Genomic DNA, 69430 nt, shown 5'->3' on the forward strand with positions numbered 1-69430 from the left:
GGGAGAGTTCCTCACCTCCTTGCGAACATCAGGGTGCCATTCTTGTCGACCGGGGCGCAGCAGGCGAGGAAACCGGCGGTCGCACGGAGCTCGGGACGGCGGCGGCTCGCGGCTCGAGTACAAGAGGCGGCGGCTGCTGCCCTAGGGTTCCGAGGGGGGCGCGGGGCTCTAGGCACGGCCTTTATAGGCCCGGGAAACCTCGGGAGGTGCGCGGGGAAGGGATCGGGCGGCGGCGGCGGCTCCCGCACGATGCGGGCGGAGGTTGGGGACGCAGCTGACGTGCGGGCCCCACCTGTCGGTGGCAAAGCGCGGGTGCCGGGTGGAGCTGGGCTGCGTCTGCTGCTGCGATGCTGGGCCGGCTGCTGGGCCAAGGCCCAAGGGCGGTTGCGCGAGGAGAGGGGGAAAGATGGGCCGAGGGAGTGGTGGCCGGCCCAGGGAGGAGAAAAAAAACTCTTTTCTTTTTATAAAGATTGATTTCTAAACTATTTTACTAAACTAATTTCAACACTTTTTTTTTGAAATCCTATTTTGAGATTATTTAGGAGCTTGTTTTCTTTACTTCTTTTAGAAACAAGGCATATCTTGTTAAAAACACATTTTAAATTATTTTTTTAACTCAAACTTGAATTAGTTTTTAAATAGGACTTTTGGAGTTTTATTTTTTTTTAAAACCAAAAGAGACTAAACGTGGCTCGCTAGAAATTTTATATTCATTTTTCTGAGACAAGCCAAACAAAACTAGGGCACAAAACACACATCAAATAAATCACCCTCCACTTAATCTTTATAAAAAAATTAAAAATTCCACATTTTCTCTCTTTTTGGAATTCAATAATTAAATAAATCTTGGAATATTTTAGAAAAATTTTAAATCCTTATTTAATTTAGTATTTTCTAATAACAATCCAAAATTAAAAATTTTGGAGTGTTATACTGCCGCCGCCGTCTTCCCCATCCTCCGAAGCCTACGTCTCCTCGCGTCTCTGCACGGGCCGCCGTCTTCCCCATCCTCCGAAGCCTACGTCTCCTCGCGTCTCTGCACGGGGTAGGGGCCCCGTCTATCCTCTCTCTGTTATTCGGTTTCATATCATTTCTGTTGCTAACACTAGATCCCGTGAACTTGATTCAAATCGTAGTGCTAGTTTCGATTCATATATCTGTGATACATGTTGTTAGCCTTTTTATTGTTATCGAAATTAATTTATGCATCGCTAAATTGCTTTTATTTCCAACAATATAGAGTAAAGGGATTATAAGTATGTAGAAGCCAAAAGATGTGTTGACATAAAAATTAGTTGAGATCACCTGGGCCACTATGGAATGAAGAACGCAGTGGGGATTATACTTACATGGTGAGGAATGAAGAAGTCTACGAACAAACCTGGTATGACGAAAATGACTAGTTTCTGGACAAACTACTAAAGAAATCGTCGAAGCTTCATCGTCCGTGGCCTCTTGTTTTGTTGTGGTATATATATATGGAGCATCCCGACAAGGGCTACCTCGACAGCAGAGCTCTCCATGGCGACGGGCGCCCCTCATCCATATTTGTAATTGCGCAACTTTGAACATCAACATGAGTACTTCACTGTACACTGACACTGACAGATTCAATGTGCGCGACGCAGCCAAAGCTCTGCATTCGTGGCCGGCGTTCAGTTCCTGACGCCACTCTTGTTCCGGGAATATTCCACTCCTGCTCTCCTCCATGATTGGATACTATTTATCCGCAAATCCAACACTGTTCCTCATCAAGCTGCTACCTTTTTCCCCCTTGGAGATTGCTACAGCAAGTGGTTGGGGATTTCAGCTGCTAGCTGTTTGTTTCAGGGGCAGGGCAGCATGAGGGCGCCGGTTCTGCTATGGGCGGCCACCACGTGGCTGGCCGTCAGCGCCGTGGCTCACCCTGGCAGAGGCGGCGGCGGCGGCGGCGGCGGGGAGCAGCCGCTGTCGAGGATCGCCGTCGAGAGAGCGGTCCTCGCCGTCGACGATGCCGCGCACGTCAAGGCGTCCCCTTTGGTTCTTGGGCTCACGGTCAGCAGCTCTAGTCCTCACCGCCACTCTTGTTTGGGGAGTCAATTTCCGGTTCACTGACAAAGTTTGGGGGGAACCTGTGGATTGTGGCGCTGCAGGGCGAGAACAGTGAATGGGTGGACGTGGAGTTCTTCCATCCCAACCCATCCAGTGACGATTGGATCGGTGTGTTCTCTCCTGCGAATTTCAGGTAACAGCTAACAGTATTGGTGTCTGGCTAATTGATGCTCCTTTGCAAAGAAAGGGCACACATTCAATCTGATGTTTCTTGTTTGGGCATTGTCAGTGCTGCAATCTGTGAGCCTGAGAATAAGAGGCAGTATCCTCCAGTGCTTTGCACTGCACCTATCAAGGTCAGCATGTACCCTGTTCTGTTTAACTTTGTGTACAATAGCATGCCAAGTTTCAGATTTTCTGAATGCGTATATTTTTTTAACCCTGACTGGTTTATCTCCCCCATATCTTCTTCATTCGTTCATTGCAGTACCAGTTTGCAAACTTCACAAATGATGGCTATAACAAGACTGGAAAGGGATATCTGAAGCTTCAGTTGATCAACCAGAGGGAAGATTTCTCGTTCGCACTTTTTTCAGGAGGCCTCTTGAAGGTAAGCCAAAAAAAAAGTTACTAGCATCTTCTGAACTTCTCTACTTTCCAGTATAATTCTGAATCTTTGAAGATGCATTCATTCATGTTGTCCATCTGAACAAAAAACCACTCGTGTAACAGCCCAAGCTGATTGCTGTCTCAAACAAGGTAGCATTTGCGAATCCAAAGGCACCAGTCTACCCACGTTTAGCACAAGGGAAGTCTTGGAATGAAGTAAGCCTTCTTGTCATTCTACAATTGCGACAGCTGTTACAGTTTCATGGATTAGACAAAACCTTGTACAATGTGCATGTTTTTTTAGAAGAAACTATTTTATTAGTATTCTGCTCTCAGCTCCACTTTGTATCAACAAAGGATTCATACATTGTGGAAATAAAATTAACTACGCTCACCAATCTAAGAATGAGACTCTATTGTCTTTGTTTTTACAGATGACAGTCACCTGGACAAGTGGCTATGATATTACCGAAGCGGTTCCTTTTGTTGAATGGGGCGAGAAAGGAGGACGCCGCTTTCTTGCTCCAGCTGGAACATTAACATTTGACAGAAATAGCATGTGTGGTAGGTTATTATTTTCCTAATCTCTCTAGAGATGAACCAGGAAGTTTTTGACAGTTCACAGTTTACTAGCCGATGTATCAGTCTTTTAATTCTAACCTGCAATCTCAGGTGCACCAGCCCGAACTGTTGGTTGGCGCCATCCTGGTTACATTCATACTAGCTACCTGAAGGATCTGTGGCCAGACTCACCGTATGGCTTCTGTCTTGCATTTGTATTTGACTATTTATTTAAACATCTCCATATGTTCAACCTGTTCTGGAACTGTGACAGAGTCAGCGTGAGCTAATAAGCAACATGTTAATTTGCAAAAAAATCAGGTACACTTACAGGCTTGGCCACAGGTTAATGAATGGGACCCGCGTCTGGAGCAAATCATACAGCTTCAAAGCATCACCTTACCCTGGACAAGATTCTTTGCAACGAGTCATCATATTCGGAGACATGGGAAAGGTACATGTTTCCTTCCATGTCATGTCTATCCTAGTTTCAGTCAAATCACAAATCGTTATTTTCATTCTCAAATGCACTCAATCTCCCGACATATTCTTTTACAGGCAGAGGCAGACGGTTCAAATGAGTTCAACAACTTCCAGCCAGGTTCACTAAACACTACTCACCAGGTCATCAGTGACATAGAAAACATCGACATGGTGGTCCACATTGGGGACATCTGCTACGCGAATGGCTACTTGTCTCAATGGGACCAGTTCACTGCACAGATCGAACCAATCGCTTCAAGGGTGCCATACATGATTGGCAGGTCAGCTGAGTGTCTCAGTTCGATATACTTCCTTATGTCCCTCCCATGTATTCCTGTATACTGTTAACAAAAAGAGGAACTTTTGCAGTGGTAATCATGAGAGGGATTGGCCTGGCACTGGTTCATTCTACGGGAATCTCGACTCCGGCGGAGAATGCGGTGTCCCTGCCCAAACCGTGTTCTACACACCAGCTGAGAACCGTGCAAAGTTCTGGTAACTACAGTTAAGGCCATAGCAGTTTCTTCAGATGCCATTTCTTAACTTTGTTACTGACTGAACTGAACATTTGGTCCTTCTTCAGGTACGCAACAGACTACGGCATGTTCAGGTTCTGCATCGCGAACACAGAAGAGGACTGGAGGCCCGGGACCGAGCAATACAAGTTCATCGAGCAATGCCTGTCTTCTGTCGACAGGCAGAAGCAGCCATGGCTCATCTTCCTCGCGCACCGCGTTCTTGGCTACTCGTCCTGCGCCTACTACGAGTTAGAGGGCACGTTCGAGGAACCCATGGGGCGGGAAGCGCTGCAGGAGCTCTGGCAGAAGTACAAGGTCGATCTCGCCTTCTATGGACATGTCCACAGCTATGAAAGGACATGCCCAGTCTATCAGGTGTGCCTTCAGTTTTCAGTTTCCATCCACAATCAGCACAATTGCTTGAAATTCTGCAGTGAAGCACTACCTGACTGTAATCTTTCAAAACTTTTTTGCAGAGTCAATGCGTTGTCGAGGCGTCGGACCACTACAGCGGCCCGTTCCAGGCGACGACGCACGTCGTCGTCGGCGGCGCAGGAGCCAGTCTCTCGAAGTTCACCGACTCAAAGATTCAGTGGAGCCACTTCACTGACTTCGATCATGGCTTCGTCAAGCTCACGGCTTTCAACCACTCGTCCCTGCTGTTCGAGTACAAGAAGAGCCGCGACGGCAACGTGTACGACCATTTCACGATCTCGCGGGACTACCGGGACATCCTCGCTTGCTCCGTCGACAACTGCCCCTGGAGCACACTGGCTTCATGAAGTCTCGTGATCTAGCATTCAGACAAGGAATTCAGTTCATGGGGTGGGTCTCTTGCAGTTGCAGGGCAGCGGCGATTCAGTTACTGTACATAGTTTTTTTTTTGGGAGTGCGCCAATAAAATGAGGCATTTTCTTTTCTGCCTGCATACCTGCAGATGAAACAGTGGGTGCCTTTTGTTCTACTCATAGCTATACTAGTAATGTTTTAGTAGGATGAGGTGCAGTGCTTTGCAGTTTGTCAAGTTTTTTGTTTACTTTTCTTTAAATAAGGGTAGATTCTCTAGAACCTAGGATGAAAAACAAGGTGAGCACGTGGGACTCAAACTCAGGTGGTTGGCAACGAGGCAAACAACAGGACCACATGCTGGTAAAATATTAAGTGTAAACATTAAGATCTTACTTTTCAAAAATTGAAACTATGTATACCAATAGTGCAATTGTAGATATGTATTATCATAAAATTTGAGATTCAAACTCGTTTTGCAAATATTCATATGAAAATACCAAATTTCGTTTGCATATGCACTTAGAGGACAAAATTCATGGAAGTGCATATGCAAATAAAATTTGTTATTTTCATATGATTTTTTGCAAAACGAATTTGAATCTTAAATTTTGTGACAATGTATATCTACAAATGCACTAGTGGTGTGCATAGTTTCAAATTTTTTTAAAACCTTCTAAGTATAGTTTTGCAAAGCGTTTTCACGATTGCACTAAAGATGTAGTTTGCATTAAATATTTTGTTGGTCTTCTTTCTGTTCTAGGCTCAGGACTTGTTTGATTTGTGACCATAACTTGCCACACAGGTTAGTTATGCTGTGGTTTTTGAAAGTTGTTTGGTTTGTTGCCATACAACTATGATGTGTCATGCATATGTTCTTAACATCTTGCTCCATATGTCCATATGTTATACATTTTTTTTATCAAGCTTAGCCACAAGTGTGACTTTGATTTTGCTCACCACACTTTTTATGAAAGCCAAAGTTTGCTGAATGCAAATGTTAGATTTGGCAAACTACAACACCAAATAGACCTTTGTGGCTGAACAAAATCGATGGAATATTTTAGTTGTAAATATAATTGCTAGAAGAAGCTTTTCTACTGTTCACTCAAAAACAAGGAGGAGGAGGCTTCAGAAATCTGGACTCAGAATCTACTTTTTGATCAGTAACCATTTATAGTCAGTTGTCTGTTGTCTTTGTCTCTAGGTTTGTGCCAAACCTACGTTTGCCATCATCTCTGAACCTGCTAGTGTTAGGCCTCGTGATGTCCAACAAAGCAAGCATGTGTGGGCCAAATGAAAGCCTTACCAATCTTTGTTTTATGAGGAGAGGGGAAATTCCATGTAGGAAAATGTCCAAGAAAAAAGTCCCCATTGGTTGTCCTGTTGAAGTTTCAAAGCCATGCTTTCCCTCTGCAAAATGACATGGGCCCATCAGCATCAGATGTACCTCTCTTGGCATCAAGCATCAGACATTCCCCACCAAGCATTCTTTAACTAATCCTGTGCAAATCTGAGTCTTGTTTTTTTTTGAAAGCTTGCAAACAATTACAAGTAGACAACACATTTTTATTTGTCTTAAAAACCTTTTCCTTCCAGAGCTTTATTTCCACAATATTAGTCTAAAATATTGGAGGATGGATGTGCATAGGTAGTATCGAAGCTTACTAGTCGATGTGGATATGAACCCTATTATAGAAGCTTTTTTTTTTGTAAAAAAAAAAGTTTCAACGTCCAAGTGCAGTGCAGGCGACGTGGGCCTGCGTCCATTCCTGTCATCAAGGGCTGGAACCACAGAGCAGGACACATTGACGGCTGGGATGGAAGAGGCCGGATTATCTTTTTGCTTTGGCAATGATGTAAAGGCTAAGCATCTCTTTTGCCTGTTCCCCGGAAAACTAAACAAAGTGCGGTCCTTGGACACTGTACTGTACACAGGAGCCGGCCATTATTCAAAGGAGAAAAAGAAGGAGAAAACCCAATGTTCATTGGATGGTTTTTTATTTTAATACTAATTTGTTGTGAGAGAAAAAACACTGTCAAAGTAGTTGCTGATTCTAGCTAATAAACTCAAGCAAATGATGGGTTTTGTGCTCTCTTCTGTCTTCTACCTTTTCTTTTCTATTATGTAAAACAAACTTAGGGTGAAAAAGATTGTAGAGCTCTTTCCAAACAAAAAAAAAAAGATTGTGAAGTTGAATATACAAATGCACTTGCCTTTTCTGTTGTTGCAAAACTAGCAAATTAGGTGGGTTGGTGTAGCAAGAAAATGCAATGATTCATATACATACATCTCACCAGGACAACCTCTAATGACCCAAAAATAATAGTCATTAATGTCTAGGGAGGTAAATTAGCAAGAAGTTAAGAACTAGAGCCAATTCAAACAGCGTCAACACATGTATTCCCATCATTCTAAATTATACGCTGTTCTATAATATATATAATAAAAAACTACATATATCTTTTAAAACTAAATAGATACGCGAAGGCCTCAATGCCTTTTTTTTTTAAAAAAATGAACTTTTACAATTTTCTGCTGGTAGCATTTTCATATACGACAACAAATCCGTTGCTTTTGCGATGAAAGTTTCTCACCGACCGTTTGTGTGGCGGCATCAAATTTTTTCTCCACCAACAGCACAGTAGCACACCATTTATGCATTTATTCATGGCTCAAAAATTAACTGTGCCCCAGCAATTTATTGTGAAATTTTTAATATTTTTTTGGCGCTGTCGTGGTCCTTTACTCCTGTGCTTGGTGGTTTGGCTCCTCCTCGGGATGTTCTTCCTGCCTGCACCCCCCTCCAGACCAAACCCCAAACCCAAGCACCCAAATCCGACCCCCAAATGCCATGGTCTGATGGATGCTCCCCTCCTGCTCTAGCCCCACCTTGCGCCGCCTCGCTTCCTCCCTTCGCGACGCCGGCATTTCGTGGCCGGCGGCGGCGCCTTATCCACCTCTGCCCTTCTTGTGGGTGAGATAAACAGCGGGGTTGTTTTTCTTTACCGCTGTTTCTGAAGGTTTCGGGGCCAGCTCAGCCGGATCCCGGCTCCAAGAACGCCGGCGCCGGCCCCGGCCCCGCCGCTCCCTGGACCTGGTGGAGCGGAGGGGAGGGGAGATCCATCCGGAGGTGGAGGTTCCATTTCTTGTTTTCCTGGTGAGTAATCCTAGGTTGCTTTCTTGTTTAGATGGTTCTTGGTACTTATGTCCTGACGGGCTGCGGCTGCGAGCAGGGAGTTCGAATCTTTCTCGCTTTCTAACCAAATTTACAGCACCGATGGTTGGTAGTTGGTACCCAAAGCGTTGGTGTAGTGTAGTTTATTTTTCCCAAAGATTTTTGGGGTTCACTGAATGACTGAACCCGTATTTCAACAGCCAGGCCGGCATATGCTTTATGGTTTATCTTTAATGTTGATGAGTTGAAGCTTTGTGCATGCTCTAATAAGGTTTTGTTCATGTAGATTTCCCAAGCTACTGCGGACATGAAGATGCTTCTGTGGTGCTGTTGAAGAATTAGTGCCAGTCTCAGATTTCTCCCGATGGATAAGCACAACAACCCCAAAAATGGGGAAGTGGGGAACAATGTGTTTCGCAGGATGATTCTTAATCAGATTGCTGGGGACTTAGGTCTGGATGAGGAGAATGTGCCTTGCAATACCCCGAGAAACTCTGTTCACTCTGCATTTCGAGGCTCATCAGGTGGCAGGGCAGTTGCTTCTACTAGTGGCAGCCACAACACTGATTCGGTGAGCCCAGGCGAGTATGTGGGGGATCCTGGATCCCTACTGAGTTTACAACCGTGGATTTTTAGAAGAAACGGCTCACAGAACCATGGGGAACGTGTGCTTGCGAGTGGCAAAGGCAAGAATCCGGTCGATGTCCTTCGAGAGGGTCAAGCTGTCGAAATCTCTCCAAGGAGCCCTGGTCTTGGTTCTGGGCCTGGAAGAGGTTCTGGAGCTCTTAGGAGCAGAAGATCTCGTAGGAATTTGATGAAACCACTTGTGCCAATGGACAACTCCTACATTCCACAGCTTTACAGTGAGAACTTTGAAATTGAAGAATGCACGTTTGCTCCAGCTCCCTCCCCAGCTTCTGTTAGGCCATTCATTGTGACAGATGGTAGAAGGATAATTAGTAAATCACGCTATGAGCCAGTACCTCTGCCCTTTAATATTGGATTAGACAAGGAAGAATGCACCTCATTGATGCCAGGAAGTCTGATTGGAATTGCTCCTCTACCTGAGCTGAAGAAACTCAAACATGAGTCTAGAAATTCATACGGTGCAAGGCTTGGTCTGTCTGGTTCTCAGCAAAGTAGCAAATCACATGAACAAGCAGGTAATTACTTTCAGCATCATTCCTCAATGTTTGCTACATGATTATAGCTGAGGAATCCGATGCTTAAAATAATTACCTTCCAAAATGTTCTCGCTATCATATACTATGCATGAAATGGAAATGAGTCAAATACTGCATTCCTTGGACATTTTGACACCCTCATGTATTATGTTGTCATGATAGGCAAACTTCCTGACTTCATGTTTCTCATATCGATTAGGTCTGTCAATGCAGTTTGAAGTAAAAACTAAACATTCAAAATAAAGTGTTAACTCCTAAGATAAATGGAAATCTTATAGTTAGACTGCAAGAATTTTAGACTTTTGTCATAAGTATATGCATCGTCCTTTGTCCTTTGTGCTGTTTTGTTACTGGTACCGTTACTATCACATAGGAAACCTTCATCTGCCATTTTTGTATAAACTCAAATCAAACATCCATGGTCAGGTAATACTAATTAATTGTACCTGTAGAGAGTTTGTGATGACTCATGTCTTATGGACTGTGGAGCTTCTGTTCCTTTTGACTGATGATCCCAGTTGAATTATCTTGTGACTTGTTAACTATTATGCCATACTCTTCAGTCTTCACTAGTAAGTTCTATCATCATAATTGAAATATCGAAACAAGGGTTCCAACCTCCAAGACATGAGTTATTCTATGCTCACTGTTCTGACATCCACTGATTTTTGTTGCACTAAGGAGAAGAAATACACAAGAAGTACAAACCCCAACACACAAACGAACACACTCAAACACACCCAACTTCAACAAAGTCACATTTGCACCAGGTACAAAGAAAAACATGACATCCACCAAGCCACTTTGCAGCCTCAAGAGACGACTGCACCCAGCTGGCTAACCCCCCAACTCCACTAGACACCACAGCTCACCCTCTTCCAGGATAAACCTTAGGATCTGCTGAACATTAGGGGAAGCACCATTGAAAAACGAAATCATTGCAGTGTTTCCACAGCATCCAAGACAGAATTAAGGCCCAGCTTCATGCTGCCCCAAATGAAATCATTAATCCTCAAGCAACAGTCACTGAGTGCCACATATCTGGCCTGAGGGGAAGGGGAGAGTCCAACTCGCTGGAGGAGAAGAATCCACACCTGCCTGGAAAACACACAGCCTATCAAAATATGTCAGATGATCTCTTCTTGATTACATAAAGGGCAGTGGCTCAGGTGTGGAAGGCCCTTCTTAGCTAGTCAGTCTGCTGTCCAGCACCTACCATGTGCAGTAAGCCATAAAAAAAATTGTCATTTCTTTGGTGCCCAAGTTTCTCCATATAATACGACAGAACCAAAGAAAAATGCTTGTAACTGACTTTGCAGAATATTGGCCAGACTCAGTAAGCCTCCACAGTAGACATCAGGCTGCAAAACAACATCATAAATGAACTCCCAGATATCCATGTATTCCAAAATAGCAGCAACCGAGAGGGCACCCTGAATGTCCCGAATCCATTGAGAATTTGTGAATGCTTGTAATCATATTATCAGTTCTCTGAGTTCACTTTTCATTTATATTTCTACTACATACTTTCCTTTGGCATCATTGGTAGTACAGTTCTGTAGTCTAATTTCACACATAACCTCTTTCACTTGCTGCTAATAACTGTAATTGGAGTAAATCCCAACCAGTAAGGTTATATTGAAGGGTGACTTCTCTCTATGAGTGGCATGCTGCTTCATTGGATTCATCCCATTTTAGATTTTTTCCCTCCTCTTTGAAGCATTTGGCACATCCTAAATATGCATATTTGATCTGCAGGTTTACGTGATCGACTCCTCCTATTCTCTGTTGGGGTGAGCATTGGTATTCTGTCGTCTTCTCTGTCAAACAAGAAGGAATTTGATACGTTGAAGGGCACACTGAAACAAATGGAGAACTTAGTTCAGGATTTACAAGATGAACTGGAGATGAAAGAGGGTTTAACTGTGAAAGAATTGCCTAATGAAACTTCTAGCGAACATGATGGTAAAGTATCAATTGTTTAGAATTTTCTTACAACATTTTTAACTTATTCAAACCAAAAGCTTATGTATCTTATCTGCCGATAATAGTAGATGATAATATCAAACTACACGTAGTTGATCCAGAGCCAATGAGCAAAATCGAAGCTGAGCTTGAAGCTGAGCTTGCAAGACTGGAACTTAATATCACTTCAAAACGTTTGCAAGAAGAAACATCTGACTTTAATGAGGTAACTATCTTTCACCAAAATATCCACATACATCTGTATATGTAGCCTACAATTCTATTTATTGAAATTCTGCATGTGTAGGTTGACGAGGAGTTCATTGGTGACATTGTTTGTGGGGAACTGAAAGCTGATATGATCCCTCGTGACCACACAGATTACAGCAGTGAATGTGACCATGGCAGGGACAGCAGGGAAAGTTCCCCTGATTACACATGTGGAGCAAACTATCCTGTCTCACCTAGAGATCTCAGCATTCGTCTCCACAAGGTGATCCAACGACGGCTTGAAGACCGGATCAAGGAGCTTGAGTTAGCAATTGTCCACAGACAGAAGCAGACGCAAGTGCAGATGATGGTGACTGATCAAATATTCTCTGAACGAATACGCTCAAACAGTGAGTCAAGTTCTTCAGGCCAGGGAAGTCCCATTTTCATACAAGAAACTAGCTCCTTGGCAGAACCATATTGTCTAAACCTATCTGGAGATGCACTTGAAGCTTATGACGAAGCTTATGAAGAATTCATGAGAATTGCTGACTCCCCATGCACCACAAGTACAAACGGGAAGCCACAGGCAACTGAAGATTACTTAGTAGACCGTGGTTTAATCTGGGGAATGGAGGACAGCTCTAGGAAGCTGAAAGAAGTGCCCACTTGGGAGAGAGCTCTAAAGAGTGAAGATCCTAGCAGAGATCAAGAAAGTGATAGAGATGAGTCAGGTGACGACGATGACGACGACGACTGTAAAGTGCTGATTCAGCAGATTGTAGAGAGAACTAAACAAGGTTCACCTGTACTCGTTAACGCTCAAAAACTTCTGTTTTCTGTGGATCAATAGGCCACTGCACTGTACACCATTGATTTTTGAGATATAGTGTGTAGTGTTGAATTATTAGAGAAAATGAAAATATTAATTGTTTTGAGGTTTCTTCTCGTGATATCTTTTCAATGCTTACGTAACGCAATTGAATCCCTTGCTGCTGGAAAAGTTTTTGGATTTGGTTACTGTAGCATTTTGTTTTATTCGATAATTAGTGTTCAACTAATTAGGGTTAAAAGATTCGTAAGGCCCAGGCATGTTCGGACAAGGACATTCATGTGAACATGTTGTAAGATCCAGCCAGAATACTGGGCCGGAAACCGAACCAGATGAAACTGAAAAACGCATACAAGAACACAGACGAGAAAAGCTAGCATATGAAGGTATCGGTAAAATGCAACTAGGCACAGCTGGCCTTTAAGAATGACACATTTCACTGGAACATAATGAAGTCGGCAAGGCATTGTTTAGTTTCCACTCAAAATTTTTTCATAAGTCAATACTTTTTCTGCCAGTCAGCGGTGTTTTTCTCTCATAATAAACCAGCGAACAAATACTTTTAGCCATAAGTTTTCAAACAAGCGAACATACTCTTGGACACATACATGGAGCATTAAATATAGATAAAATAATAATTAATTTCACAGTTTGCAAATATTTTACGAGACAAATCTTTTGAGCCTAGTTAGTCTATGATTAGACACTAATTGCTACAGTTATAAATATGCTACAATATCCTATTTTTTCGCGAACTAAACAAGGCCTAAATCAAATGTTTTGGCTACCAGATACCAAGCCTATTCATCAATATTCTTCATGTGGCATCCAAGAGTTGGGGCAGCCATTCACCATGATTGCCGAGTGCGATGTTTCTAGGAGCACCTTCATCCAACGACACCATTGGTTCTGTTCTCGATTTTTTAAAACTTTATCAGCCTGTTTGCTTGAGCTTATCAGCCGAATCTATCAACCATTCAACAATGTTTTTCTCTCAAAAAATCAGCCAACAGGTTATCAGCTAAACGATATGCAACCTTGTAGTCAGGAATCCTGTTTGGTCGTCAATCATTGACTGGATTTGGCGTTGCAACCTTGTAGTCAGAATTTTGAAGATGATCTTGACCGAACAGTTTTGTAGGGACTGACCTAAAATCTTTTTGGGGGCGGCGTGGCACCTCTGCCCTTGGGATCAGGACAATGTGTATTCGAGGCCCTACGTAACACTACTTTTTGTGATTTTTTATATAAAAAAACCAATGAAGAGAGTGACGAAACAAAGAAAGACACTACTTAATCATACTGTTTGCTTAAACTTATCAGCACAACTTATCAATTATGATGGTTTGTTGTCTTTCAAAATAAGTGATAAAAGGGTTCTCTAAAATGACTTGGCCTTGTTTATGTTCTGGTATTGTGTTATTAACAGCTATACTAGTTTGTTGAAAAAAAAATGCAGAGAGGTAAAACTTAAAACTTACTGAGAACTTGTTCCCTTGTATACAATTATTGCTAGCTTTTGATTTAGTTGCTTCAAACTGTGTAATTAGTTTTTATTTTTGCCTATATTTAATACTCCATGCATACGTCTAAAGATTCGATGTGACGGAGAATCTGAAAAAATTTGCAAAATTTTTTGAGAACTAAACAAGACCTTAGTCAGTTGCACCAGTTTTAGTTTGCCCTATTGTCACCGTAGTTCGATCCAACAAAGTCAGGGATGGAACTAGACCAAATTTAAAGGAGGTGTGTTGTTCCTCTTTCAAATATAGTTTTAAATTCATACAAGATCCACAAACTATTTTTCTCTGTCTTAATTTCCTCTCACACCTTGGGCCTTGTTTAGTTCACCCCGAAAACTAAAAACTTTTTAAAATTTTCCGTCACATCAAATCTTGAAGCACATGCACGAAGCATTAGATATAGACGAAAATAAAAACTAATTGCACAGTTTGTCTGTAAATCACGAGATAAATTTTTTGAGCCTAGTTAGTCTATGATTGAATAATATTTATCAAATAAAAACGAAAATACTACAGTGTCAAAATCCAAAAAAATTTCGGAACTAAACAAGGCCTTGGTGTAGTGGTGGGACCCACAGCTGGGAAATAGTGCAAGCGATCAGCGCGGCCTGCAGCGACAAGCTCATTCACTTTTCTTTGTTCTCTCTCCCACATTAAAATATGTTGAGCTGTCTTGGCGTTACGATATCTGATGTGGTTTTACTGTACGTGCCCTAAGTTGAAAGTTTAACCATAATTATTGTTTTTTTTATTTTGGCGTGAGTGTGCTCGCACCCCTAGGCAAATTAAGTTCAGTCACTGCAGCCAACATCAATGGTGTTCTTTAGCCCGAGTGAGCTATGTGACCGCTAATACTAAAAAAATCTAAGGGGACATATGCTACTGTAAATACACTAAGTATGTATTACATGTATTTTTTTTCTTATATATCTGTGAAGCCCAAAAGGCATAAGCTAAGGCCTTGTTTAGTTCCGAAAAAAAATTGAATTTCGGTATTGTAGCATTTTCGTTTTTATTTGACAAACGTTGTCCAATCATGGACTAAATAGACTCAAAAGATTTATCTTGTGATTTACAGGCAAACTGTGCAATTAGTTTTTGTTTTCGTCTATATTTAATACTTCATGTATATGCCGCAAGATTCGATGTGATAGAGAATCTTAAAAAGTTTTTAGTTTTTGGGTGAACTAAACAAGGCCTAATTCTAGTACGTACTATGCATCATGCTTCTCATGCTCTCATGATAGTTTAATCGATATTTCACGTTCTATTAGTCCGTATACTATTCTACCTTTGTATCGATACATGATAATCACCAAAACCACGTTAGGCCTTGATTGCACACAATATGCTCGAGAAAAAGAAAAAAAAATGAAAAATCCATTCAACTACAAATTTGCACTGCCATCACTAAAAAGGTGTTTTTAACCTTTTAGTATACTAATTTATTTCTTAATGTTTAGTAACATTATTTTTCCCTATTTGGTTTTGATAATTAGTTTTTATCTTTTACTACACTATATATGCTTGAGAAAAAGAATAAAATGAAAATTCATTCAGTCCCAAATTTGTACTAGCACCACTAAAAAGTGTTTTTACATGTGGCTCGACAGATTGAGACTAACAAAAATCATGAAAAAGATCACATGTACTCCCTCCGTTCCAAATTATAAGTCATTCCAACAATCTTGGAAAGTCAAAGCTTTTCAAGTTTGACCAAAAATATAGAGAGAAATATAAAGATTTATATCATAAAATAGGTACACTATGAAAATATAACTAACAAAGAATCTAATGATACTTAATTGGTACCAAAAATGTTATTATTTTGCTATATAAATTTGGTCAAACTTGAAAAACTTTGACTCTCCAAGATTCTTGGAATGACTTATAATTTGGGACGGAGGGAGTAGAAATTGATTTATCACACGAAAGTATATGTGTTTTCGTTTTCCAGGATTTAAACCCACGATACCTTCCTTTGCACAAGCTGTCATTTCCATCTGACCATGTAGTGGTTGTTGATAGTCTTAAGCAACCGCATCTAAAAATGGCATTTATAGTGATAATTCTTAAGATCTACAATTACCTCTATTTTTAGAGGCCGCTGTCTAATACCCCCCCCCCCCCCCCCCCCCACACACACACACAGTACTGCATAGGTGGTCACTATTTCTAACAGAGCCTATGTACAGTAAGAAAATGAGGCGTCGGCAAAAATCAATTTTTGTACCAATGCAATAAATGTACTCCGGTTGGAAAAAATTTTAGAGTTCGTTATCGAGTTGGAGCTTGCAGCGCCAAACATACCTGTAAATATTGTTTTCTAGAGCATCGACATTAAACACAAAGAAAATCATAATGATTCCGTTAACTAATTACTAGATTTGACAGGGTATCAAACAACAACATCACATGACTATATCAACATGTCTCTACATAGGGTTCGGAGCTTGATCATACGGCTAAGGTGTTTCGGGGGCAATTGTCGATGGAGCAGGCCATAATGTCACGGTAATCACGCGAGATTGTGAAATGATCATACACATTGCCGTCACGGCTCTTCTTGTACTCAAACAATAGGAACGAGTTGTTGATGGCTGTGAGCTTGCCGAACCCAAAGTCAGAGTCCCTGAAGAAGCTCCAATATGGCACATTGTTTCTGAATGTAGAGAGGCTTGCGCCACCGCCACCAACAGTGACATGGGTTGTTGCGTTGAATCGCCCGCTATAGTGGTTAGATCCATCCTGGACACATCGGTTCTGCAAATAGAGAAACTGTCATGCTAATGATTTTGTACACAGTAAGTTACTACTGAAGAGACTTTGGACTGTAGCAAATCCGGCAAATAATTTCCTTCTCATGTAACTTTTTTTTTTAAAAAAAGAACGGGTAAGAGAACTACCTATTATATGAATTGATAAAGAACAAAACAGGCCAAGAATGGACAGTACAAATCTGACTACGAGAAAGCGGACAACAGGATTACTGACAGGATGATGAAAACTAATAAACTACCAAAGTTCTGAAAAAAATAGTGTCTGAAACAGAAGTACAAGTTCAGTCTTGTTCTTGCCTGATAGATGGGGCAGGTGCGCTCATAGCTGTGAATGTGACCGAAAACCGCTAAATCAACCTTGTACTTCTGCCAAAGATCTTGGAGCCCTTCCCGGCCCATCGGCTCCCCATATGAACCCATCATGATCTCATACCAGCCGCCCGATGAGTACCCAAGAACCCGATGTGCGAGGAAGATGAGCCATGGTTGTTTCTGCCTGTCGACTGACGACAAGCAATGCTCGATGAACTTATACTGGTCGGTTCCTGGCCTCCAGTCCTCTTCAGTGTTAGCTATGCAGAATCTAAACATGCCATAATCTGTCGAATACCTAGAGGTCACAATAGTTTCAGCCGTAGTAGATGTAGAGTTTAACTTAAACAAATGATGGTTTTGGGTTTATGTGGTAATTACCAGGATTTCGCCCGGTTCTCGGCAGGGACATAGAACATTGTCTGAGTAGGAACACCACATTCGCCACCAGAATCGTTGTATCCATAGAATGATCCGGTGTCAGGCCAATCTCTCTCATGATTACCACTGAAATTGAGAAGAGTCGTCACATATTTACCATCATAACATAATTAAGATACTATAGTTATTCTTGAAAGTTCCTGAAAAATGAACTGAACTGACATGCCAATCATGTAAGGCACAGTTGACGCAATCGGTTCTATCTGCTCTGTGAACTGATCCCACTGGGACAGATATCCATTAGCATATGAAAGATCTCCAATGTGGATGACCATGTCAATGTTCTCCAAATCATTGATGATCTGTTTGGTTGTATTCAGAGAAGCTTGCTCGTAGTTACCGTACTCATCCGAGCCATCTATTTCTGCCTGAAACAAGTAAATGTAAGTCAAAGACTGAACTAAAGTGTAAGAAAAATATAAAAATCATCAACAGCACACCTTTCCCATGTCCCCAAAGATTATAACGCGTTGCAAAGATTCTTGCCCGGGAAAAGGTGATGCACGGAAGCTGTAAGACTTGCTCCAGATGTGAGTACCATCTGACAGCCTGTGACCAAGCCTGTAAGTGTACCTGCAGCATGAACAGAAAGAAACAAACATCACAGTTCCTTCAGGCAACGTTTATTTCTTTAATACCAGGATAGATCCAAAGAATCAGTTTAGATGCATACAGGGCATCAGGCCACAGTTCCTTCAGGAAACTCGTATGAATATAACCTGGATCGCGCCATCCGACCGTCCGTGCTGGCGAACCTGCAGTCAGTGTTACAGAAAAAATAATGTAATATGTAAACATGCTATGCTAATCAGTACATGTACATACAAGAAACTTATTGCAAAGTGAAATAATGCCAGTTATTGATAAACCCACCACACATGCTGTTCCTTCCAAATGTCAGTGTTCCAGCAGGAGAAAGAGTTCGGTCTCCGCCTTTAGGGCCCCATTCCACAAATGGCACTGCTTCCTTGATGTTGTATCCACTTGTCCAGGTGACTGTCATCTACCATGATATTAACAATCCAGTCACTGAATCATAGAGAGATAGATAGACGCCGACAGAGACGTATCAAAATGCATTGTCTCTCAATGAATCATGCATTGCACCAGCAGCAAATCAGATGAAAAGAAACTGAAACTCACTTCATTCCAAGACTTCCCTTGCGCCAAGCGAGGGTAGACAGGTGCCTTTGGATTTGTAAACGTCACATTGTTTGAGACAGCAATCAATTTGGGCTACACATTACAGTTTATTAAAACAAACTGTCAGAAAAATACCATCCAAAGTATCTTATGGTCGTAGTTCATTAGACAAAATTAAAGTTGAGAACATGAGCTGAATTAATTGAAGCCTTACAGCCGAGAAGCCTCCAGAGAAGAGGGCAAAGGCGAAGTCCGCTCTCTGGTTGATCAGCTGCAGCCTCAAGGATCCCTTCCCACTCTTATTATAGGCATCATTCCTGAAGTTTGCATACTGGAACTGCAGGTGTGAACTCACTCAACCAAATTCAGTCTCTGATGATCCATGTCATGTACGGTACTAATGTAGTAGTAGTAGTAAGATGGAAGAGCAAGTAGTACTGAATACTAATAACCTTTATCGGTGCGGTGCATAGATATGGTGGTTGGTGCATCCAGTTTTCAGGCTGGCAGATTTCAGAGCTGACCACATGTGAATGAAGAGATGAACTGTCATCATCTGAAGAAAGCCCACAAGATGAAATGTCATATGTTGCAGAGCTCACCTGAAACCTGAAGGCGAGAAGACGCCGACCCAGTCGTCGTTGGAGGGGTTCGGCTGCGAGAACTCGACGGCCACCCAGTCACTGCTCTGGCCCTGAAACACCACCAAGTGATCATGTCCATGTCCCAAGCCGAGACACGCAGGATCAACAGCAAATTAGCAAGCACGTTTCCAGTTCCAGGAAATTGGAGTGAGCACTGAGCAGTGACTGACTGGAAAGTGGTGCTGATGAAGAGAAGGGAGGGAAGCAGAGAGGAGGTAAACCTTGAGGCCAAGAACCGTGGGGTGAGCAATGATGCTGGCTGAATCGTCGAGAGCGGCCGTCGCCCTCTCGATGGCGATCCTCGACAGCGGCTGGTGGCCGGCGTGCAGCACGTCGGCGCAGCCCAGGACGTGTGCAAGAACCGCCCATAGCGCCACCAGGAGCCTCATTGCTATTGCTATTGCTGGTGCACAATTGAGTCGGATTCATGAGGGGGAACTGAAGAACTGAACAGGCTTCGTGTCGTATATATATGTATGTATCTCTGGTGAAGGAAGCATTGCAGACTGATCACTTCGAGAATCAGCTTTGGTGCAGGGGAGTAAAGAAATGGAGATCAGCTCCAAGGGACATTTGTTTCCATTATCTTAAAAAAAAAGCTCATTGGAAGCCGCCAGCGCTGACCGACATCTCAGCCAGTAGGCCAACAAGTGGGGATACTAGATGATAAGGATGATTACATGAACCAGTTGGCCGCGAAACTAAAAACAAGAAACTCAAGAACATGACATGACAAAATGAAGACAGACATGTGAAAAATGCAACAGGGCAAAAAAAAAATGCGCCCACCGTGGGGCTCGAACCCACGACCACAAGGTTAAGAGCCTTGCGCTCTACCGACTGAGCTAGACGGGCTTGGTTGTTACTACTACTGGTATAAAGATAGTTTACTTGGACAGAGGACAAACAAAACAACATGTATACCACCATCTTACTTTTTACATAGGACAAACAAGAACAAATGTACAAAGCGTATAAGAAGATCAAAAATGAAATCCAATACGAGAACAAAATATAAAAAACGTTGTTTTAAGTTTCAGCGATCCAGACGGCTGTTATCAGACTTTCCTGCCAAAACAAGCGCACAGATAAGCTTTGCTAGTACCATAAGCAACTAGGGTCAGATCATCCCAATAGGGTGTACAAAATTTCACACAAATTATACACAAGCACAATGCAATCAAGCGGGAAGATACCATGACGGTATGTACAAACGACCAGACGTGATTCCCTAGTATCCCGGAAGGAAGCCTCTGGCAGCAGAAAACATGAGAGAAAGCTATAGGGTGAGCTACACACGACACAACTACAAGCACTAGCGTTAGAACTGTCCTACAAAAGCCTAGATGCTATCTCCTGGAGCAAAGTCCTCTTCTGCGAGGCTGAGATAATGCCACTGTTCTCAGCGTTTTCCAAGATGTCGGCCATTACCGAAGCAGCATGACCGAGTGGTTCTTCGGAGACTCTCTTAAGCATGAAGGCCTGCAGAAGAGAGGCATTGTTGTAGGCCAGGGATGATAGGAAAAGCGTGGATGCAGTTAAATGTACAAACTGAAGGGAGAGGTGAACCTGGCTATGATGAGAAACCTCTATGGTGCCGGGCTCCTGGGACCATGGCTCTCCATCAACTTGAATTGGCATTGTAGTACTGATTTCAACTTTTATATGATGACCTTGAGCTAATCTTTTTGCACGAGAAAGACCAACCTAGAGCAAGAATAGCCATTATCCATTAATCTGTGGTTAATTATTTTAACAGGTAACCAACACAATAGAGCCTAGATGAGAAGGATTACTCCTTCCATACCTGCAGTCTTCCGAGATGCAGCATTCCTGTGAAGCTAACAACTTCCAGCTTCTTGTCATGCATGGACTGAGGGAGGTAAGTGTCAGAGACATCATCCTCGTTCTTCCAAAGGTCGACCCCTCCCATGTAGCTCCTGATATTGGCGACAAGGATACCTTCAGAATCCTGCAAATCAAAGGAATAAAAAGTAAGGTCACATAGTTTTACTAGAAGATGCTTCTCCAATACGTCCAAAGGTCATAAGAAGCCTGCAAAAGTTCCTTAAAGAAGTGTAGTAACTATTCATCATTATTGTGAAGAACTGGGGTTCTTATGAATTCTTTGTTGCATATATGCCAGTCAAAATAATGTGTTTACGCCAAAACATAAAAAGAGCAGAGAAGAATAGTCACAATGAGATGCACTTGCCTGAGGAATATCAATTTTGGATCCATCTATCTCGAGCTTGACATCCCAAGGAAAACAATCAAATGTGTTATCCATAATGTTCTTTGCTCCCTCTCTTGCATACAGCACCTTGTTCATAAACTACAAAAATAGTTGTATCCTATTCAGGAATAGGAAAAAAAAACGTGTAACTAATACATAGAATGGTGCATGTGCAGACTAAAGTGTGAAAAATTGTCAGGCATGGGAATATGATTACCATATGAAAGTTCAACTGTAGCAATTAGTAATGAAAATATGAGTCTTCAAAAAGTTAGCAAAGAAAATAGATAATCAAGATTTGAGTAAAACCCATTTTCAGATTACCAAAGCAGTATATAAGATAGACCTATTCAACAATCTCAAACCAGCACTACTACATAATTTCAGATATATCATATATGTGCTGCCAGACAGTAGTTAACCCAAAATAACCATCCACAAATCATCCAGGAATCCAGGTTGTATGGATGTTTGCAATAGGAGCAGACACTCCATGTTCAACTCCTCAAATGTCGTAATGACTGTAGGCAAATATGATTGCCAACACTATGTTAAAAGGAATCCATTTCCTTCCAGGATCCAACAAACCAAGTTTAAAAACATGAACTTGTACATTTGATGTAATAATATAATATCTATTATATTCTATACAGATAGTCAGATATAATAATTAACAAACATTGTACAGAAGTTAAAGCCCTCAAGCTTGTACATATCGTCGTATGGTACTCTGAACACTAACTTTTCTTAGACACATATTAATTAAGTTAATATGGTTGTACATGGATTATATTTGTATATTATTGTTGGCTACACAAGAGAGGTACTTACATGTTGTATTTCTACCGTAAGAGAGCGAGTTGAAAAGCTTGTTATAAGTAGCAAAGTAAAAACATAGTATGGTTATCTATATAATCAATTTTCATCTCCCACCCTATGAATTTGAGATAGTGTTATATGCGAACTTAGGAAAGTGGTTGAATGACAAATTCCAAGCCAAATAGCCTAGTTTATTAAGTAGATTTCAATTCATCCAAATGAAAGGATTCAAACGGCCCCTTAGCATAATTCGTCCAAGAGAAGCTGGGAAAATAAAGAACAGTAGGGCATTGTCAATCCTTGCAAAAGTGCAACACGCAAGTCCACCAACAAGTGCAAAGGAGCCAGGAAACATAGCAGGGAGTCAGGGAGCAAGCAAGCAGGTGTTACCTGGCTATAAAACCATTCAGGGTTCTCTTCCCTCAGATTGTGTATATCTAAGGCAACCTTTGCATCACAGCCAACCCCTGAAAAAGCACCAGCATTATGGTTATCTGACTATGCAGTTATCTACTAAAGAATCCTAGCTAAGAAATAGTTGCATGGGCATACCAAAGTAGTTGTTCATAAATTTTGGTGGTGCCATAAGTTTCCCTTGGTTGTCCTTTATTGTGATCTTCCATCTGTCAAGAACAGTGACTGCTGCATGCTCTACATCTTGCAAAACTGAGAATAGACCTCCCCGCTTCTCAATAACACCAAGGCCACCACCCCAACATAAAACCCTCGCAAGATCATTACCAGTGCCAGCTGGAAGGATGGCTACAGGAGGCGGAGTTTCAAACTTCTGTTTCTCAATGGCATCCAAAACCCAACCAGCAGTGCCATCTCCACCACATACAAGAACTCTGAAATGGGTTACCTTCCGAAATAAAGCTAAACCGACATCTGGACCTTGCTGTTTGCTCAACTCGAAAACCTAACAGAAATGAGTTAGTACCATAATAGAAAGTTGCCTCCGGTTATATCATCAATAACCACCAGAAAAAAAAAACGGTTTAAATAGACAAGGTGGAGGATTAACTGAACTTAACTAACTTGAGCTAAACTTTACCGATACAAATGGTTGTGCACAGAATGAAGTTTTGGATAAATCGAGTATAAGAGGATTTATTAAAACTGCAGTGAACCCTAAAGATAATATACAAAGCCACGCAATAACATTACTTAATTTGTGCTCAAAAACAAAAAAAAAAATGGGGTGCTAGATGTGTCAAAAACAGGCAAATCTACAAGGAAACTTACACAGCTGAAAACTGATTAAAGAGCTTGAAGCATACCAACCTGCACAGGATTAAGAAGAATCTGCAGACGCTGTCTCAATGAATCACCACTCTGTGCACCACTTCTCTTGTTAATGAAAACTAGAAGCGGCCTAGAATCAGAAGGCACGTTGATAATTTCATACTTCTGATGGTTCTGTACATGAGAATTCTCACGTTGTGATCTATTGGTTGTAGCTACGTTGTCTGGTACATGTTGCTTATCTTTCTCTGCATCTGAGCTTTGATGTACCTCACTGAGTTCACCATTGGCCTGATCATCCCTCCTCTTTGCTGCGCTGTTTACTTCTTGTGAATCTCCTTCAACATCAGATGGTAGCTCAATAGCCCCAGAGCTATCTGAATCAGCAGAAGCGCTACCCTTTTTGTACCTTTTACTACGAATCCGAATTGTCTCTCGGACAGTAGAAGCTAATTCATTAGCCCCATTTGTGATAGAACTCAAAATCCCAGCACCTGTCCAATGAAGCTCCTTAACACAAAGAGGTGATAATATCAACCGCTTCAATGGTCCCAGGTCACAGATATCACCAGTTTCCTTGGCCAAGCTGCTGTGACAATCAACATGCACCAGCCTCTGACACCACATACAGTACCAAACCGGTGACCCTGCAAGGAAAGCCCCATTGCAAGATTCATCGCAGTAGCAACAGAAGGAGTCTTCTTCAGAGTGATCCACGCTGTCGATCCATTGCACAGCCCACTGGTGAAGCACATGGTCCAAACCAGCCATAGATACACACTTGCAATCCTTGTGCGCATTCCCCGAGCAGCTCGGATGTGCGGCGGCGCCGCAGATATCGCACTGATGGATGGTCCCCCCAGAGTACTGAGGAGGTGAAACAGACTTCAAGCACACACAGCATTTCAGCCCTTTACTGCGGGGGATCACTTCTTTCCTCCAGATGTGGGATGCGGCGGGCACCTTGTCCTTCCATTTCTTGTACCTCTTGGCCCTGGCCTTGATAGCCTTTATCAGGCTCAAGCTGATGTTCTTGTTCAATTGATTGACTGTGTAGTAAATTGTCACCGCACCAACAAATGCGAAAACAACAGTGGCGATTATCACGGACCAATACTCCGAGATGTATGCTGAGACGCCGACCCAGCTAGGATGCAGCATCTTGTGTTCCCCTGCACCAACCATCAGGTAAGGGGACAATTAGCTGAAACAAATTCAGTGTGGCGGTGGGGAGACCGATGGTTCTTACACAATACTAATAAGCCAACAAATTGGTGCCTATCATCTAGACTCTAGTTTTGATTCTCTAGTGCTGTAATTGCTGTTAAGTTTTCATTCCAAAGGGTTGGGACATGGGAGTTCTGAACCTGTAAGCGCCCATTCAGTGGCTTGCCAAATAAAACCAAAAACAAAAAAGTCACAAATCCCACGCCCAATACAACTTATTGAATCCTTGTACGCACAAAATGATCGAACCAGCAAGTTGCACACCAAATAATCCTCCTCGAAACCCTAATCGCTAATCTCACCGTAGCAATCGTAATGAACAGCCAAAAAGCAGGCAGAACTTGCTGCTTGTTGCATGAAACAGAGCGGGGAGAGGAATCTTACGAGATCAGAACACCCGGGGCGAGGATGCGGCTCGGGAATCGGGGATCAGAACCAACCCGCTCGTGCTCACATTGCGCTTTCCCACCTTCCCCTCCCTCCGCTCTCCGATTCGCTGCCGCAGGAAAGGCAAAAGCCGCGGAGCCTGTGGTAACAAAAATAATTAATATAGAAAAATGGAATTAATAAATAAAATAATGCTAAATTAATGGGGGATTAGCGAGGCAATTGCGCCGGATGTGCGGGCTCGGATGTCTCGGGCCACGTCACGAGGGCGCGATCACGGCCGTTGAGGGAGGAACGGACGGAGGAGATTTGAGGGGTCACACGTGGGGAGGGGAGCAGGTTTGCTCCGGGCTGTCCCGGGGTCCCACCTGCAGTGTGATGGGACGCCGAGTCGAGACGCTTCTCGATGGCGTGCTTGACGCGCCGACATTCGATGCGCGGGCAACGATGAAAAACACTTTAAAATCATCAGAGTTAAAATCAAACGAATTTTTATGCTTCGTGGAATATAGAAAAAAGTCTGCATAACCCTATGAACTATTTAATATAATCTATTTCAACCATCAAACTATAAAATCAGATATTATACCTCTAAACTTTTCAAAACCGATCAAATAACCATCTAGAACGGTTTGGGATTTCATTTCAAAAGAACGGTTTGGGATGGTGGTTTTGTTTTTTTATTTTCACCAAATATTCAAAAAAATTATAATAAATCATTGAAAAATCCAAAATCCAATTTTGTTGGACTCTCGATAACTAGATCTACACAATGAATATATAATATGGTATACTTTAGTATAAAGTTTTAGTTGTAACATTAAATCTATGTTTTTCTATAATTAATTAGAATAATTCATATATGCAGTTTCTATGGTCAAATTATAGTAAAATTTTTACGGTGGGCTCATTATTGTATGCTTGAATTATGATAAAATTTTCATACTCATTAGAACACGTATAACTTAGTTATAGATAAAGCATAGATTTAACAAGAATAAAGCTAAATAAATTTATAACTAAGTTATACGTGATCCAATAGGTACAAAATTTTTATTCTACTTCAACCCGACAATAATTAGCTCACCAAAAAAAGTTCATCGTAATTGGACCATAGAAATTACATATATGATTTATTCTAATTAATTACAAAAAATATAGATCTAAAGCTATTGCAAAAACTTTGTATTAAAGCATACAATATAATATGTTCACTGTGTAGATCTACTTATGTGGAGTCCAACAAGATTAGATTTTCCATTATATGATTTATTATGATTTTTCAAATATTTAATAAAAATAAGTAAAAAAGAAAAAAACAAAACCACCCTTCAAACCCACTCGAGGGGGTTATTTGACTGGTTTTGAAAAGTTCAGGGGCTAGAATATCCGGTTTTATAGTTCGGGGGATGAAGTAATCCACCCTAGATAAATTGGGAGGTTATGTAGACTTTTTCCAAGTAATATATAAGTTAAGTTATTATCTTCTAGAACATGAAAATTGCTCTGAATTGATTTCATTATTAGACCATATTTTATTTCACGTCCTTCGCTGGACCCAAAATCTCTAGAGCCCACCAAAACTATTTTACAAATTCATTCTTTGAGAACAATAATTTCATCAATAGAAAAAAATCAAAAAATAATTTCATCAAGAGATGAACTGGAGGCAAGGATGGTTGTGGAATCTTTGTGGGACTTTGCGGGACTAACGGCCTTTTTTAACCCCCTTCGACAATGTAATCTTCATTTGCTATTATTTACGCTTTACTTGTTCATTGTTATCCTTGCTATTATTTACGCTTTATTTGTTCATTGTTATCCTTAAGTTAAGATGCTTTAGGACACAAATCAGAGGCCTCAAGAATATAACACAAGCTCCAAGCAGATGCAACAAAGAATGTTGAAACAATAGCAAAGCTGCAAAAGGCAAAAAATACTATCTAGTGAATGAATGATCTGAAGGATCATGCTAATTCAGTAAAAATGCAAGACGTCAGTATACCCTTCCTTTGCGGGCTTGTGTTTTTTTAATTGAATGTGTTTATATAGAATTATCTTGATGTCTTGATTATGTAAAATTAACTTGTTAATTCCTCTTCAACTATATGAGTGTGGTTGCATTTACTTGGCTATATAGTAATTTTTTTTATGATTAGCCCACTGAATCTTGCCACTTGATTGCCAATTATTATGGTGACTTAAATTTTTGTTCTCTGCTGTATTGACATGGGTGTGGCATAAAAATTGACATCACTTTCATGGAAACTTGGTGTGATTATAGAAATAGAAATTCAGAACTACTTGGATGCAAGCGTGCTAGTGTTATCTTGTATGACCCACGGTACCAATTACTCGTGCATGTTTCTGTAATTGAGTCTTTGATGAAAAACAGATATAGCAAAGTAATCTTACCATTCTAATCTACCAATAATCTTGTTATTAAGGTAATTGCCAAGTCAAACCTTTTTTAGATTTTGTTTTTCTTTTATTTACCTTGGTTCAGTGAAGCCTTGGTATTTTCGTCTTTTATGTTTGTTTCAATGCAATATCCTATTAACTGATTACTGATGTGCATGTTGCAGCTTTGGCATCGAAAGAAATAGATATCAGAGATTTATTCCTGCTGATATAAAATATTATCTTAGCCGCATCACGAAAGTGGAGTTTGCGAGCCTGCAATGTCGCACTTTTCATGACTGTATTAATTTCACAAACTTTATTCTTTGGATTAAATATCACTTTAACATTGGTATTTAATTTTTACAATATCATTATCTTATCGTGTGATCCGTATATTTTTAGTATAAATTGTTAGTTATCCCGTAACAACGCACGGACACGCTACCTAGTAAAACCATCAAAGTTAAAATCAAAGAATTTTTTATAATATATACGTTAACATTCTATTCGCTTCGCTGATAAGCTATGGCTGGAAGTATTGTTCGTTAATTTATTGTTAAAGAAAAAATACCATTAAATGACTGAGCGAACATGGTTATCTTCTAAAATATGCTAAATTGATTTCATTATAAGACCATATTTTATTTCACGTCCTTGGCCGGACCCAAAGTCTCTAGAGCCCACCAAAATTATTTTACAATTCATTCTTTGAGAACAATAATTCCATCAATCAATAGAAAAAATTAGAAAAATATGCTCCTCTCGCTAAATGAATATGCACGATTTAAATTCCACCATTTCAAATGGCAAAATTTTTCTTCCCGACAATTTAGTTAGATGGATTTTCCTATTGTGCTTAGTTTATCTTAAAATTTTTCTCACTCCATCCACAAAATTCAACTATAAGAGTTATGCAAATCAAATAAGTTTAAGTTTGGTCAAGTTCACAGTGAATAATATTAATATTTATGTCTCTAACTAGGTTTATTGGAAATATATATTTTATAAATAATTTAATGATACTTATTAAGTATCAAATATTAATATATTTTTACTCCCTCATTCCCATAAAAAGAGTCATGCTCGCTTCCAAAAAAGTCAATTATCTTTAACTTTGACTAAATATATATAATAAAATATTGATACTTATGATACATACTTAGTATCATTGAATATTTTTTTAATATATTTTTATAATAAACTTATTTGAAGATATAAGTATTGTTAATGTTTTCTATAAATCTAGTAAAATAAAACTTAGAAAAGTGTCTAAGTTTTACCACCATGAGTCTTATGGTTCCTAATGCAAATATACAAGAGTGAAAGAGAATATAAAAGTGGCTGGGATGATTTAGAATTAATCTCGAATTCCTGATGTAAAGTTATCTTCTATATTTTAGGACCGAGATATTCGAAACTATACCCAAAAAAATATGCTCCCAAAAAATATGCTCCAACTTTTTTAGCCACATGAAAAACTTGTTGATTTACCAAATGTTTTTGGGAACTATTGCAGATGCTCTAACTCCATTCTCTTCCCTTCCATTACTATATCACATTTTCATTCAGGATCCAAGAGCTTGTGCAGTCTCCTCCAAGACTCCGAACATATTATCCTTAATGCGTGACCATGTTTCCATGCGGCACCTAAATCATTTGTTCACGTTTGTGACACCATGTACTTGAACCTGAGAATAATATTGGGTGTGTTTGTTTGGAGAATGAGGTGATTCATCTTCTTCTCACTTCTCATCTTTTTTATTTATGGAATAAAATAAGTTGATCCATTGCTACCTCGTTCAACACAAGCTAGTAATGAGTATATGCACGAGGAATAGGTTTATTCCACTAAAATTTATAGAATGAATTCATGATGCACCACCTCATGAGGTTGTAGTGGTTCCACTCTCAAAGCTTGGACGTAATTTTGTTGATGCTCAAATTGGGCCCATGTCGGTTTTAGAATAAACCCATGTTTGTTTTGGCCTAATCCAACATGAAATTGTACCAAATTGATTTTTGGACGAGATAATACAACCCCTAAGTATTAAATATGGGGTGCACATTCGATGGAGGTATATATCTAACTACACAATAGATCTTTTAAGAGGGTGTTTGTTGGATCCAGGGGCTAAAGTTTAGTATAAGTCATATTGGACATTCAAATGCTAACTAGGAGGACTAAATATGAAATAATTAATTATAAAACTAATTACACTAGAGTAGACTAATTATCGAGATGAATCTATTAAGCCTAATTAATTCATGATTAGCATATGGTTGTTGTAGCAGCATATTGTCAAATCATGGACTAATTAGACTTAATAGATTCATCTCGCAAATTAGCCTCCATCTATGCAATTAGTTTTGTAATTAATTTATTTCTAATACTTCTAATTTGTGTCTAAACATCTAATGTGTTAGGGACTAAGGTTTATGAGGGTGTATCCAAACACCCTCTACTTTTTACCCTTTTTATCTCTTCCAATCCCCTTGTCATCCTATAGATTATCACATCTTCTTAAAAACCTACACGGAGAATGAACGTAGATGATATCCCATGTAACAAACATATATCAAAGCATAGGAAAAAAGTCCACAAAAAATCAAAGATACCAACTTGTTGTGTCGATTCATAGACTACAATATACTAAAGTAATGTTGATAATTAATTTATGTCTACAAGATCAACAACAACACCAAGTATTATGTGTGTAACCATCACATAACAAAGTACATAGTTTTTTCTAGATTTTAGATCAAACTAATGATTTAGAAAATACTACCCATCTCTAGACCAAAAAAATACAATTGAACAATTAAAGATTACAAGAAAAATTAATAAAAAATGAAGGCATATGTGTTCTTTGTCGAAGACCATTTCTCCCACATCCATCCCTTCTCTTTTTTTGTGTTCCTTGTCACTCACTGGTTCTGAAAAGTAAGTAATAAAGCAATAGTTAGGATAATACTAAAGTAAGAAATGTTTCACACATTTGTTAGTTAATTCAAAAGAATCCAAGATAGGGCATAGGAGAGGTGTAGTACTCCTTGCTTCACTTGCACTCCACTGCTCAAAAGTCTGCATAGGTTAAGTGCAAGTGGTAGCTAAAATAATACATCAAAAGATCGCAACTTATGGTAGGAATAAAATTCAAAATAGGACATGGATTCTAAACGCAAAAAAACTACTACACTAGTTTGTAATCGACACCAATTTTTGTTGTTTTAGTGAATTTTCAACAACATCGTATCTTATTTAAGAAAAATGACACTAGCTAGATCGATTGCATCTTTACCAACAAACAAACAATATATGATTAATTTTTGAATCTTTGACAATAAACCCTAACAAATCATATATGTGGCATCCAAAGGCAAGTGTGTGATAACATATGAGGGGTCAAGAAAAATGACACTAGCTAGATTGATTGCATCAACTAATAGCCAACCATATCAAAGCTAGCAACAACATACATACGGTCATCTTCTAACTATGAGTCTGAGCTCCTTTCAATAAAAATAGTCTTAGCATCAAATTAGTCACATTATATAGGTTTAGTTAAGATGATCTAATGCTATAAGAGGAGAAAACAAAGATGACAAACAAATATATCAAATGCTAGAAGAAGAGAGAAAACTAAGATTATAAGCAAACACACCTGTGAAATTTTTTTCTTCAGCCAAATTAATCGAACATTTGGATTTTTTGTCTTCATAAATATTTGTCGATTCATCTTAGACTGGAAGAGCTCATTAGCATCTGCCTTCTGCTCATCAGTTAGGTCTTCCATGCCATCCACAACATCAATGCACTTCTCCACACAATAATCATCTTCTTGTTTCTTCTTGTCATCTATCTGGATCTTTCTAAGCTCTATGAATTCCTTGATTTTAGCTGGCATTTGACTTTGCTTGCGTATTTTTCCACTAACACCTTCTTGGTCCTCTAGATTGATGGACGGTGCAGATTGCACCTCTGGGCCATTGCTTTGAGGAGATGGATTTGTACCATTAATAGCAAAATTGATGCCAATGGTATCAAAGGCGGCAATTGTGTTCTGTGTACTTTGTTCAGTGTGACTTCTTTTCACTGGAGGTCCAACTCTCTTGTTAGGAGGATGTTCAGTCGATGTAGAATTCAAATCTCTAGTGGTGATACTTCCTATTAAAAACAACATATAAATTAGATGCTAGACGTACAACAGGCAGTCACTCTATGCATACTAGTATTGGACTAAAGGAAAAATTACCTCATAACTCTAACACTCTCGCTGATAATCTATACTAAGAGTTATGATCATAAAATACTATCCAAACTCCAATGCATAATCCGAACTAGTGACCATATGATTCATGGTAGTAGAATATAAAATTGCCAAAGAGACATAACAACACACAACTCATGTTCTAGTGCCAAACATGACCAAGGGCTAAGGACTAATACCAAGATAGATTTTTTAGCATCAAATCAGATCAAAAGAGAAACATTTGTTGCTTTATGTGATCATTACCTGCATACAATGATGCCAAGTTTTCATATAGAGGAAATGACTTCTTTTGGAACTTACTAACTTTGGCATTCTCCTATTAAGTGCAACAAACAACATTTTGGTTAGCTTCTTAAAAGAGTGAAAACACAACACAAACATAGCTAGCTTTATAAAGAGTGAAAATAACTTACCTCAATCATTTCATCCCAAATCTCTGGTTTGGCAATAATCATGCATAATGACTCATTCCAACCAGCACCACTATTTTTCCTAGCATCTTGTATTATCCTGTAATTCTCTTTTAACTCCTTTTCCTTTGATTGTATTTGTTGTTGTGTAAAATGGGCTAGAGGAAACTTTTCATTGAATTGTTTCGTGATATTTCTCCAGCCCACTCTTGTCCAACCATTTTGTTTCTTGTACATAGGGATATTGGCATGTTCTTTCATTATGTCCACAAGTCCTTTTTCATATGTATAGCTCCATACAGCCCTTGTACTCTGGGATGTTGACATGGCTAAAAACAATGAGGCATAAATGTAATAAGTTAAAAATGCTGATAATGATGAACAATGCTTTCAAATTACCATCTAACTATTATAGGTAGCCTAGATCGCTTGCATTATTTTGATGCTACAATGTGCTGCTATTATTTGATTACATCTCATTTAGGTAATTGTTAACTCCCTTTAGAATATCAACATAAGTGGTTGGGTCGATATGTTTGTGGTTGGTGATCTAGCCAACTATCTTGCCTATCGTGTCATTCACTTATATTTTTCTGCAACAGCAAAACCAAATTTCATTACTTGACAACAACAAAATTACAAGAGTTTGTACAACATAAAAGCAAACTACGTAAACCATAAAACACCACATTAGGCTAAACATAGAGGGTTCATCTAATTGGCACAACCCAGACTACCGCGCCTAAAAGCGTTCTTCCCAAATAATGAAACCAAACCGAGCACAACGTAGCAAATTTATTACAAGCCCAAATGGCTTCTTTGATAGCACACAAGATGTGATTATTTCTCTAGCAAAAGACTCTTCGCAATATGAAGAACCAACAATTGCCATAATCTCCCATAGCCCGCTCTACGACCCCTTACCCATGCCCATCTCATCAACGTATGAATCAACAAATCTTAGAGAAGAACTTGGATCGGATCTTGGAGCTAACCTTGGAGTGGATCTAGATCTTGAAGCCAAGGCGGAGGTGGCGGTGGCGGCGATTGCGTGCCGACGGTGAGAAGAACCAAAAGCCAAGTGTCAAGGGAGAGGCCGTCAACACAGACAAGCTATTGAGGCGAGAAACAAGACGACGATGATGGTGGGCGAGGAGACGAGGATGACGATGGATGTGCAGAGCTTCTATATCGCGCGCCACCTCGCTTGGGAAAAGCCGACGGATCTGAGTGTGCGATGCCTTGGGAAAAGGTAGGGTTCAGTTTGACACCCCCCCTTGCATGGGCTTCCAAATGCATAGAAGCCTGGCCCGTGGCTGAGTTCTTCGTGGGCTTCTTGCCCAGGAAAAGGCCGAGACATCCTAAGGGGTTTGAGTTTCCAAAGAGACCTAGAATTGTGACTTGAGTGCTTTTTTTTATTGTTGCTCGTTTAAATAAGTAACATTTCTTTTTGTTATCTTCGGTGAAATAGGTACGACCCTTACTCGCTTAATGATTTCTTAAGTTACAAGATTACAAGGTTCATCAAACTATACATCTTTAAGTATGTTACCATGCGCCTCATATCAGGTATTTTATATGAAGACAACCCGCCCATTATGCTCCATTTGAGGCAACACGACTTTAGATGGGCAAAACGGTCATGCAGCAAATTTGTCGCTCTGGTGGTTGCTTTGCAAATTGGTGTACACCCTCCGTACTCACAAAGAAAGTCACTTTAGATAAGATTTAAGTCATACAAAATATAAATCATGAATAACTTTTAAATTATGGAGTTTGGAAATATGAAAACTATATGAATATATTTATCTTAAAAAGTACTCTCATAAAAATATACATATACCACTTTTTGATAAATATTTTTATAAAAATACGAAGTCAGGCTTTGGAGACCATGTCACTGTCCTAAACAACTTCATTTATGAGTACCGAGGGAGGAGTATTTCCTAGTACAGCGTGAAGATACCTACTTACTTGACGAGGGAGGAAAGGAAGGATATGGGCAAAACAAACCATACCAGGCCTTGTTTAGTTTCAATTTTTTTTTTTGCAAAATGAACACTGTAGCACTTTCGCTTGTATTTGACATTAATTATGGACTAACTAGGCTCAAAAGATTTGTTTCGCAAAATACAGATAAACTGTGTAATTAGTTATTTCTTTTATCTATATTTAATGCTCCATGCATGTACCGTAAGATTCGATGTGACGGAAAATCTAGAAGATTTTGTAAAATTTTTTGGAACTAAACAAGACCTAAAGACCTAAAGACTCCCCAGAACAAGACGCTACACATTTAACACTTGCAAACTCACTTTCCAAACAAGGAAGTATTGATCGAATGCATGCGCATCCGTATATTTAGGCCTTGTTTAGTTTCCAAAAAGTTTTGCAAAATTTTTCAGAATTTTCATCACATCAAATCCTGCAGCAATTTGTCAAATACAAACGAAATTACTACAGTGTATATTTTGTAATTTTTTTTAAACTAAACAAAGCCTCAGAAGGACAGTTCAAGGTGTACAACTATGGTAATAAGCATACTACTACAAAGATTCTTGACATTGTTGCTAATTGCTATACATGCCTCCTACAAATATTCTTGAGTTCGTTGCGGCACATGATCTGCAACGATAGTGAAAGTAACTGAGATTTGATTCTTTTTTTTTGTCCCTGCATCTTAAGTTCCTAACGATGATACACTCACTAAATCCCAATTCATTTCAGTAGCAAAAATCAGATCAAGGCCAGATTCACTGCTTAATCTCACACCAAAAGGATTTCACCAACGGTAAATACTCCAGATAATAACCCACTCCAAACTCAATAAATCCACGCATCAACCCCGCGCAGGCGCGCATCGACGGCAGCGGATCCCCTCCGCTCCCCGATCCAACGGCCCGGAAAATCCGCAGCGGCCGAACCCCCCCCTGGCCACTTGCCCGCTAGCCGTTGCGCCAGCGCCGCACGCCGGCAACGTTACCTTTGCCCTGCTTCACCTCACCGGCTTCGCCTCGTCTCCTCCTCCTCCTCCTTCCTGCCTTCCGGTTCCGGGCCTCCTATAAATTCGCTTCGGCTCGTCCACGCAGATTTCGAAACGCGAATTCTTCTCGGATCGCGCCTCATTACTCTCCCACATCAACCGCCGCTCGGGGTTTCGAAAGCTTTCGTCTTCCTCCCTCCCGGTTTGCGTTGCGCACGGACGTTTTGATCGGGGGAGGGATGATGGCAGCTGCGGCGACGAGAGGCAGAGGAGGACCGCGGCGCCCGTTCGCGCCCGTGGTGGTGTCGCCGCCGCCGCCGCCGCAGGCGGAGAATCGGCTGGCGCGGGAGGACGCGCCGTCCTCGTTCGCGCGGCGGGAGCCGAGGAGGTTCGGGGCGTGCGCCGCCGGGAAGGTCGCGCGGGGGCCCGCGGTTCTTGGCGCCGGCGGCAAGGCGGTCAAGAAGTACGGCCCTGGGTCGTCCCCGGCCAAGAAGACGCCGGTGGCGGCGAAGAGGGCGCCGGGGACGGCGGCCAGGAGGAGGCTTGATTCTTGCACCAAGAAGTGCTCGACTCCGGCGGTGGGCGCGGTGGCGGCGTACGACGCGCCGCGCGCGCTGGCGTCGGGCGCCGCCGAGGAGTGCGGCGACGAGGTGCGGGCCAAGCTCTCCTACCCCTGCAGCGAGGCGGACCAAGAACGGCGGGGCAGCGAGGCCTCCGCCTCGCGGAAGCGGGCGATGACGGCCGTGGCGTTGGAGGAGGCCATGGCGGGCCTCCCGGAGCCCGGCGAGGGCCGCGTCAAGTACCTGGTGGACACGTTCGAGCGGCTCCTCTTGCTGGGCGGCGGCGGAGGCGGAGGCGACCCCACGGCGCGGAGCAGAGGCGCGGCGAGGAGGAGGAAGGACGAGGGAACCGCGACAGCGACGGTGTCGTTGCCAGCAACGCCGCGGGGTGCCGAGGAGATCGACATATCGTACCCCTCCATTGCCTCCTCGTCCGAGGTCTCCTTCCCGGTCATCCCCGGTGTCGCCTGCATCCTCGACGCCTCCGACCGCACCAGGTCTTGGATTCCTCACCCATCGCTGCATATGCATTGGTTTGCTGTTCTTGACAGTTGACACCTTCTGCTGATGCGCTCTCTGAAAATTCAGCAGGATCAGCCGTGCACGAGGCCAACGGCGGCAGAGGCCATACAATGTACGCACGCGGCATGCTAGTATCTCCTGTTATTAAGCTGATGAATTTGCTCTGAAATTTGCGTGGATACTGTTTGCACATCGCAGAGCACCGGATCGTCAGATAGGGCCTGGAGTTGCAGCAGGAAGGTGACAAGGGTGACCACTCAGCAGCCGTTCCGTCTCAGGACCGAGGTATGTGCTTCAAAACACCTTAAGATTGTTCATGCTTGTCCTTCTGAAGAAATTGTTGATGCTTGTACGTACGGTAACCCAAGAAATTGTGTCCTGTTCTTGTACTCAGCAAAGAGGAAAAGCCAAGGAAGGAAATTTTCTTGAGAGGTTGAGGAATATGCAGGTTGAAGAGGAGAGGCTGCGCCATCCAGTCGCCCAAGGCCTACCCTACACAACTGATGAACCAGAGGTATGCGGTATGCCAGCTATGCCTTCAGTAATTTCAGTTCACAGTGTCCACTTAACACTGCTAGACTGGGTGAATTGTTGCTTGTTTTACCATGGTCGGCAATGCCTACAGGAATTTTCATTATACAGTTTAGTTCTAAGCACCATTACCTTTGCCGTGATTGGTTATAGTGGGCTGTCACACAATTTTCAGTCTGTTACTGTTTCTGAACTTTTATTAAGGAAGACCAGGTTTCCTTTTCAGTTATCTGAGGTGACAAGTGGTAATGTCTGCTGCTCATCCTTTCTCTGATCCTTCTATTCTGCAGATCCCAGCGAAACCTCCAACAAAGGAACCCACGGAACCGATCGATCACGTGCTGCACAGCGCTGTGCGTGTGGTCAGACGCGTCAAGTTTGATACCCAAGTAAGTCACACACTGCTATGCTCGCTCGTCGTCGCTGATTCCTGAGGGCTGCTATGCATCGTCTGTCTTTCCATCATGCAGGTCGCTGAGCGCAATAGCTTCATGGAGGAAGTGAAACTGGAGAGGGAAAGACAGCAGAAGGTTTGCTGCCTATATCCATCTGAATCTTACAGCATGGTATTGGTACAAGTTCATCTTGTTCGGGTGTAAAAAATAAGGCCAGGGTTGCTACGATGTGTTCTTGTGCAGGTGGATGAGGAGATTGAGATCAAGCAGCTAAGGAAGGAGCAGGTTCCAAGAGCACATCCAATGCCAGACTTCTCCAAGCCCTTCGTGCCAAAAAGGTATAGAATTTCTGATCCTTTTGTCTTCTCTGATGATCTGTCAATATATATATTTTTTTGCATGAGCAATCACTCAGTCTCACAAATCTCAGCACCCAAGAAGGGCCTAAGTCAATTCAAACCATAGTTTCATGTACATTTTCATATATAATTAATGCAAGTGTAACAGCAATGGTTTTGTTTCAGACTATTTTCAGCTAAAGCTTTTTATGTCAAAAATGCAGGTCAGTGAAGCTTCCTACAATTCCCAGGGAGCCAAGATTTCACTCCAGGTTGATGAGGCGCATCTCAAAGGCGCAATGAGCTTTGACAGTAGTTGCCTTGGTAGCTGCTAGCAAGTAGAAACTGCATTTTTTTTCTGAATAAACAAAAAGAAAGAGAGAATACCATGCATCAAAACATGTATCTATATTATTAGTAGCGTCCTTTTACTGCTTGTAATAAACGTAATACTTGGCTATTTGTGGTCCAATACACATGCTTCTTGCTTGTGCTGTACTACTACTAGTTCCTGCTTGTACATTTCTGCTGATGTATATATATTCAGATGTACATTTCTACTGTCAGTGTGGTAGCACATGCAGAGTTGTTGGCGCAGTTTATTGTAGTGTCCGTTTTGGAGGGATCGCCGTTCCAATTCGTAACACGACGACACATTGGCACCTCGAAACAACCGGAGGAAGCCACTGAGGACGCATTTGGATGTCCGCCAAATGTAGGCCGTTGCAAAATCTGCTGCTGGCCAAGCTTTGGCGGCTAGGTTAGGTCGGTTTGTCCCAAATTGGCCGGGCAGCTGACGTCCAATTGATCTGAAGAAGAAGATTGGCCACAACAGCTGGGCCAAGCCAAACAACAGCACACATCATCCAAACGCAGCAGAGCTAGCCTACTCGGTCAACGGCCAAAATTTGGCCTTGACAGCGGCCGTATCCATCCACTCTTGGAGCCAAGAAATTGTATGGTTCGTTGCAAGTGATGGAAATTGTTTTAGTACTAGCAAACTTTTTATCTTCAGGGAGCAGTGCAAGACAAGCTTTGATGCTTGAACTTGTGTTCTTAGCTTGGCAGTTTGACGCAATAACAGGATTACATTTTATTTTTCACAAATAATACTCCCAGTATCAGTAGTTTCTCCTTTGATTTGAGAGTTTTTTTTTTGTGAGCAGACCTTTGATTTGAGAGGTGAAAGTGAAAATTACACAAACTGGGCTCATGATCAAATGGCCCAACTCGTTTGCTTCAACTGGGCTGGGCCGGCCTAGCAACGGTATCTGACAGGCCGGGCCCAGTGCCTCATAAAAGCACATTCGCTCAAAAGTCAAAACCCACTAATAGTTTTCCCAAAAAAAAAAAAGAAACGAGGCGATAGAACGGGAAAGCGCTCTCTCGCCAGTCCCCGGCTCAACACCGAATCCGTGAAGATTCATTCTCCATTCTATTCGAGTCGCGGGGGCTAGGCCGGATTCGAAACCGGGGAGGCGCCGCCGATCCGTCCGGTCGCAGCGGCGTCTGATTTGGTGCGGATTTTGGCGAGATAGCCCCACCCGCCCCTTGCCCCCTGCTCTGTTTTTTTCTTCAAGGGTAAAGATGGCGCCGCCGCGGGGCGGCTACGACGAGCAAGGTGAGTGTTTATCGAGGGATGTCGTTTTGTTTTTTTTTGATGGATTGAGGGGGAGATATTTTTATGCCACTGATCGTGGTTTTTGTGTGCTGTGTGGATATGCGCAGATCCGCGGACGGCGAGGGGCACTGAGGTGTTCGTCGGCGGGCTGCCGCGGTCGGCCACGGAAAGCATGCTCCGGGAGGTTGGTTTGCTGCTTCTGTTTCTTCTGGTCTGTAGTTTAACCACAGGTAGAAGACTGCTTCTGTGCACGGTTTGTAGTTTGATACTTCGATGGTGGTGTTAAAAACTTCAAACATGCAGAGGTTGAATGAGACCTGCATTTGTTGCATTTGGGGTGGTTTGTACAAGTAGCGTCTAATTTGCAAATCAGAGAGTTAGATGTGTACCTGCCCAGGGAGCTGGCGCCATTGTAGATTCTGCAGTTAGATATCATTTGTCGCCTGATACCTGTGCCTTTTGACCCTCCTGTTTATTCTGTACTTGTTTTTATGTGGAATAGTCATATATATTAATAAGCCAAGTATGCCATGTTGTGAAGATTAGAATATTTAATTTGCTTCATATTTCAATGCTGAACTTAATCATATTTAGAATGCTGCTATCCAACTTGTTTGTTCTCTTCTGTCTGAACCAGTGAAGTTAGAATCAATGGTTCTTGTGTAAAGGAAATTTTCTTGCATTTTCTTTGTTGTGGCACTGACTTATAGCATTAACAGATATTTTCTTCATGCGGAGAGATTATTGATGTGCGTATAATGAAAGATCAGAATGGCCATTCAAAGGTCTGGTGCATACAAGTGTAAAATTTAGACATTGCAGTATATGATTTCAGTCTTTTAGACATCGTTTTTTTCTTCACTTTGTCATGAAACATCGGAATACTTCTAACGTAATTTTTCTTTCCTGAAATCCTTTCAGGGATATGGTTTTGTTAGGTTTTCAAAGAGGGAGTATGCTAATACTGCTAAAAGGCAAAAGAATGGTATTGAGGTAAGAATGCTTAACTTGTTCTCATAATGCTTAGAAATCTCCTGTGTTTAGTCATCTGTGTTCTAACAATGCTTAACTTGTGCTAATATGTGTCAGTCTGCCATTAGGTTTAATCATTTTCCCCATCTCTAGTTCCACGTCTATATGTAGCAACTTTTGCTTTCCTGTCATTAATGTTTTGTTATAAGTAGCAGTATCATAATGTTGCCTGCAGCAATTGCTTCTTGCTTTCTTCATATTTCTATTAATCACATGTTTGTTTTATTTTTATTCCTTTTCTATAGACCTTGAGTCCAGACTCTAGAGTGAGATCTGAGATGGTAGTGTGCCATTTCATTATAACAGATGTAAAGAATAGCACTGTGTCCAAACTTGACATTCATAGCATATTTGCTGTTGGTTCTTTACCAGCTTCAAGGAAAGAGGCTTGATGTTGATCTTTCAATGGATCAAGATACAGTTTTCTTTGGAAATCTTTGCAAAGGTAAACTCCACTCATGGTGAAAATGAAGAATCATGCTGTGTATATTTACTCGAAAGAAACATCTACGCCAATATATTTGATGAATCAATTGTTAGTAACAATGTCATGTCAATGGCAAGAAAAATCTGTAATACCTGTCCATTGTCTTAGATAACCCAATGTAGCAGTGCAGAGCGCTTGTCAACATCTTGATCTGCAGAACTTTGTTGTGAAAATGCACAGAAAATCAAAATAGTCATCTAAGTGCTAATAATGTCTGCTTTCCCTTATTGTTTTGCCAGAGTGGACTTCAGAAGAATTTGAAGAATTGATTCACAAGGTAGAACCTTGATATACCTAGCAATCATAGATTTCTTTTATATATACTTCTCAAAATAATTTCACTTGGACACATATTTTGCCAGACATTCAAAGATGTTGTTTCGGTTGACCTTGCAATGGCTTCAAATCGTGGTTCTTCAAACAAGAGGAATATCAATCGAGGCTTTGCATTTGTGAGATTTACTTCTCATGCAGTAAGTCTTTGCCTCACTTGTGGAAAAGTTTTCTTTTCTTAGTACATTCCGCATTTACCATTAATTTAAATATTCAGATTTCCTTTCTCATATTTTGTTCATTTTATCCTTGTTTAAGTTTTCCTTTTGCAAAGTCTTTGTCGTTTTTGTATAGTTGACCATAGCTCTGTCAACTGGTTTATCTTGCAGGTATTGGCCAAATATTATTGCCTCTTGTTTTCTTTTTCAGTTTATTTGGATAAAACAATCTTATGCAAATATCAAGATATGTGCAAATTACCTTAGTCTACTGTCCTTTCTAGTAGCAAAAGAAGCACATGTGCCATTTGTCTCATGCATGATCAAGTGATTATATATCCTTAGTGCCCCTATGTCCTAATCAAAATGTGGAGGCAAATGATGAATTGGCACCAAATTATCAAAGTAACTTACGATCTGCTGACAAGCTAAGGAATTCACATCTTTGACTTGTATACTTGACGTTGATTTTGGATTTCTATGGCAAAATACCTTATGATCTGCTGACAAGCCAAGGAATTCACATATCTGATTTGTATACTTGACATTGATTTTGGATTTATATGGCAACATAATTTCTCCATCTATCATGTCATAAATGACTGACTAATGTTGCAAAGAATGGATTTGAATGTTGCTGTTTTCACATGAAAATTTCCTGTTGCATTGTGGGTACTTCTGAAGAAGCCACCGACATTGAAGAATCCTTTGTTCGACATGGTTGTAGAGAAAAATTTGGTATTGGTCATATAGGAAAAAGACATATGCCAGAATTTTCATCTGAGTTATATCTTGTACCTTTGATGTGCTCTTTACATTTACATTTATATCCATGGTTGAAGTTCATTACAAAGTATAGGAGGGACAGACAATGACCACTGCCAGTTTATCTGAAATGAATTCCCAATCTTCCTAGTTCACTGGGTGGCGCTATATCTGATGAAACACTGTCTGGAAGGATGATGATCGGTTAGCCAAGCCAAAGGAATACTTGCATGCTTGCCCTTTTCTGATTTGCAACATTCACAAACTGCATTCCATTCACACTAGTAATTAACTACATGAAACCATCTTCCTTTATTATCATTTGTTTATCTGGATGACCTTTGTTCTCTGGAGACCTGTGAGAAGCTGTGTTGAAAACAAATAATGCCGGAGAGGTCATGTAGTTCCAAAGTTTAGCCTGTTCTTTTTTTCTTCTTGAACACACAGGAGAACTGCACATCATTATATTAAGAAGAAAAAAAGGGGGTGGGGGGAAGAAACCCCATACAACACCACACACTCATTTACAACGTCAGTTAAGATATACCCCTGGCACCAGCAGTCCCCCACAACCTCAACTGGTCTGAAGCAAGAGTTAAAACTCTATTTAGATTTGGTGAAACTCCAATGAATGCACAGCGATTTCTGTGATTCCAGAGTGTCCAAGCTCCTAAAATGACAATAGAGTTCAAGCCTTCTCTTGCTAGTCCATCAGCAGCCCTGCACCCCGCTAGCTCTGTCCCACCAGGCCTCAAAGGATGTTTCACCTGGCTGGGGTGAGGTGCTTTGCATGCCAACCTTTCTGCAACTGGCCAAACCAAAAATCTTGTGCAAAAACTCAGTCTACCAGAAGGTGATTTATAGTCTCAGCATTTTGGTCACAAAGAAGGCAACGAGAGGGATGGTTGAGATCCCGCCTTGCTAACCTATCTGCTGTCCAGCATCTATTGTGTGCGACAAGCCACATGAAGAAGCGACATTTGGCCGGTGCCCAAGTCCTCCAGATCCTCTCCCAAGAGAATAGTCTCACTGATCCCTGGAATGCACCCTATATGCCGATTTTTCTGTATACTGTCCACTTGAGCTGAGTTTCCAAATATGAGAATCCTCCACACCAGACTGTAGTTCCACATCAGACAGTGTGTCCCAGAGCCCAAGGAATTCCACAATGATATTCACTGAAAGTGCACCTTGCAGATCTGAGATCCAAGTCTGGTTTGTGAGACCTTCCAGGACTGTGTGTTTATTTGCTCGTCTCTTAGGAACGAGAGCAAACAAATGTGGGGCAATATCAGCAATACATTGACCATGAATCCATCGAGCTCCATCACAATCTAGCTTGAGTTTTTAGCAACAGCAAAACCCAAAATCCATATGTAGGATATTTAGAAACACGGATGGGGAAATCAACATATTATCTCATTAGTCGTCTACTTCCATGTGATGTAGATAGTTTCCTTGCAGTTCCTCTTTCTCACGCTCAGATCAAGAGTCAAATAAGAGAGCTTACAATAAATTGGCTGCAATGAAGTTTAACAGTTCAGTTATGAAGACCTGAAGGTTACCGTTGATTGAAGCAACACTGTTACTTGGCAGCTTCTTCTGTTGCTTGTGTTGGCATTCCGTTATTATTTGGCATTCTTTGACTTGCCTATATATTTCTTTAATTCAAGTAAAAGTAGACTATATAACACTGCCCCCCCCCCTCCTCCTGTCAACCCTTTTCCCTTGAACAGGCAGGAGGGCTGCAGATCGCTTCATTAAGAAGGAACTTCTGAAACAGGAAGACTTAAACACCCACAACACTCTAGAAGACTAGAACATACTGAAAATAAAGACAAAAACAACATGACCAAAACTACCACACTATTGCCTGAGCCCCTCCCAAAGGCCTTCCAAGAAGCTCCAGGAGGCCCTTTGCACCAGCTGAGCACCAAAGGATGCACTCTTAGGTGACAGCTTGCAACACCGTTGTAATGCTTGGAGGAGACCCATTAAAAACACAGTCGCCCTGTACTTCCAGATTTCCCAAGCCACCAATATTGCCAGTGAATTGAACCCCCTTTTGTAGTCCATTGTTACCTCTTTAACTGCCTGTTCCTGGTACCACCAGCTTGAGGATCTATGAGTTGATGGTTGGAGTGCAATGGAGGCCAAACCAATTTTCTGCAATCTGCAAAATGATGAAGCAGATTTGCCAGGCGAAAACACAGGAAACCAATAGGTGCTGTATGGTCTCCTCTTGATTACAGAAGGGGCAAGTAGCCGGGTGGGAAGCCTCTTTGAGTGAGCTGGTCTGCCTTTCAAGAAACAGTTTTTCACTGCAAGCCAAATGAAGAACTTGCAGAGAGGAGGAGCCCAAGATTTCCAAATTCGTTTCCAAGGAACAAAGCGGATGGAACCAAAGAAAAAGGCATTGTAGGCTGACTTTGCTAGAGTAAGAACCATTCCTAGTAAAACATGCTGATCAGCATCATTCTGCTGCAGCAAGAAACCTTCCATCAAGTCCCATAAGAGATATTCTGTAAGAACCTTGACAGAGAGAGCTCCTCTTATGTCAGCTACCCAATGACAGGGCAACCAGGGCTTCGGCAACCGTAGATCTCTTGATGATCCTCTTACGAATTTCCTAGTTGATCGTTTTTCAGTTTATTCCCAAATCTAGCTTTGTCTTGTGGCTGTGAAATTATATCTCCCATGATGATACTTGATTCCCTTAGTAATTTGGACTGCTATTATGTTACTCTGCAAATCTCATTTGATATCAATCACAGCTGCCACATACAAAATACAAGTATGTTTATCTAGATAAGATCTTGATTCATCAGTCATCACTGATCTGAGTTTTCGCCACTGAGATGCGAGGAAAAGACAGATATCTAATAACATCTTGATGAAGATGTTCTTAGGTCCTTTGCTTTCTGCTCAATCAGCTTCCTTTGATTTCATTCCTCCTCAAACTATCAATCACAGGCTGCAGCACGTGTAATCCGTATCGGTTCAAGAACAGATTTTATGCTTGGCGATTTGCATCCTGCAATAAATTGGGCTGATAAAGAGTCTCATGTGGATCCTGATGAAATGGCCAAGGTAATGCAGAAAAAGGAAAACATTTTTTTCCTCGATACAAATATAGTTTATCTTCTGTTAGAACTTCTGATCGTGATTTCTATCTGTGTACTCTCAGATTAAGTCTGCTTTTGTTGGGAACCTGCCAGAAGATGTTAACGAGGAGTACTTGAGAAAGCTTTTTGAACAGTTTGGTGAGGTTGGTGCACCAAGATGGCTGTCACATTTTTTGCAATTTCGACTAATCAATATTACATGCAATGCTGAACAACTATGTCGGATGTGCAACCAGGTGGTACGGGTTGCTATATCAAGAAAAGGACAATGTCCAGTTGGTTTTGTTCACTTCGCCAATCGTTCAGTAAGTGTTTATCATAATTCTGAAGAGTATGTTTTCGTGCACTTAATATGCTTGGATATTCTTTAAACAGCTGTATTGGATTGATTTCTATAAAAAATATTATCAATTACAGGAGCTTGAAAATGCTATAGAAGAAATGGATGGTAAAACGGTGAGAGGACCTGATCGAGGACCGTCTTTTAGGATCCAGGCATGAATAACAATGTTATCTGTTTGGGATTATCACTACCTTCTTGCTGCTTATTCATCTTTCTATTTTGGATTTGACAAATTAATCTCATGTTTTTTTTGTTCAATAGGTGTCAGTTGCTCGACCTGCAGCAGACAACGACAAGAAGCGATCTCGTGAAGAAGTGAGAACTAGAAGATCAAATGTATCAGGGGACAGGCAAGATTATTCTCATGGAAGATATGGACATGATTCACTTGATCGTCAAGTGAAAGCTTCAAGATTATCTAATTATGTATGTATGAGTATGATATCAACATGTTGTCAATTATTTTCTTTTTTTTTCTTCCTTTTAATATTTAAAACAAACAAGTGCGTTTTGAGTAAAGATTGAACTTCCTACAATTAAATCTGAAATGACCTGAGCTACTAAGTCTTGAAATGTTCAACTTAGCTAGCCAGTGACTCGGTAGAGCTTTGGTTCACTTGTCACTTGTCACCTTCATTTTGTGGATGCTATAGTTGTTTTAAAAGTGAACTGCGCATCAGTCTGCTACCTCTAGGTGTTCTTATGATCTATTTGTCTGAGAATGGAGTTAGCTTCTTCTTGTCCGTAAATGCTTATTATATTTGTCTTCTCTGTACAAATATAATATGAAGACAACAGATTCTGTATGATAGTTTGCTGCTCAACTCTGCCTTTGAAGGCTAGAAGCACAATTATTTTACTGGAAGCTCTCCTGTTGGGTAGGTTAAATAGGCTAGAAGCCCAGCTATTTCTGGGTTTTGTAGCTTGACTTTTTGCTTATTTATGATAGAATTGCAAAAACTGAGCATCAGATATTCCAGCATTGACCAGCTGAATTAGCAGTTTTCTAGTATTTGAATACATGTTCTTTTGTAAGCATGCTTAGTTGAATGGAATAAATATCATATTGCAGTAAGGACTAAGGAGAAAGGATGGTGTATCTGTTCATGTTTGTGACAATGTTTTCTGCGTGTTTCTCTCTTATTAGGTGGGTGATGCCTCTGACCCCTATGAATCAGCTGTTAATTCATTACCTTCAGCTGTCAAGGAAGTCTTGCTTCGAATTCTACGTTTAGGAATTGGTACTCGGTATGATGTAAGTGATTTGTACAGGAAGGTCTTCATTTGTTCCCTTTTAATGTATGAACCGTGAAGCGTGATGTTTTTTTCCATCTTCCTTTCTTCAGATTGACATCCAATGCGTAAAAAGCCTCAATGAGCTTCCTGAGTCATCTGCTCTTGCTGTCCTTAATCAGGTATTCAGTTGTTTTACATAAATGATTTTTGAGCCGTTACCTGAACCATGTTATCATTAATCCTCACAAAGAAGCACATGCAGTTTTTGATATCCGGTGGAGATAAACGCAATAAAGGATATTATTTTGCATCATTGATTGCTAAGGTACTACCTCACTCAATATCTTCCACCTTTCCTTTTTGCTCTTTTCTCCTTTTCTTTCCTTGAATGTCTTGTTTCGACTTGCAGCACCAGGCTGAGGCCTTTGGCTTAACACATACATTACATGGTACTACTTATTTGCCAAGAAATCCAGAAATGCATAGCAAACGATACCCACATGAAGATTATGATTTTGTGACACCCGGGTGGGTTTGCACTCACTCCTCTGCTCTGGCTGGCTTACTGTAAATGGTGCATGTGGTATTCAAGCTCGGACACTAATCTCCACTTTATTTACAGGAGCAGTAGATACAATTCCTCCAGCCATCATCCTTCAACATATTACATAGACGATCCACCAGTGTCTCAGTCAAGGATTAGAAGATATGATGAAGAAAGATCCACCATTGTAAGAAACCCAGAACCACGTCCACATCATGATGAAATTGACATCAGAATGAACCCAGAACCAAGATTAGCGTATGAATCAAGACACAACACTGGAAAGCATCTTGATCGAAGATACGTACAAGAGCATAGTTCAAACATTGAAAGATCAGCTGAAGAAGCTGTTCTTTCTAGGGAAAGGAGATTCCTGCCTCCTGCAGGGTACAACAAGGCAGGGTACAACACGGACTTAGGCTCAGATTTCTGCTCCAGATCACCCGCTGAATATTCAGCAGAGCGCCAACAAGTAAGGTTTGATCCCTTCACAGGTGAACCTTACAAGTTTGATCCCTTCACAGGGGAACCCATCAGGCCAGATCCAAACCCGCGCCGCTCAGGAAGCTTGTACTGATCAGATTGTTTGAAGCGATATGCCGGATAAGATCCTGAAACAAAGCTAGATCTGGATAACTCTCTTCTTATCTGCCAAGTGCCTCTATGTGATGTTGCTTCTGGCCAACAAGATCATGTATCCCGAGCACCATGCATGGTCCAGTAGCACGCTTTGTTTATATTTGATGAACCATCTTGGCACTGAATTGTCATAGGAACTTTTGTGGCCATGACGCTACTTGTTGTTTGTAAAACATTCAAGAATACCTTTTTGATAGATCAATTAAAAATTCAACAACGTGAACATGGGGAAAGCTATTTTTTGGTATTTTCTTAAGGTGTCAATAAAGTAGGTGTGTCAATGCAGAGTTTCAAATGCTACGTATATTGCAAGCGATATTTTACCGATTCGTCTTTACGTACTGCAAATGTTTCATTGACTATATTATAGAACTTATTTGTTCACTTTGGATGCTGATCAAGGGACCATGCCTTTCTCATATATACTCATCTGGAGAATGTCAAGCAAGATGGATGATTTGGACACATGCCCGAATGATACTACCTTCTCTTCCACTGCTTCAACGTTCGCATGCCCTTGCATGGCGTAGTAAACTAGGTTGTTTGAATAATGCCAAGTCTCAGCAACAGCAACCTTTGCGTGCTAAAATTACATACTCTGTTCATCTTAAATTATGTCATTTTAGTATTGTCCCAAGTCAATTTGACTTCTCTAATTCTGATCAAGTTTAAATGCATCAATATCTATAATATCAATTTTGTTTAATTAAATAAAACTTTTATGAAATATGACTAGATGGTGCATCCATTTGAAGTTGTAGATGTTTGATATACTATTTTTTCTAGAATATAGGTCAAAGGTAGAGGAATTTGACTTGTATAGAGCTAAAATGAACTATAATTTCAAATGGAGTAACAAATATATATTGATGATGTGAATGGAATTTACTGATGACTTGAACCAAACAAAAAAACTCTTTTCAAGGAAAAAAAACACCAGAGCAACAATTGGTTTTAATTGCATCCATTAAGCGCAGTAGGAAGTTGATGAATTGCAAGAAACATTGCTGCAAGTCAGATCGGATGCTCTATCATTTGCACTGGATTAAGATTAATGGATACACGCTGGCTTTGCATTATGGTAGGGTAACCCTCTATCATTGACCTACCACCCAACTTGACAGTATCCTCATCACATACGGATGGACTTCTCAGACCATTTGTGAATTATGGCGATTCTCTCTACAGTATCATTCCACAAATTGCTAATCCCATCTCTATCCATACACATGATTTCATAGCACTGTTCCCCTTTGAGAGAATCTCATACTCTTAATACTACATAACAGTACAAAGGATGGACAACCAAATAAAAAAGAATTCAGGCTTTGTTTCGTTTCAAAAGCAACCAGCTATCTAGCAGGGGAAACTATCCATATAACCAAATAAAAAAAAGATGGCAATTTGTCGTGGCATAATTTAGCAGTGATTCAGACACTAGCCAATGCAACTTGCCGCAGCATTCATATACATAGAAAATTAAATTAAATTCAGCATATCCACTCGATGCCACCAAGCAGAACATGCCCAACGAACTGGCCATGATGAGCTAGTGTCACTGCTGCTGATTGCATCCGTTAAGAGCTGGAAGAAAGCATCAGCACACTCACCCCCAATCATCAGGGGAATACTGTACATTACAAGAAAGGCAAGCAGCTGTGGCTGTGCCCAGCAACTACTTAGTCCATGCATGGATATATGTTCTGGGCCCCAGAACCCTAATAAAAATGGTTGTTATATATGCCTTTTTTTTTGCTGTCATCAGCAGGGATATAGGACCCACCCACCCAACATCAGAGTACACACTGGCAGTAGTATTTGCTTGCCTGATTTTGTTTGCATAATTCTGCAGACACACAAGATTCTGCAGCTTTTCTTCTACTTTACATTTCCCAATTGATTTTGCCATGCATATCTTCAGCTTTAGCATGCATGGTGCCCACTGAAGACTCTGTTCGGTTATGCTGTGATATGCTGCTTTGTGATCTCTTCTGGCACAAAATGTTTACAATAGGAATCTGTCAAATGTTGGATAATTTGACTTTCCGAAAACTAGCTTGTGAAGGTAAAATTGTACCTGGAAGGAACATTCAGATATGCACAGCATTCAAACAGCTAGCTCTCTTGACCAACTTGAAGCTACAATTGGGATGTCTGAATCCAACTAGTGCTAGTCCCTATCCAAAAGGGTCAGTGACAGCAAGATCGATGCTGAATTGCTGATACATGTGTGGTGGTGATGTGAACAGAAGAAACGGTTAGGGAGTAGCCATCTCCTGATGAAGCCTATTAATCTGCACCCATTAAAATTGTTCCTCGTGTTTTTGTAAAGAAAAAAAAAAGGAATTGTACATGTGTGCGTGGGTTGATGCCAACGACCTGATGAAAGATTTGGTAGTGACAACTGACAACCACTCTCCATGAGAAGTATGGATCACCAGCAGAGATGACCGACATCATATTGGAGAGCAATACATGTAATGAAGTAGCTACTATACAAAGATGCAAGGATTTTGTTAACATATATAATACAGTTACATGGTACAAACAGCTAGCTGTATGCTAGACAGGACAGAAATTTCACTGAAACATGCATGATGTGCTCATCATATGGCTAGCTAGAACCTGAACTCTACAAGCTACACACGCATGTGAGCAGTAGTGGTCCTGCTTGTATGCTGTGCGAGATATATGATGTGGTTGCGTGCATTCCGGGCTCAAAATTTCCCTGAGTTGTTATTGGATAGAGGGGCCCCCCCTATGGCTCGTGCATTGTCCCCTAATCTTGAAGGAAAAAGTCTGCATATAATTGCATGTATACATACATGTCTGTTTGTTGGTGTAGTTTTGGGCATGTGATGAGCCACGCACTGAGATCCGGCCTTATGGTTGGCCTGGGTAGACTAGACCGGTAATGTGCTGAGCAGTTGGTCATGGCGGTTGAGATCAACTGGGTTTAGACACTGTCTCTACCAACCTTTTTTTTTCCTGATCCGTTTACGCTGTCGAATTGCGCAAGAATGTGGTGCGCAAGAATATTGTTAGATCAAAACGAAGATGGTTGGATCGATAACGGTCGAGACAGATGACAGATCGATCATGTGGTGCACAAGAATTGAAGAACCTAGTGAAGAATCCGCAACAGTATAATATACAATGCGAGGTTTCGTCGGCCAGCACAAAGAAATGATTATTGCACAATCTTTAGAAAAGGAGGAAGCAGCTGATTAATAACAAAATAATAAGCAAGAAAGGAAAAGTTTAAGAAGAGACGTTTTTTATTAACAAGCTATAAAAGAAAATAAAAGAAAAGGAAATGAAAGGTGAGATGAGGACAGCAATGCAAGCATTGGTAGTTTGGAGGCTTTGTGTTAAGCTTTTGCCACCAAACAAATGAATTGACATGCCACCAGGAGTAATCCATCCACTGAATGCATGTGTCCAACCACTCTTTCCCTGACCCATAATCTGCAATCAACCATCCTACCCAACTAACTAACCAACGCTTCCCCCATTGATAGTACTACAACTGTAGACTTCGCCAGCCAGGTCAACGCAACAGTGCAAGTGCACATTGCATTTCATCCCGTCTCTTTGAGTCCCAGCTCAACAATCTCTCTGGTCAGACATCTAGTCTATCAGTTTTTTTTTTCAGCTAGAGTGACAGTGAGATCATTCAGAGTGACAAAGTGACGCCACCAATGCAAGTCCAAATGCATTTCTTGAACAGCAGTTTTTAGTTCTGTCCGTCAGTCACTGTACAAGCACTTTCGCTTTGAGTGCAAAGGCTGCACAAAACCAAAGTCAAAACCACTGTTTGCCCTTTATTTTAGTTACCCCTAAAAAAAAGATTATGAGATGAATGACGAATGAATTTAGGAGCGTTTGGTAGCTGCTGTGTCCTTTTGTGCTGCGGTTCGTACAGTCGTACACGAACAGCTTAGCTAATAGCTACCCCTAATTGCTGGTGGATCGGGATCGCCCTCCCTCCTTTGGATGAACAAGAAACAATCGCTTCGCAACAAACAAGCTAAAGAGGCCCTTTAATGGCGACAACTCTGCTCTCGCCGAGCAAAGCTCTGGACCTGTACAGTCACCCGTGAATCCATAGTACGTGCGTCCTGCATAATTCGCTTGGTATGCGATGTCACAAACCTCCTCCTCACACTAATAATAATTTCTGTCAGATAATGCCAGTGGTGAAATGGACATCGCAGAAATCTTGCAAAGTGCTTGGAGCAATTCTCCTTTTATTTCTTTGATTCATTTTTTTTTTTAAAAAAAACAATCCAATCACACGCACACACATATATAGTGCCTGATGACTCTGAACTCTGAAGTAACTTCCATTCAAAGTGAAGCACACGAGAGACGGAAGTGAAAGCAACCCTGCGCACCCATCCAATTCTGACCCGACCTTCCTGCTGAAGAATGGCCAGAACTATCTAACTGTCAGTCAGCTCTTCAGTGAATTCGGTATGGGACCTAATTTCACCCAACAGCCGAGAGTGACAGTCTCACTCCCTCCACTCTGCCCTTCTTCCTCTCACTATTTTCCTGCCAGCTCTGCCCGACCCCGTCGCTGTCTGCAGGCGTATAGCCTCTCTTCTCTACATTCTTTATACAGACATATATGCAAGTATGTATGTATATATATGATCTGCCTTTGAGTGGGATATGATCCAAGCAACACCTTCGTCGCCGCACCAGCAGCCTCTAGCCGACGACACCTACAATGCTTGCAACGTCTCATCGTCGTCTCTTCTGGCCTGCTGCCCTGCTCCTACACCCATAAAATACTGTTTGGTGCTAGTCTAGTAGATGTTACCAAGACGAGATGAGATGAATTTCAGGCAGAATTTTTCTATTCATTTCTGCTCCATCCAATCGCTTGCTTCGTCTCCAGTTCTCCTCCTGCTACCTGCCGTGCCACGCCACCTCGGACCTCACTCCTCTGCTCTGCTCTGCTCTGCTCCTCCTCCATATTAAGAGGCCCTCGCCCTCCAGCCCGGCCGCCTCTCGCCGTTCGTTACCGGGTCAGTGCCGCCGTCAGTAGCAGAGCAGTAGGTGGTCCGTCAGTCAATCGTCCGCTCGTCCATTCGATCCAGCTTTCTTGCTCTTGACCGGCCAACCATCCATCCATCCACCGGCGAGCTCACAGCCAGGCGATCCCGCCGTGAACATAAAGGCGAGCGCGAGCGCGAGAGCACACTGTTGCATTGCTGATTGCTCTGTCTCCTCCGACCTCCGCCTCGTCTCGCTCAACATGAGGAGAGCAGGCGGGCTAGCGCGCGCCGGCCATGGCGCGGCGACGGCGGCGGGGCGTGCGACGAAGGTGATGCGGGCGGCGGTGTCCGCGTTCTTCGCCGGGTACCACTGCTTCACCTCCGTCGCGGCGCTCCTGGCGCTGCCGTTCTCGGCGGCGGTGCTGGCGTCGGAGGCCATGGCGCCGTCGTCGGGGATCCTGCGCGGCGTGGCGGCGCGGCTCCGCGCCGTGTTCGCCGCGGCCGGGTTCCCACCTTCCCCGTTCTTCGCGCTGCTCGAGGCCAAGCTGTCCCAGACCGTCTTCACGTTCGCCGCCACGCTGCCGTTCGCGCTCACCTTCTTGCTCCTCGCCAAGGCCTGCGTCGCCGCCATGCTCCGGGACGACGTCGACGACGGGCACCGGCGGCGGCGGCGGCTCGCCGTCGCCGTCGCCAAGCTCCCGCCGTGCGGGGCCGTGGCGCGCGCGTACCCGGCGGTGGTGGCGACGCACCTGCTCAACGCGTTCCTCATGCTGTCCGCCAACGCGGCCGTGTTCTCGCTGCTGCTGCTGGCGTTCGGCGCCGCCGACCTGCTGGGCCTCACCTCCCACTTCTGGACGCTGGCGCTGTCGGCCGCCGGCGCCATCGTCTACTCGCTGGCGGTCGGCGTGGCCACCGTGGTGTGCAACCTCGCCGTGGTCGTGGCCGCCACGGAGCCCGGGTGCGCGGGCCACGCCGCGGTGCTCAGGGCCTGCGTGGCCATCCGGGGGCGGGTGTCCACGGCGCTGGCGCTCGCGCTGCCCACCAACCTCGGCATGGCGGCGGCCGAGGCGCTGTTCGGACTCCGCGTCGTCGCGCAGCGGCGGAAGGACGGCGGCAGGCTCGCGCCGGGCGTCGCTGGCGAGGCCTTCTCGATCGCTTACATCCATGCGATCTGCGTCGTGCTGGAGATCATCGTCAGCTGCATGTTTTACAGGAGCTGCAAGAGGAGTGAAGCCGACGAGCTCAGAGAGCTCGAGCCAGAGGAGAAGGGAGATCTCCAGGCTTGATCAGTGATCACCTCTCAACTTCAGCTTCAGTCTGGTGCATGAACAAGGAAAAAAACATACAAATAGTAGAATCATAGTTTGTTTGTCTTTCTGATGAGAAGCAAGAGGATCAGATCATAGGGTACAGAGCTGATCCAGAGAAATATAGTGGTAAGCCAAGATAGATTTTCTGCAAAAATGTTTCTTTTTTATGAAAAGAAAATGGTAAAAAATTGAGTTCAAATAAATGGTTATCTTGTACATAAGGAGATACTCTCTTCAACTGAAATAAGAAAGCAGGGAATTGGAGATTGTTTGGAGTTGTTACTTTAGGAAAAATAGGACAGTTGTAGACTTCGCAAATTTCATACATTCTGTTCTTTGGGTCATTGGGTGTATCTGTAGTTTCAAAAACTTGTGGCCTGTGGGCAATGCGAGTGCCACCGGCATCTTAAAGAAGCTTTGTTGAAAAAAAAAAAAGCATCTCAACGAAGCGATTTCTGCCCGGAGCATCTAAACCCAAGTAGCTCCTCAGATCTATTTATTCCATTTCTGACTTTTAACCAAAAAAAACATGCTATCAGGTTGAGATGACACTCATGTGTGAAGTTACATAATTATTGTTATTAGACAAACAGGAAACGTCGACACATAGAACCAAGAAACATGACTTTAGATAATTCAAGTTCATATTGTAAGGTTCATGAGATAACAGAGCATAAGAGTCAATCATCAATCTACCATGGACAGTGCTATTATGGTGTGACATCTTTTACTATGTTACATTATTGCACTTGCTAAAACGGGATGTCCTATGGGGGTAAAAACGGTATATCCCAGCCAAAAACGGTAAAAGCGAAAACAGTTGAAAAAATAGACATTACTTTCTGTTTTTACATTTATCAAAAATGGAAAAAAAAGATCGAATATTGCCGTGAGAAAATACGACTTTGAGCGGGGTCAAATGTAAAAGCCGGAACGGATGGGAACAAGATTTATCCCAATTGTTTTCATAGTTGGTTGTTGCAGCATTAGGCTTAGATCCTATCTTAAGATAACAACATCAACTTGTAACAGAGTAGAATGCACCATGCACATTCGATGGTAGAACTACAACCTAATGACAGGACATCCTAACTTTGATAGTATTAATCTATTGAGCAATGCACATGAGTGAGCGAACTTTATAGGCGTACATATGAGTTGGTTTACCATATGCTTGATGAACCCCATAGTTCAAAGTTGTGGCATCAGCCAACAATCAAGCTAGGAAGACGTAGCTCACAAACCACAATGGTGAAACTACTATGTGAATGATTAAGACAACTGATGAAGCCAGCGATATAGTAGTAGAATATGAGAGCAGAACAAGTGAAGAGGTACGGTTACATCCTAGCTAGCTTCAGTTAGGATGTAACCAATTCGTACGTATATTCAACTAAAACAAATAATACATGAATACATGATATACATTCTACCTGTTGTAAGTGAAGGCCCTTTGTTTCAGAAAAATAAGTTTTTTCAAGAGTAATATCAGTTCGCAAATAACAGAATCTCCAATATTTGAAATTGGCATGTCTTCCAAAATCTTTAGACTTGAGGACAAAGAAGCACGCCAATGCAGAGAAGGCACGTGGGCCAGTGAAGCTAACTGAGGTTTACTGAATATGGGCCTAACACGCATACTCCCTCGGCCCTATATATATATATATATATATATATATATATATATATATATATATATATATATATATATATTAGCCCGGATGCAAGTTTTGACAAGTAATAAAGAGAGAAACGAATGGAAACTCTTCTCAAATAAAGAAAAAAGAGAGAGAGAAAAAAAAGGAAAAGATGAGTTGGATATACCTTCATCTTCGTGTGCTCGTATCTCAAGATATCTTCAGACTGTGGGAAGGATAATAGTAGGTTATATCGTGTTTTGGAGGAGTGACATGAGCAATTGAGCATGAATTGGCCAGATTGAAAGCTAGAGGAGAACCTTTGGGCCTAAATTGGAAGGACCTAGAGAAGAAGAAGAAGAAGAAGAAGAAGAAGAAGAAGAAGAAGAAGAAGAAGAAGAAGAAATATGTCGTTCTTGGTTACGCCATTTCGACTTTCTGACCATGTTTCATAGATGCACAGCACATGTGGAGAGGTGGTACAATGTACAGATGAACAAGAGGGAGCAGCTATATATACTACTACGTATTATTACTAACGCATCAATACGGGGACAAATACAACAATTACACGAGAAAGAAGCAACAACATACCAGAGTTGTTAAGAAAAGGCAAATCAAGAAGACAGCAAACCTTACCCTACGTTATTGTTTGTTTGGACGGCCCAATCCAATATCTGCGGTCCATTACACGTCGGTTGGGCTAAATATTTGAACCAAATACCAATAGACTCTAGAGGGATGATCGAAACAGGGAAACCATTTTCATCCTTTAATTTGACTGTCGTCCGTGTGGCTCAAAGTCTATTTTGGGGCCTAGTTTCGTCCCAGGACGACCATTTAGTCCTTAAACTTTGCATTTTATGTTTATACTTTTATTCATGAACTATCAAAGTGTGTTTCAGTTTCGGCTTAACTTTCATCCCCAACCCTATATGGAACACCGGCGCCATCATACCTGGTCAACTCCAGCACTATTATATTCGCGATTAGGCATAAAAAATATTCAAATAAAAGCATCATTGATGGAATAAAAATTTGTTAGCGTTCATAAATAATTATAATGTGTTAGGCCAGTCTCAATGTATGTTTCATGAGAGTGTCATGCTGGGTGTCACATAAGCAAAATTACTGATTTGGTAGGATCATTAAATGAAGGAGTTTCATCAGATGAGAGAGGAGTTTAATTCATCCACATAAAACTTATGTGGCTCGGTTACCTAGTTATAGTTTTAGTAACTGTACCATGAAACTATGCATTGAGACTCGCCTTATTTTGCAAGTGTTTGGGTTTGTTTTGTTGCTCGCAAGAACAGCACGAATTTAATTCACCTGAGTTCACATTATTCCTGTGTTTCACCTGAGGGGCACCAAAGGGTCTCCTATATATTTTCCTATATGGATTGAATTCCTATAGGCTTGGAGGAACTTGGCACCTCAAATCCTACACCTTTCCTATTCCTAACCTTTTCCTATCCTATGTTCCAAAGGAGCCCTAAAATGGAAAGGAAACGATGAGTTTGGATGTATTTTCATGTGGTCGTATATCTCAAGATATAATTGCCTGAGAACTGATCGAGATCCAGTACTCCAAGATTATCTTCTGAGTGTGTAATTAATTATGTGGGAAGCAGATAATAAAGTCTCAGCAGAGAGGTTATTATTATATCGAGTTTTGTACCTTGGGGCCTACGTACATTACATGGATGATGATTGGGAGGACTGTAGAACCTTGTTTCGTATTTTGAAATTATAGATCACGTGGGCGGCAGCACTATGATTTTTGTTTCTCTACTGGGATATATATTGTACATACTGTACGACTTATTAATTAGCTATTGTACAGTGTTTTTATCTCACAATAAATTAGCAAACCATACTTTTCAGCACTACATAAGCTAAATTTCAGCGAAACGAACATGAAGAAATACAATATTATTCTTGGTTATTACATTACGCATGGGCGGATCTAGGGGTGTATTCCCAGTATTCCTGGGAATACCCAACTATTTTGGTACACTTTTATGTAGATATGTGTATATACTTATATATATAAATGGATAATGCTATAATCTATAGTATTTTCCTACATTTGAGCTCAAAACAGGCAAAAAACTAGCATTTCAATTAGAAGTTTAGATTATAGAAAGTAAATATATTGGTTTAAAATGATAATTTGCAGTGTTATTGGCCATATTTTAGCCTATGAATTCGACTTCTTTATAACATAGAAGTATTCCTGGGAATACTTAAGTTTCAAATCCTAGCTCCGCCACTGACATTACGTCGTCGTCGCTTAATTAGTTTGGACTTTCCACCATGCATGTTTCAGAGATGCACACAACTGAACAGGAGGGAACATGCTATTTGGGACAAATTAATATACAACAATTACATACGAGATCGAGAAGCGACATCGGACGTTGGTCAGAAGCCAAATCCAATAATAAGCTGCGTCCAATTGGACGTTGTTGCATTGGGCTGCAAATTTAATTAAACCGAATAAGAAGGTAGAGAGCACTACTACAGGAGGAGGTATAGGCTCAATCAGTCCCACTAAACACGAGTACATACACGGCAAACAAAAACCATTTACTACTACTATTTGAGGAACGCGAGGCCGCCAAGAGCAAACACTAGTACGAGTGGCAAGAGGGAGACCCACAGCACCGTCTTGCCGGCGGCATTACGCCAGCCGCCGTCCCCGTCCACGTCGTCGTCGTCGTCGTCGTCGTCGTGCGGCACGACCACCCAGAAACCCAAGGACGCCTCCGCCAGACCAAAGATCACTACGTACGACGGTGAGGATGCCGTAGTACAGGTACGTCGGCGTGCTGCCGTGGAGGCGTAGGAAGATGCCTCCCGGTGTCTTGAAGACGATGAGCGCGAGCGCGGCGGCGCTCAGGACGACGCCGAACGTGATGAGCGCCACTGGCAGCCTTGACGGATTCAGCCTTGCCTCGGCGATCAGCTCCAGCAATGCACCCGGGAACGACATTATTTTTGCTACTATACGTTGCTCCGTGTGTGTGTGTGTGTGAGAGAGAGAGAGAGAGAGAGAGAGAGAGAGCTCAGGAGCTCAGGAGCTAGAGAAATGAGGTTGCCGGTTTGGTGTTAAAATTCGTCATGCATGCTGCGTATATAGCGGCAGTGCAGTGGGTAGGATTAGGACGCCGATCGAGAGGGCGTCGATATTCCCTCGTCCATGTGTAGGCAGAAAGGCACTACTCTAATCCAAGCCAACGCCAACGCGTGAGCCTCCCAATCCTGGCCAGCCCCGCGCTTTTTGCTGACACAGGCCTTTTCACGTGTGTGTATATATATATATATATATATATATATATTACGCCACTAGCTCTTGAGACCGGACCGACAGTTCAACCGGTGAAAGACCGAATCGGAGAGTATAGTGGTTCGATTCACTTAAAAGACTGTTTATGTAATTAGACCGATAAAAACTGGATGAACAGACCAGTTTTTACAGAATCGGTGAACCGGTCCTAATAACTTGGATTGCGCCTAACTTTGCCGTACGGGGGATCACTCCCCAGGCCTCCAGATTGCAGTATTTTAGTAGATCGTCGACGACGACTGTACGTCGTTGGGTACTTTTCTTGATTGATGCGAAGATCCAGCAACTACTGTACTGCAGCACAGGCACTACTAGAAATACCCCTTGTAGTGACGCTTTATTTATATGTTAGACACGTTTTATTTCATCTCTACAAGATTATAGACACGTTTTTATAAAGCGTGGTAGAAGCGTCTTCGCATGGACCGTGTCAGGACTTTATAGAGACGAGTTTATTAAGCGTGTCAAGGTGATGAAGATACATTTTGTAGAGACATTAATAGCATGCCTACACATATTGATATACTTTTATAGATACTTTTATATAACGTATCTATTTATCTAGTTACGTTATATAGTAACGCTTCGTTATGCGCTAAGAATTGTAGAGACGTTCTAATAGATACATTTATATTATGTGTGTACTAATATAGTCACGTTATGTAACAAATTTTTATTGCGTGTTAAGAAGTGCAGAGACATTCTAATAGACACATTTATATTACGTATGTACTAATGTAGTCACGTTTTTGTTTTGACGTCATATTGTGTATTAAGAAGTATAGAGACGTTTGAGTAGATACGTTTATGTTACATGTCTAATAGTATAGATACATTATCTAGTAATATCATTTTGCGTTTCAAAAAATATAAAGACAGTTTTATATTCATTTATATTTCGTGTCTACTAATATAAAAGCATTATATATTACTATTTTATAACATCATATAAAATATACACATATAAAGAGACCTACTTGAAAAAATAAAGAGACCTTTACAAATTTAAACACAAATGAATTTGTACGATTAGATAATAAGAAAGTGAATCATGGAGTCATTGCATTGAAAAATCCATCGTATTTACAAAATAAGATAGAATAACTCATTAAAGTGCACTCAAAGAGAAACCTATCATAAAGAAGCATATGAAAAGTGGTATCATACAAATATCTATATTTTTCTGGAACATCTAAAATCTATCTTATTCACTAAACTTGTCGAGTTATCTGAAACTTGTAGCTTGTCTTTCCATCCACATCAAGTTACATGTTTCCATCATGCTGCAAAATAAGAGGAGATTGAGTTGGCAAACATGAATTCTAATGAAAGGAATATAACAAGAATGAAACATACCAAGGTTGTACTGGCTTGAGTTGAACTTTTAAGTTGTTTAACCTATAATGAGAGGATGTGAAGTACAATTTTAGAAAATTACAAAATCATAAAGAATTTATTAATATAAGAGAAAACTTACATGCGAACGGGGCCAAGCAATAACAAAGCCAATAGCATCCTTCATAGTTATCACAGAATAGAACGGTCTAGGTAACATCTCATCTCCATTGTTTCCACTGTCAAGGGCATCAACATAAACCCCAACATATTCTTTTCCAAGCACAGTGCCAGCAATGCTTCGAGTACTATCACGAGTCACTAACTTTCCTTTGGCCACGACTTTACAATGGTTTCTTAGTGAAATAAGATACACCTCCAGTTGGCTCTACCATTTTGCAAAACATAAAGCCATGGTCATCAAATTTGTAATTAATTTAGTTTCAAAATAAGGAAACAAATACATACCGATCCCGATTGATTACAAACTGGAGCTTTAGTTCTGTGAGATCCCTGCAATAGACAAATTCAAACCATATCATTGATCTAGCAACTTCAGCCATACCATGAACGATTACAATAATAGAAAACAAAGACATACCAAGTTGGTCATTATGCTAGCACGTGGTAAATTTAAGTCTTCAAAACCCTTATCAGCTTGATTTTGATTGTCAATATGTGCCACCTGCAGTCATAGTTGAATCCTCAATTCTGTGACATATAACATGGGTTATGTAGCACCCAATTTGAACTTATAATAATCAAAATAGATGTAGATGGCTATATTTCATAATCTAGCACATCTCAGACTATATTGCACATTGGAGTTTTCGGTCCATGCAAGAAAAGTCTAGCAAGCCTATAGCCAATGAACATAAATATTCCTTAAATTTTAGTGAGACTATTGTTTTCAACTTGTATTGAGAGTTGCAACAAGACTGTAAATTTAATCTCAAATCCAGATTCCCTCCAAAATTATCATAATCAGAGTAGTAGCAAGTCTTTAGTCATGTGAAGTGTATAGCATGACTGCCTAACCCATGGCTTATCAGCCAGCAATTTCACATAACATAATTGAGCAGAATTGACGGACATCCACAGACCTGCTAAATTAATTAGTGGCAAGTTGTGGCTTTCCTCAACTTGCCCTGCCTACTATACATTATATATTCTAAATAGAAAGTACTCGGACAAAGCTTCCAAAACTCCTTTTTCTAACAAGCAGTGTTTCTCAACTACAATTTTCTAAGGAAACACATTTATTATTTCAAGAAAGGGTCCACGCAATAGTCATATGATGCATGCCAATTGTCAAGAAACGATCTTGCAGCCAAAAGATAAATATACACATTCCTGTTCATTCACAAAGAAAATGAAGCTGCTTCCTGGCACAATTAGACTACCCTTTTTTCTAGTGGCAAACTTACGAATTTGTGATATAATTAAACAATGCTAGATGGACAACACAAGCAAGTTCATAAAGCATAGTAATAGTTGATCTGTCTGATATTCTCTTATGCACTGTGCACATAATAAAACAGCGCATCAAGGTTTCTGAGTAGGAATAGAAAATGTAACAGCAGATGACACTTAACTGTAACATACCTTTGCAACCATTGGCTCACGTGTTAACGATGAGCGCAAGCAATCCTTGTTGACTTGACTACAATTCTGGTTCTGTGGCTCCTGCATATTTATAACCATAGTATTTAGGACATTAGCATGTGCTTACATACTATATTATAGCAAATAAAATAGAAATAAGAGCTATGTTGTTCTTATTCTTATGGCTGCAGTAACATAGAATCACATATAAGCATGTTGAAGAGAGGTATAGTGCTACCTGAACAGAATTTTCTGGAGAGTACACATTATCTTCTGGGTCTTTAGGGTTCATGTCAATATCATTATCACTATATGTGCCATGGATACTGTCATCACTACAATCCTGCTCATCATCAGTATGACCATCTATTTCGGTATGAACAACCTATAGAAAAATGAAACATCAATCAAATAGTTATTAGATATGAATAAACTCATCTATAATAGATGAAGACAGACATAGAGGAGGCTTACTTCATCATGTAGAATTCTTTCCATTCTTTTGATAAAATCATCATTTGGGTACTTTTTTGACATAAAAGAAAGCCAAAGTTTCATAGCACCATTCATGCATTGCATCTTATTGTCCATTGTATTTACTTTGTCACGGTACCTTCTTTCTTCTTCAGTTTCAGTAACAAAAGTAATACCTTTAGAAACTTGCACTTGACTCCAGTACTTGTCATCATAGTACCCACGTGCTTTTAATTGTTTAGCAACAATCTCATTGAACACCTCATTAAAATCATTAGCTGAAAGATTACCATTGTTCTGCTCCTTTCTTTTTTCTAGTTCCTCAAATGATGCATCCTATTGAAATAAGCATATAGGAAGGTCACACATTCATAACAATAATTTCAAATCCAATGTTAATTGCAAGTAGTAGAAAAATATACCATTACTAACTTCACTTTGTTGGTGCTGTATCTCCCACTCTTTTTCTTATGAGCGGCGTCCCATAATTCTATCCTATGAACCTTTCCTTTCCTTTGATCTTCCTGCACAAGAATTAAATTTGAGGATGGAATCACTTCTCTTACATGATCTTTGAACCTGACAGCAATAAGAATATATATCACCATCTCTTTCTTCAGTCTAGCATGGCTTTTCCTCCCTGTTGTGTGTGTATTCTTCTGTTCTTTTGCACACCGAGAGTTTGTTGCACACAATTTCTGTAAATATAGCAAAGTTATAAAGCACAAATGTTACATAAATTTATTTTAAAATTCTTGTAAATGTTAGATAAAAAAGGTATCACCTTATGTGTTTCTTGACACCAAAAGCTAACAAGAGATCTCCACTGATGTTCATTAACAGTTCTTGGTCTACCTTGTATAATTTGTTCTAGAGATCTCTGTTCACGATTGAAATGTTCTTTCTTCAACTTAGATTTGTAGGCTCGCCACCTATTGTTTACAGTCCTTAAGATCCAATCTCTTGTAAGCTGTAGTGTTTGGCTAGGAAAGACAAATTTTGACTGTACAAAGAAAAAGTAAATAGTTGATGATCGGAACAAAAAATAGTGTACTTTTCTTGCATTTTACATATTACATTTACCTCAACATCCACGATTATTTGTTCCTTGTGTTTATTGAATAGATCATTGTCCCATCTTGGAATGTGTAATGGGGCAAATGTTGGTTTTTGTGCTAGATCCCCAAGGTGTTGTCCAAGAACAGAGGCTGACCTTTCATTTGGTACACCATTTTCATCGGTCCCTACAATTACCTTTCCTCCTTGTAGTTTTGATAAGTCTGAAACTCCAAAATCTCCTAAAACTTGCCGTGCCTGTCCATTTGACCCTACATGTATGAAATTATATCATTTGACATTGTATTTAGATGTGTCATGAAAATAAATATCAAACTTACATATTATCTTGATTGGAGATGCACGTCGGTTTGGCATGCGTGCTAATATATTGTCAACATCTGGAGGACCTTGTAAATTCTCCTCGATCTCATCGTCTGCCAAGTCATCAGGCTGCTGCAGCTCCTGTCCTGCATCTTGTGCTTCAAGGTTCAAGTTTCTTAACCTTCGAGGTCCCCTTGCCATGATTTCTACTGCAAAAGGAGCAGTTTACTTTTCTGCTCAACAAAAAGATAACCAAAGAAAAGTTTCAATGTTGATTGCAAATCACATAGTACACTCATAAGATGTTGCACGGATCCAAATAAGGTGAATGTAACAGAGAAATCATGGAGCCAAATAATTACTTCTACATAATGGGCTCATTTGATTCTAACAGAATGACAACCAAATAAAGAGAAGTCATAGAGCCAAATAATTACTCCAAACAAAATTGTGGAGCCAGAACTGCATTAAGTCATGCCCACAACAGCCCTTAACCTAGCAATTTAGGATATAGGCATTTTGATTAACAGTTCACATGCAAGTCAGAATAATATACTCACTTCCAGAGCAGAAATGTGGATGGACAGAGTTGAATAGCATAGGACTACTGTAGGCACATTTCTCTGGAAAAAGCACATTTCTGTACTGCTTACTACAAACTGCAAAAAGGGTCCCCAATAATAAAGCCCACTAAAAGGAGATTCATCGAAGTAAAAGTTCTATGAAAACTAAGAAGCCAATTCCTAGTTTGCATATCCATATCATTCGAGAGGCCTATGAGTTTCCATCTAAACATTCATCACTTATACAATCATCAATTAGGTCCATCCATGCTTTACTTGGTGTCATATAGTGTATATATGAATAACTATAAGACTACGTGTGAGAATAAATATGGAGTTGCAGATTCCACAATCTTTTAAATTTTGACAATAAAGAGGACTTTATAATAAAGAGTGAATACAAACTGCCTTTAGGGTCGGAGGATGCACTATCGTCCAGAACACCCTACACCCTTCGCAACTGCATGAAAAAATACAGACCTATCAGTAATAAAGAGAGAATACATAATGCCTTTTACAGGAACATAGGATGCAATGCTCAGAACACCCTTCCCTCTACACAACATCAGGTTAAAAGAAAAAGACTATTATCAACCAAAATGTGTAATTTTTTCTCTGCTATAAGATGGTTATCAACATACTATAGCAGAGATGTCTATCATTGACATTGCAAAATTATGAAATAATTTGTATCTTCATCTGCTACACGTTCAGTTGTTTTACCCAGTATCAGATTAGTACATCTACACAGTTGAACAAAGGGGCATCAGATCCTAAAGTGCCTAATCAGGATTAGGGAGATGGGAATCGAAGCTAACTCACCCACACAGTAGTAGTTGCCGACGACGATGGGGCGACCACGGAAGTAGGAGTAGAGAAGGGCTCGTCGCCTCCTCCGGCCTGGTGACAGGCGCCGACGAACAGGGACGTGGGCAGCGGCGATATGAGAAGCAGGGAAGGTGTACAGAGATGGCGACGGTAGGAGATGCAGGGATGAAAGGGCGGATAGGGTGGGCGGGCGGCCGCCGCAGGAGGTGCCGGTGAATGGCAATAGGTACGCGGCTCTAGGATCCCCGCAGCTTCAGGATCCACACAGCTCTAGGAACCGTCCTTGCAGATCGCAAGGCCCCTGGAGAGCAGAGCGCTGGACAAGGCAGATAGATATAGGATATTTTCATTTATGTACCTACAAAAAAATGAGGTTTGCGCCAAAATCTGCATTCAGCATTTTTTTTAGCGCCAAAATCTGCATTCAGCAATTTTTTAGCGCTAAAACAAAAAAATTAGCATGACCCACTCGCCTCCTACAATTTTTAGCGCAAAAAAGAAAGTACATAGTAGGAGGGAGACCAAAATAAAAGAGGGAAAAGTTTTCTAATACATGATAGATGCGCTATTTCTGTAAATCTGACAAAATATTTTTGCTGGATTTATTTTCGAAATACTATTTTTGACATATGTTAACGAAACTCAAATTTCTCTTATTAATCTCTCGCTAAAACATATAACTAGTCTTTCTCCCTTGTACTAATTTCAAATTTAATGATTTTTCTTCCTAAAAATTTCTAAAATCATGTTGTATCAATTTATTATTTTCCTACAGCTATTATTTTATCCATATTTTTATGTGACCGTGTTTTATCTATTTGAATTTTGAATTTTAAAAATAGCAACTTTAAACATCATTTTAAAATATTAAATGATTTTAGCTAAAAAATCATGAATATAAAACTTGCAGAACTCATCAAGATCTACAATATTTATTTAGTTATTTCTTCATATGAAAAATGGGAGTAATATTGTTCATAAAATTTACATATCTCTCTTATAGTTTCATAAACTATTAGAGAGGTATGTAAAATTTATGAACAATGTTACTACTATTATGTTCGATGAATAAATGACCTAAATAAAAGTTGTAGATCTCATAAAGTTGTAGAAATTTCTAGTTGACAACTTTTCCATTTAAATTCATTTTGTAAATGAAAACTACATTTGAATTTCACTACTACAATAATCTTTATTGGAAGCGGACAAAAACGATTAACCGAGGCGGTTTTCATAACCGCCTCGGATCAAAGGTCATGATAAATGACCTATTTCCCAAGGCGGTTTGCTTCCCGCCTCCGTTAATCAAACAAAAAAAGAAAAAAAATCAATAGACAAGCCCAGCGAGCCCATCCACGGACTTGGTCGGGAGTGAGGGAGCCGCCGCCGCGACTCGGTCGGCAGGGAGCCGCCGCCTCTGCTTTGGGAGGAAGGACGTCGCCGCCACTGCTTTGGGAGGGAGGGCGCCGCTGCCGGTGTGCGAGGGGAGGGGCACTAGGTGCAGTCGTGCGAGATGAGAGTGGGGAGGGTGCGGTTGTGCGAGAGAGGGAGGAGTGGGAGAGGGTCACGACTTGGAAAATGCAAAGTCCAAATACAAAACCCTTGGAGATGCTCCAAGTAAACACCTTTAGCCTGCATCCATGAACGCTACAGTTTATGCTTGGACCCTTGAGTTATTTTTGCTAATGTAAACAGCAAACTGACATGTTAGCTAATGTTTATTGGAAGGTCAACTCAAAAAAGAATTTGCATGTATCCTCCATCTAGACGATGTTGAGTTAACTAAATAAAGGGTTTAGCTTCTCAGTGTATGACACTAATCGTGTATTGCAGTGGTAACCTTTCCCTAATCCTCTACAGGAAGTCCGGAGGTCAAAACCTCAAAGTCTATATTTTATTTATATTTTATTTTAATATTTGTTTCCAAATTTGTATCACGCTCAACAATTCTATAATTTTCTCACTCAACGAGATGATTCAAATGAAAGACACATTTTTTTTCTAAAATTTTCTAGTGCTCAACTATTTCCAAATTAAATTCGCTGACGCAACAACTCAAGCAAAGAAAATACATGCTGCTTTCATGCAAACTTTACATATAACTAGCCTCAATTTCTCATGTAAATGAGTTTATGTTTGTCAAATATATTCTCAGGCAGACCACTAAATATAAATGAAACTTCTTTAAAAAAACATATTACAAATAAAACAGATTCTAGCAGGCTACAGAATCTCATGCTCCTCGATCCATCTTGCAGAAACACAATCCTCCACCAGCGTGAACAAGGGCAACAAATACCCTCCTGCGTAGACAAAAGTAACCTGCAAACTGAACCACTCAATTGTCCACTATACTCTCAAAAAGAAGGCTGTTGTATCTGTATGCCAGTTAGTCTAATTTGCTTCATCTGCTGGCAGTTCATCATCACCCATGTCAAAATTATCTCGTGCTTAACGCTTACCACAACATTCCATACTTCAGCTTTTGGGTCTTCAACATAAAAGATCTGCTCCACTTGTGAAGAAAACACAAAGGGATCATGCTCCATTTTTTCCCCGGTGTGAATTTTCCGAGAAAAATTCACATGTGTTAATCCAAACTCATCTTTTCGTAAACCAGCACGATGATGGACATCATACCAATCACATTTGAAAAGAACTACCTTGTAGTCGGTGTATGTCAGTTCTATTATATCTGATAATCTTCCATAATAATTAACTCCATCTTCTGCAATGTTCACTACACCACTGTTTTGTGTCGACCTTGCAGCCTCACGACTCAATGTGTGGAACCTGAAACCATTAATAATATAGCCGCTGTATCTCACTCCATGCCTACTTGGTTTTGCAGCCAAAGCTCGGACCATTTTAGTGATTCCTAGTCCATCACCTAAGATAACCTGCATTGAAGAAATTTATTAGATCAATTCATTCTATTAGACTCATGGCCCAATAATTTATTTCATATGTACTGCACCTTTTGTTCTAACCAGTCAGCAAAGTGTTGGTCTATCAACTTCTCAGTGGAAGCCAGAGTCAAAGTAGACGAAGGACACAATTTTCCTTTCTCCTCATCCACAAATTCTCTACAACAATGGGGTTATTTGTTATACAGTGTCATGGATTCAGATTACTAAAACTTAAAAATTGAGGCAGGGGGACTATATTACACACTTGCGGAAACCTTCAAGATCATCGCAGTGCCGCAACACGTATCGATGTGCCTGAACAAGAAACTGGATATCAAATTGGCTTACAGTAGTAGCCTTTCCAATTGGTTCTCCGGCACTCTCAAACAAGTACATGTCTTTCATATTATCTGAAGGTTCTGGGTTTCTGGCTGGTCTTGTAAAACGAGTATTTCCATCAAGAAATCTAGAACAGAAGTTCATGCACTCCTCCATGCAATATCCTTCAGCAATTGAACCTTCTGGGTGAGCTCTATTCTTCACAAGCGCTTTAAGCCGAACAAAAAATCTAAGTGAAATCATGAACACATATTAGTCAAACGAATTATTGACAATAACACTGCAATATGTAATTACATACCTCTCCATGGGGTACATCCACCGGTAGTGAACAGGGCCACCAAGTTTAACTTCTTCTACCAAGTGCACCATCAAGTGTACTGTCACAGTAAAAAATGATGGCAGGAAAATTCTCTCCATATTACATAGTGTTACCACAATACTCTCTTGAAGGTTTTGTAGCTCATCAGCATCTATCACCTTAGAGCATAACTTCTTAAAGAAATTAGATATTCGAATAACTATTTCCATGACATCTTTGCTGGGGTAACAGGATCGGAGTGCCACTGGAAGGATGTCATGTAGTAAAACATGATAGTCATGACTTTTTAGTCCACTCAATGTACAATCTTTCATGTTAACACACCTAGAAATGTTTGATGCATAGCCATCAGGTGTTCTCAGGTTTTGGATTACTGAACAGAGAATCTCCTTTTTTTCTCTAGACATGGTAAAAGGTGCATCAGGCATAGTTTGCTTTCCTTCATTATCTACCATAGGATGGAGATTGTGTCGGATTCCAAGTTCCACTAAATCTAGTCGTGCTTTAAGACCATCCTTTGATTTGGAAGGAATATCCAATAAAGTTCCAATTAAGTTTT

At 40.9% G+C, this 69430-nt stretch overlaps 8 protein-coding genes and 1 non-coding gene across 12 annotated transcripts; 5 read left to right on the top strand and 4 right to left on the bottom strand.

Annotated features, from left to right (window-relative positions):
- Positions 1476-5357, top strand: LOC8074255 (probable inactive purple acid phosphatase 1). The gene is made up of 13 exons (XM_002442330.2): positions 1476-1550; positions 1629-2034; positions 2133-2224; positions 2321-2387; positions 2519-2641; positions 2764-2856; positions 3075-3204; positions 3313-3394; positions 3523-3655; positions 3760-3965; positions 4054-4179; positions 4268-4577; positions 4679-5357. Exons 1-13 carry the CDS (start codon positions 1522-1524, stop codon positions 4982-4984), a joined length of 2103 nt encoding a protein of 700 aa, XP_002442375.2. The 5' UTR covers positions 1476-1521; the 3' UTR covers positions 4985-5357.
- LOC8068123 lies at positions 7723-12471 on the top strand. 3 transcript variants are annotated; one of them, XM_002442331.2, is made up of 5 exons: positions 7723-8149; positions 8454-9330; positions 11110-11316; positions 11430-11542; positions 11624-12471. In XM_002442331.2, the coding sequence occupies exons 2-5, from the start codon at positions 8532-8534 to the stop codon at positions 12377-12379; spliced, it is 1875 nt and encodes a 624-aa protein (XP_002442376.1). In that variant the 5' UTR covers positions 7723-8149; positions 8454-8531; the 3' UTR covers positions 12380-12471. The 3 variants fall into 3 exon arrangements, with proteins under 3 accessions (XP_002442376.1, XP_021302229.1, XP_021302230.1); XM_021446554.1 differs by having other exon boundaries at positions 7724-8149; positions 11403-11542; XM_021446555.1 differs by having other exon boundaries at positions 7724-8149; positions 11406-11542.
- LOC8068124 (probable inactive purple acid phosphatase 1) lies at positions 16141-19660 on the bottom strand. The gene is made up of 12 exons (XM_021446532.1): positions 19423-19660; positions 19160-19251; positions 19010-19076; positions 18772-18894; positions 18558-18650; positions 18288-18417; positions 18088-18169; positions 17855-17987; positions 17577-17782; positions 17355-17480; positions 16959-17271; positions 16141-16644 (listed from the first exon to the last, which is right to left on the bottom strand). Exons 1-12 carry the CDS (start codon positions 19588-19590, stop codon positions 16339-16341), a joined length of 1839 nt encoding a protein of 612 aa, XP_021302207.1. The 5' UTR covers positions 19591-19660; the 3' UTR covers positions 16141-16338.
- Positions 19984-20056, bottom strand: TRNAK-CUU. The gene has a single exon. It is a non-coding gene; the product is annotated as a tRNA-Lys (tRNA).
- LOC8074256 (diacylglycerol kinase 1) lies at positions 20185-25268 on the bottom strand. Its single transcript, XM_002443369.2, has 8 exons — positions 25113-25268; positions 23541-24673; positions 22809-23175; positions 22647-22723; positions 21417-21536; positions 21009-21173; positions 20771-20908; positions 20185-20683 (listed from the first exon to the last, which is right to left on the bottom strand). The coding sequence occupies exons 2-8, from the start codon at positions 24660-24662 to the stop codon at positions 20534-20536; spliced, it is 2139 nt and encodes a 712-aa protein (XP_002443414.2). The 5' UTR covers positions 24663-24673; positions 25113-25268; the 3' UTR covers positions 20185-20533.
- On the bottom strand, positions 30211-33366 carry LOC8074257. The gene is made up of 5 exons (XM_002443370.2): positions 33195-33366; positions 32203-32528; positions 32033-32105; positions 31181-31683; positions 30211-30452 (listed from the first exon to the last, which is right to left on the bottom strand). The coding sequence occupies exons 2-5, from the start codon at positions 32524-32526 to the stop codon at positions 30444-30446; spliced, it is 909 nt and encodes a 302-aa protein (XP_002443415.2). The 5' UTR covers positions 32527-32528; positions 33195-33366; the 3' UTR covers positions 30211-30443.
- On the top strand, positions 35425-38066 carry LOC8074258. Its single transcript, XM_002442332.2, has 8 exons — positions 35425-36239; positions 36334-36376; positions 36463-36549; positions 36659-36778; positions 37086-37184; positions 37266-37325; positions 37434-37528; positions 37753-38066. Exons 1-8 carry the CDS (start codon positions 35425-35427, stop codon positions 37829-37831), a joined length of 1398 nt encoding a protein of 465 aa, XP_002442377.1. The 3' UTR covers positions 37832-38066.
- LOC8068126 (polyadenylate-binding protein 7) lies at positions 38873-48109 on the top strand. Of its 2 annotated transcripts, none has more exons than XM_002442334.2 (17): positions 38873-39149; positions 39257-39333; positions 39869-39934; positions 40071-40142; positions 40554-40626; positions 40908-40945; positions 41031-41141; positions 44898-45014; positions 45112-45192; positions 45286-45354; positions 45467-45544; positions 45654-45818; positions 46540-46647; positions 46739-46807; positions 46891-46953; positions 47038-47156; positions 47251-48109. In XM_002442334.2, exons 1-17 carry the CDS (start codon positions 39116-39118, stop codon positions 47747-47749), a joined length of 1839 nt encoding a protein of 612 aa, XP_002442379.2. In that variant the 5' UTR covers positions 38873-39115; the 3' UTR covers positions 47750-48109. The 2 variants fall into 2 exon arrangements, with proteins under 2 accessions (XP_002442379.2, XP_021301724.1); XM_021446049.1 differs by having other exon boundaries at positions 47257-48109.
- Positions 52132-54395, top strand: LOC8068127. The gene has a single exon (XM_002442335.2). It carries the CDS (start codon positions 53078-53080, stop codon positions 54101-54103), a length of 1026 nt encoding a protein of 341 aa, XP_002442380.1. The 5' UTR covers positions 52132-53077; the 3' UTR covers positions 54104-54395.

Source organism: Sorghum bicolor, chromosome 8, assembly GCF_000003195.3.
Source record: "Sorghum bicolor cultivar BTx623 chromosome 8, Sorghum_bicolor_NCBIv3, whole genome shotgun sequence".
NCBI classification, from domain to species: domain Eukaryota; kingdom Viridiplantae; phylum Streptophyta; class Magnoliopsida; order Poales; family Poaceae; genus Sorghum; species Sorghum bicolor.

What these genes read in the sequence shown, in the direction of transcription:
- LOC8074255 (XM_002442330.2), top strand. Translation starts at nt 1,522, where the DNA reads ATGGCGACGGGCGCCCCTCATCCATATTT. An exon ending in TTCTCTCCTGCGAATTTCAG is followed by an intron (nt 2,225 to 2,320) that starts GTAACAGCTAAC and finishes GGGCATTGTCAG; the next exon opens with TGCTGCAATCTGTGAGCCTG. An exon ending in GGACATGCCCAGTCTATCAG is followed by an intron (nt 4,578 to 4,678) that starts GTGTGCCTTCAG and finishes ACTTTTTTGCAG; the next exon opens with AGTCAATGCGTTGTCGAGGC.
- LOC8068124 (XM_021446532.1), bottom strand. Translation starts at nt 19,590, where the DNA reads ATGAGGCTCCTGGTGGCGCTATGGGCGGTTCTTGCACACGTCCTGGGC. An exon ending in TTCTCGCCTTCAGGTTTCAG is followed by an intron (nt 19,077 to 19,159) that starts GTGAGCTCTGCA and finishes ACATGTGGTCAG; the next exon opens with CTCTGAAATCTGCCAGCCTG. An exon ending in TCTTTGGGGACATGGGAAAG is followed by an intron (nt 17,783 to 17,854) that starts GTGTGCTGTTGA and finishes TACTTGTTTCAG; the next exon opens with GCAGAAATAGATGGCTCGGA.
- LOC8068126 (XM_002442334.2), top strand. Translation starts at nt 39,116, where the DNA reads ATGGCGCCGCCGCGGGGCGGCTACGACGAGCAAG. An exon ending in CTCTTGCTGTCCTTAATCAG is followed by an intron (nt 46,808 to 46,890) that starts GTATTCAGTTGT and finishes AAGCACATGCAG; the next exon opens with TTTTTGATATCCGGTGGAGA. An exon ending in TTGCATCATTGATTGCTAAG is followed by an intron (nt 46,954 to 47,037) that starts GTACTACCTCAC and finishes TTCGACTTGCAG; the next exon opens with CACCAGGCTGAGGCCTTTGG.
- LOC8074256 (XM_002443369.2), bottom strand. Translation starts at nt 24,662, where the DNA reads ATGCTGCATCCTAGCTGGGTCGGCGTCTCAGCATACATCTCGGAGTAT. An exon ending in ATTTATGAACAACTACTTTG is followed by an intron (nt 22,724 to 22,808) that starts GTATGCCCATGC and finishes GTGCTTTTTCAG; the next exon opens with GGGTTGGCTGTGATGCAAAG. An exon ending in CCAAAATTGATATTCCTCAG is followed by an intron (nt 21,174 to 21,416) that starts GCAAGTGCATCT and finishes TTTGATTTGCAG; the next exon opens with GATTCTGAAGGTATCCTTGT.
- LOC8068123 (XM_021446554.1), top strand. Translation starts at nt 8,532, where the DNA reads ATGGATAAGCACAACAACCCCAAAAATGGGGAAGTGGGGAACAATGTG. An exon ending in CAAATCACATGAACAAGCAG is followed by an intron (nt 9,331 to 11,109) that starts GTAATTACTTTC and finishes TTTGATCTGCAG; the next exon opens with GTTTACGTGATCGACTCCTC. An exon ending in AACTTCTAGCGAACATGATG is followed by an intron (nt 11,317 to 11,402) that starts GTAAAGTATCAA and finishes TGCCGATAATAG; the next exon opens with TAGATGATAATATCAAACTA.
- LOC8074257 (XM_002443370.2), bottom strand. Translation starts at nt 32,526, where the DNA reads ATGTCAACATCCCAGAGTACAAGGGCTGTATGGAGCTATACATATGAA. An exon ending in TTTGGGATGAAATGATTGAG is followed by an intron (nt 32,106 to 32,202) that starts GTAAGTTATTTT and finishes TGCACTTAATAG; the next exon opens with GAGAATGCCAAAGTTAGTAA. An exon ending in CTTGGCATCATTGTATGCAG is followed by an intron (nt 31,684 to 32,032) that starts GTAATGATCACA and finishes TGTTTTTAATAG; the next exon opens with GAAGTATCACCACTAGAGAT.
- LOC8068127 (XM_002442335.2), top strand. Translation starts at nt 53,078, where the DNA reads ATGAGGAGAGCAGGCGGGCTAGCGCGCGCCGGCCATGGCGCGGCGACG.
- LOC8074258 (XM_002442332.2), top strand. Translation starts at nt 35,425, where the DNA reads ATGGCAGCTGCGGCGACGAGAGGCAGAGGAGGACCGCGGCGCCCGTTC. An exon ending in ACACAACTGATGAACCAGAG is followed by an intron (nt 36,779 to 37,085) that starts GTATGCGGTATG and finishes TCTATTCTGCAG; the next exon opens with ATCCCAGCGAAACCTCCAAC. An exon ending in AAGCCCTTCGTGCCAAAAAG is followed by an intron (nt 37,529 to 37,752) that starts GTATAGAATTTC and finishes TCAAAAATGCAG; the next exon opens with GTCAGTGAAGCTTCCTACAA.